Here is a 69,740-nt window from a genome sequence, read left to right on the forward strand (position 1 = left end):
CTGTGCTGCTTCTTTCTTCTCCTTCAGGTTGCGGAACTTACAGATAGCATCCAGCAAATAGTGGAGGCTCTACAAGGTTCACCTTTTGTTGAAGTGCAGGTATTTTCTTGTCTATGTGACCTTTAGTGTTATCTGTTTTGAAGCTGAATGTATAAATTCATTGTTATATGTTCCTCCAAAGGCATATATGGCATTGGCATTTGCTTTCCTTCTTGTGTGCTTTGAAAACTTATGCCTTTATTTAATTGCACATGTTTTATTTTCTATGTTAGGGTGACAGAATAAGGAAGCGCCACAATTGGCAACATTGGTTGATTCCAAGCCCTCAATCTGTTGATGCAGTGGCAACCCGAGTTGGAAATTTATCGATTGGTCAGAGCTCAGCAGAGCCAATTGGTGGTTCAGGTAGTCAGCTGCAACCTCCGGAAGCAGAAAACAAAGCTGTTGCAGATGGTCAGCCACAGTCTTCTGGTGCTAATCCAGTGAGCAACAGGAATGGCTCGGGTGGTGCAAACCGTTGAACCATCACCATGTTTGGAGCTGTTGGTTAGTGTTCGAGATGAAGTATATTGTTTTGTCCTGCCCAAAAATCAGGGAAAAAACAATAATTGAAGAGGAATCCAAAAAGGTAAAGGTAAGGCATAAATCCAAAAAGAGAAAAGAGACTCGTATAAAAAAAAAAAAAAAACAGAGAAAGGATCAAACATTTGTGATTCTTCTAGCTAGCGGAAACTTTTGCCTGTTTATGTTTTTTGGTTTTGGTTTTGATTATTTTTGGATGTTGCTAATAACTTTCTTTAAGTTTATGTTACTTTGTTACTTACAATGGGCATTGACGCTTGCTTATAACCATTGTTATGTTATGGGATTATCGATTGTTGTTTGCCGTAATCTTATGTTATTCTTTTTCTTTCTAGACATTGATTATCGATGGGGAGATTAGTTATGAGAAAAGTCTAAGCAAAGTGGAACTGGATTTTCAGAAGACTCGTGAATCTCTTATTCCTCTGTAAATAAAATGTGTTAGAAAAAGGAGAGCAAGTGTGTCTTTAATTAGTCTCATCTCTAAATGTGTAAAAGGAAAACAACAAGCTATAGAACAAAAGCATGTATCAATCGGTGCTTTGATGTGAATATGATTGAACAAACACGTGCTTCACGCTCTGCTGACGTTGTACTTTTGTGTTATTGTGTAGGGCATGTGTTTTTAATAAATGAGTCGCTTTATGATTAAACAGTTTAGCAACATCATGTGATGTAAAAGAACACTCAATTGCATAATCATAAGTTTGGCATACATCGATTTTAAAATTTCATAAACAAAATTTCAATGGTAATTAACAGAAACAAAAGATTTTCATCATGTGATTCAAAACTATATCACATGTGTGCAAATTCATATTGAGATATTTGGTTTTCCGCATAGTAGTTGTTCATTTTTAGTCTACTTAGGCTGATTTTTCAAATAAACTTTATTAGATTATTGCAGCGAATTAAGTTTTGCGTCCCTACTAATTAGGCCTGGGACTTATTATCCGAGATCCGGATTCGATCCGAGATCCACTCCGGATCCGCTCCGAAAATAGAATATCCGGGATGCCCGGATCCGAATCCGGATAGTAAAATCTTGGATCCGTGCAAACCTAATCCGGATCCGGATATCTTAATTTTTAGGTCCGGATATCCGGATCCGGATCCGTATTTTTAAAATACATTAAAATTTTAAATTTTATTAATATTAATATTTGATATATTAATATTTATACATGAATTAATCTTATAATATTATAATTTAGCTTTTACAATATTATAAACATATATAAATATATTTATAAATATTTAATTTATGTATTATATTAAAAAAAATTAGTATTTTTTGTTAAAAAAAATATTTTTAATTATTTTGACGGATCCGGATCCGGATATCCGCGGATAATATAATATCGAGACGGATATCCGGAAACCACGAATCCGGATCCGGATATTAAATCCACGGATCCGACGGATCCGGATCGGATCCGGATACCCTAAATTTCCCGGATATCCGGATCCGTCCCAGGGCTACTACTAATAACTAGAGACATCTATCCTTCGTAATAAGTGAGAAATGACTTTACTCTAAGATGATCTACTTATCATTCAAAGCCATGCAGACTCTACCTAATATAGTCATCACAATTGGTAACTAAGCAAACACCAACACTTGCATATATCAAAATATGCTTTATGTTCACCTAAATGTGGAAAAAAAAAACTGAAACAACCCAATAATAGGTTCAATGTCACAATCTCCATATTCATAGACTATAAACTCTAATTCACAAAAACATACAAAACATATAGAAAGTTGTCCAAAATTTCTTACCATTTGGAGATGTCAATTCCAACCATCTCCTCTTATCCAACGGTTAGCATTCTTTTAGCTCTTTTTTTTTGTGAAGCAGCATTCTTTTAGGCTTTTAGCTCTTTCTTTTTTTTTCTTCTTTCTTTATTTGATCAAAAGGCTTTTAGCTCTTTCAACTCCAATTTTTGCTTATTGCTACTTTTAATAGTAAATTATTACGACTACTGTGTGCACGTATGGTCTATGGACAACCTACGGGCATGTGATTATTGTACGGACCAGCGACACTATAGAATCCAACGGTCATTCTTATTGTTCGTTGAATTATCATTTGAACATAAATGAAAATCAATAAATACGAATATCATCAGTTCAAATCACTTGTCCTGACTGATTTCGAGTCTATCAACCTTTTTCTCTGCAAGCGAATTTACTTTTGTAAAACCCCTTTACTTCTCTTTTTATCTTATTTAGGGCGCGACTGTATTGTATCATTAGAGTAAAATAAAGTAAGTGGAAATTTATTTCGGCCCATTTTTTCTGATTTTATCCAGTCTAGTGGAAAACATTTCAACTCATTTACTCTGACACAGTGAAAAAAATAGAAGTAAATATTCCTTCAACTTTTGTTGGATGAAAACGGCCATGTTCGTTTACGTGTCGCGCGACCTGCGACCTGCGACTAAGATTACGTTCGTTTACGTATCGCGCGACCTGCGACTTGCGACCTGCGGCTAAACCTGCGACCTGCGACTAAAACTATGCTCGTTTATGTGTCGCGCGACCTGCGATCTGCTACATGCGACCAGTTGCGCGATCAAAATTTTCTTAATTTTTAGTCGCTGTTTTTTCGGGCGACTTGAATGGGAACCCACGACAGGTCGCGCGATCAATCGCGCGACATCAAAACGAACAACAACCTGCGACTTACGACATGCGACCAATCGCAGGTCGCATGTTATGCGACAGCAAAACGAACAACAACCTGCGACCTGCGATCAGTCGCAGGTCGCAGGTCGCGCGACACGTAAACGAACATGACCGACATTACTCTGGATTTGACAGTTCTCTTTTCTTCATTTTCTTCTTTTCGTTTCTACTATTTTACTCTACTAATTATCAATCACAATCTTATTTTTGTGTACAATGAAATTACTTTTATAATTATAATTTTGAACCAACTAGAAAGAAACAAGGAATTTTAATTATCTATAGAACTATATATTATATCAAACATCTGTAGATCTCATCTCAACATGTCAAAATGATGATTAAAAAAATTAGACATCAGTTGATATTATGCTGATCTTATTTAATATGATCTTATTCCAAAACTTATTGGTAATAACCACAATTATATTATTATAATCCATAACATATATTGTAATCAATCTTTCATTCGTGAACTAAAAGTACTGATTTTTATTAGTGAAATGAAATCTTTCGTTTCTATATTAGTTTTTTAAAAATCTTTTTTCGGCTTACATTAGTTGCACTTCCTTTTTTGAGCAACTGGCAAGCATGTTTTCCGTTTATATTCATCGTTTTTAACGATATTTAAAGACAGAGAAAGAGATCTGAGAGAGTTTGTGACTGAGCAATATAATGCTGACACCTGTCCAATCCCATGAGACATGACTTGTCACGCTTTCTCCCTCTCATACAACTCACAAGCTCTGCATAGCTCAGATATATATGGGTCCGATATATATACCCAACTTGGAGCTTTCATTTTATTAAAATGTTTTATAATCTGTTGGCTCTAGTATATAATTCCGTTTGTTCAAAAAATACCTTTCCCGATTGACATAGATTTCAAATGTGTGCAACAATTTTTCTTTTTTATAAACGGTCAAAGCAAGTGTTGGTAAACTAAAAGAACAACCACGGTCAATGCATACAAACCAAAGTATCATCAAATATTGAAATTTTAATTAAAAGTCTGTACCATATACAAACCAAACGTATTTAAATAAGTTTAATTATTATCGATTTCAACAGTTGTCTAAACCTTTGTTTTGGCCTAATATCTCTGTGGACAAGCTTATTCATCCTTTGTGTGCTACATTACATGCCCAAATTAGATTATGAAATGAAGTTTCTCGAGTAAGAAAAATGTTCAGAACAATACAAAAGATCGCCGGGTTTCTCAGTTTTCGGCCACAAAACAGTAATTAAAATCGTAATTGTACAGAAATGAATTAGTTTATCTTGTTAAATAGAATCTCAAGAGGAAAAATATATACATTTATAATACTATCAACTTGCAGTAAAGAAAGAAAGAAATTTTTTGCTAGATATGCACTTGGAGACTAAACATAGATACAAGCGGACACATAATTTCGAATACCTAGATAGATCATAATAGAAAGACAATGTTCTCATAGATGCAAGCGGACACATAATTTCGAGTACCTAGATATATCATATAGAAAGACAATGTTCTCATGGTTTTAACTTTTAAAATATGTAAGTTTTTATAAAATATGTAACTTTTAAAATAGGTATGTTTCGCGTGTATAGCATCCATACTTCACTGAGTGACTCCCATGTTGCTCAACCTCTTCTTTCCTTTGCAGGTGAGCACGACAAGTAGTCGGATATCTGAACGGTTTGGTGTCTTGAGATAATGGTATATATTTTGATTTTAATTAATGATTTGTTCGAGTTTTACAATCGATTTATTTGACATATTTTATAATTCAGTTTAAAAATGTATTTCTTTCGGATTAATTTTATTAAATGTTTTAATATTTTATTCGGTTCTGAATAACCCGGTTTAATTCAATATTTCACCCGTAGTAACACGTCGTTCTCGAGAGAAAGGAGGAGACGGATGTTACAGTTTTTATAATATGCAATTGTGATCAGAAGAAGAATAAAGCAAGAAAGAAATAAGTAAACACTTGAAAGTTGAACGTGATTCAAAAGGACGCGATCTTTTAAAAAGTGAGATTAAACAAAAGTTTTAATTATTTGCCTGTATTTTTCAAGCATCTCTTCCCCACCCACTCTTTACATTAAGGATCATGACAATAGTTTACTAACTTCACTTTGAAATTATCAACATTTTTATCTTTATAAAAAATCTTCAAAATTAGATCAAAACATTAGATACATGGTTATGTAATTTTTCTTCCTCGTTAAACATTTTTTTGTTTGAATAGTTTCCATCTCGCTGTCTCTTCTTCTAGACCCCAACCATCATTCCAGAAATGACTGGTGAAAGTGAAGAAGCTCTCTAGTCTCTTTCTCTCTCTCCAAGACAATTAACACCAAAGCCTAAAGTTGTGTTTATTAGTTCTCTTTTCCTATGCTTTCTCAACAAAGTTCCTTCCATCCAATTAACATCAAAGAAACCAAACCATAGAGTCTCTGCTCCAAACAAGAACAAGATTCTCAACAAAGTTCCTTCCATTTCATCCTCATCATCTCCTTCACACTCTCAAGTCCAGAAGAGATCTCTAATCACCATGGAAGAAGTTTGGAAAGACATCAACCTCGCTTCCATCCACCACCTTAACCACCACAGCCAACATCCACAACACAACCATGAGCCAAGGTTCAGGAGCCATAACCACCAAAACCAAAACCCTAACTCCATCTTCCTAGATTTTCTCAACAGACCTTTGAACCAGGAACCAACCATACCCACAAGCCTCAGTGGCGATGCCACCACCGTCACTGCTCTCTTCGGCAGCTCTCCTTTGGCACCTCCTGCAACTGTTCTGAGCTTGAATTCCAGTGCCTGCTTCGAGTTTCTTGATAACCAAGATCCTCTTGTTACCTCTAACTCCAATCTGCATAGCCACAATCACCTCACAAACGTTCGTTCGTCGGACACCCCTTTTGAGGCTCTGGTTACATCCACTTGTTTTGGTAAGAAAAGAGGCCAAGAGTCTAATGAAGGTTCAGGGAATAGACATCACAAGCGTATGATCAAGAACAGAGAATCTGCTGCTCGTTCAAGAGCGAGGAAACAGGAATGTGCCTCTCCTCTCCTCCTCAGCTAACCTTCTACTTGAAAAAGAGATATGGCTTTGCCCTCACAATGAAATGATCTAAAAAAGGTTTTTCGATTTTGATTCTCATTTGCAGGCTTATACAGACGAGTTAGAGCTTAAAGTTGCTCACCTGAAAGCAGAAAATGCAAGACTAAAGAGACAACAAGATCAGGTTAAACAAGAGAGAGAAGTTCTTACACCATCTCCAATCTCCAACCCGCCTTTACTTTTATCTCTATATTTTTCTCTAAAACATAGAAATCTATTATAAAGGTGAAAATGTTCCAAACTATGCTTCTATAATAAAGTTATTCTACTTAGATATGTTATTTTCAACTCTAAATATATATATTTTCAACTCTAAATATACATGCAAAAAGTAACTTTCTTCTATATTTTCCTATAAAATAGAAAAACTCTATTATAAAGACATCGAAGCATTTTCATCTCTATATTAGAGATCTCTATTTTATAGGAAATTATAGAAGCGTACCTTGGAGAGATGGTCTTACTGTATTTCTATTTATTTCCCCATATGTAGAACTCATAATAATATTCCCCATATGTAGAACTCATAATAATAGTTCAAATCCTTACAGATAAAAGTAAATAGACATCCTCTGCATTACTTGAACTATCTTTGTTTTACACACGTTTTTATCCAATGAAAGTTTGAGAGTTAAGATTCTGATATTTAAGTTCTTTGTATGTGTGTTTGTGCAGTTAAAAAAGGCGGCAGCAAATCAGCAACCCAAAAAGAACACACTTCAAAGGTCTTCCTCAGCTCTATTTTGAGAAATCTACAAGTCCTTTCTCTTTTGGGGATTGAGAGTCTTTCATGAAGAAGTGAAAAAATAGAAAAGTTTGTACCTCTTTTTATTAGCTATAAGTATCAGTAAGCTAGATTTGTAAACCTAAGATATTGCAGGGTAAAGAAGTTGGTAAAAAAAAATGAAAAAAAAAACAGAAAGAGGAAAGGATCTTTCCATCTCCTAAGGCATAGGAACACCTGTCTTGGGCCTCTCTCCTCTTGTTCTGTCATTTTCTCATGTACTAACTTGTATTTTTGTAGTAATGCTACTTCCTCTTCTAATTTTAGTTTGAAATTTTTACAAATATTATGTTTTACTGCTTAACCAATTTGGTTCTCAAAAGAAGCAAAAGGTTCAAGTGGACCAATAGACAAAACAGTGTTTTTTTTTTGTTGATAAACCCTATCGGCCACTTAGATGATGACTATTCCAAAGAAAAGTGAGAATGGGACCAACCTACCACTGAACATTTATGTTTCTCCCTGCCCCCATTATCACAGAAAGGTCCTTTCCTTTGGCTGGCTACCATATACGCCAACAGCTTGCACTATGAAATCGGAACCTCCAAGCCAATGGGAATTAAAATCAGCCCACTTTTTGGTTGGTCAAGAGAGAACATGATAGTGTTAGTTATGTTCTGGTCACCCCCACGTGTTACTTATTCTTTTTTTTCTATACCAGTCATCATCAAACACTAGGTGTGTTCGCATGGATTTGGTTTATCAAGAGATTAGTTTTATCCCTCTTTTGCTACACTAGTCACCATCAAAACATTGTGTTTGTCCAATAAGATTATTCTTGATCCACTTTTGGTTGTTGATGTTTTGCTGTGTGTTCTTTCAAGCAACCAAAGGTGGACATAAAGAGCTAATATAGTGTGGCATTAAGATAGAGAATAAACATTACCAAAAGTAGGACTGACTAGAATCTATCCCTCACAGTATATGGTAATACTTAGAGCCTCTCAAATAGGCATCCAATACTTTTAAATCATACTTTTTTAGTTTCATTCCAGTCAATTAGAATCCTAGACTCAAATAGGCATCCAATACATTTGAAAGGATATAAGACCAAGCAAATAATGAGTTTCTTGGCCTCCACGAAAGCTATTGCAGATCCAAGCTTTCTTTTAATCAGACGCATCACAACTCAGACAAGATAATAGTCAGACAGAGTATCTTACCGTGGGAAAGGTGTTGCTGGTGTAAGAAATGAGCAAGCACGTTTTACCGACAGCTCCATCACCAACGGTAACACACTTTATGAACCTTGAAGCGCTCATTGCCTCCACAAGCTTTTCTCTACTCTTCTCCACCAATACAAACAACCTCACATCTACGCCTGAGGAACCAAGAGAACCCCCACAATATGACTTAGAATCATCTACCATTACATTCAGCTGACCATCTCCGCCACAACCAAAACCTTAGAAATGAAAAAAATGTGGAAACCCTAAAAGGAAATCAGACGTGACCAAGAAGAAAGAATATGAATGTTGTTGTTAACGCACGTGAGGACGATGAACTGGATCGAGAGAAACACTTAGAGACAGTAAGTAGAGACAGTGATGTCCGCAAATAATTAAGCGCTCTCTTAATGGAATCATCTCTACCATCAACCTTCCCGATTGTTTTACTTCATTTCTCTTTTTACATTCTTTTTTTACTTTTTGTAACACTCTGTTTACATTCTTCTGTTCTGTTTTTTTTTTAATATAACGTTTCTATGTTCAAAAATACTAATTCGTTAAATTGAAAATCCAAAAATTAACGTAACTCTTTATTTGTCCAATAAAGATTCCAGCACACAATTTAATCCAACAAATACAAGATAGATTATTATGAACGAATCTACTTTTTATATCTAGAAAACGTAAAAGTCAACTAAAAAGGAACTAAGCGAATTACCAATCAACTAATTCTGCAATCAAAACTATTATATGTCTCCTACATAACACCGTAAAGGCCACCAACATGTCTAAACAAATTACGTAGCAACTAATAAGTAATAACTATACTATATAACTACTCAATCTAAAACAAATTGATCCTTAGCACTTTAGGACCACACACAAGCTTAGCCGTTCTAAAAATAATCATCTCGGACTAATTAACACTTTCTTCTGATCATCTTAATTTGGTTGATGATCTGTTCTTAATTTCTCTTAGATGAATCGAATGATGCTGTTATTAAAATCAGATCCGCACGGCTTTCACCAAAGGCGTTGAACCGCCCTAAACGCGACAACCAAAACACCAATCGAAGACACCGTAGTAGAGAGAGTTGGGGACGCGTTTGGAGATGCAGCAGAGTAGCTTACGGCTTCGGTCTCAAGTCCTCCTCCCTTCGTTGCACTCTTCACACTACAAAATTACACAGGCGATGCATCTATTTAAAATAACGTTTATATAATGTTCAAAGAAAATAACCTTATATAATTACTTGCGAGTTGTGTGATATGAACAAAAGAGCCGTGTCGGACCACACATGGGCACCGACGTTTGTAAAAAAAAAAAACACGGTCCATTATGAAAACATTAAAAAGCATGTGTCATGATTTTTATACGGTGATTTGACCTCTTCCATTTTTCAAAACGTTACAAAAAAAGTGAAATTATTCATCTCAAACATAATCATTTGTACTCAAATATTCTAATTCATGTGTTCCGCTACCTCTTCGGAAACGCGCTAGACGCTAATCGGACGGTCGGGTTAGACCTAGCGCTAGTCGGACGGTCGGGTTGGACCTAGCGCCTAAAGAGAAAATCGGTAATTAATCGAAAATTATGCGGAACGAAATTTTTAGATAGTTTACTATGTTATAAAACAAGTTAATCTTTAATTGTGTATAACATTAATACATTTTCATGTTTAAAATTGTATAAAATACACAAACAGAATATATAAACTTAATATAGGGTAATTTTCATCAAAATTATGTATATAAATGATATTTATAAAATTTTAGATCAAATAAACAAATAAAAATATTATTAAAAAAAAAAAAATCAGGCGGCCGCCTACGCGGCCATTTAGGCGTCTAGACAGAAAAAATCGGATATCTAATTTTTTAAACCGATTTGGCATAAATCGAGGCGGAAAAACGACGCGTATCGCTTAGACTACCGATTTTTAGAATGGGGGTTCCACTTGATGATTTGAAGATAAGCATAACTTCTTGTAATGAGTAATGAAAATAAATATTATTACCTTGGGTTAGGAGAAGGACAGAAAGTGATGACGTAATCAGCTCCGCCGCAAGTGAAAGTGCTAGTTCCGTCGTCGTAAGCGTAACTATAAGCTCTCGGACACGCGTTTTTGAAGAACAGCGAGTATTCGCTTGGCTTACACGTGTCCGGCGTTCCAAACGCGCCGCTACAGCAATACTCCGGCGTCCCAAACGCCTCACAAGCGCTTTTGCAAGCTACTCCTTCAGTCCCCGTCGTCGCCACTTTCAGCTGCGCAGGACACGGGCCGTTGAGCTCCGCAACGCAGCCAGTGGTGGTGCAGTTTCCGGAGACGCCGCCTTGTGGGACGATCGTCATAGGAATGTTGTATCCGTCGACGAGACTGACGTCGTAGAAGTCGAGACCACCGGCTCCGTTTAAGGTAAATTCAGCTAGCGTCGCCGGAGGTGCGGCGCCGGAACCTGAGCATTCCACGGCGGATGAGCCGCAGTCGCCGGTGACGCAAGTGAATTTTCCGGTGGCTGCGTCTTGTGTGCAGAGAGTACGGCCCCAAATACGGCCGGACCAAGCGGCGGGGATTGGGATGACGCGTGTTTCAGTCGGGTTTAAAGAGAACCCGGTGGTGGGTAAAGGAGCGGTTCCGGCGCCGGAGAGAAGGCCAGGCCAGACAGTGTAGCTGCACTGGTTAATGACGGTGAAAGTAGTGGAGGAAACGCCATAGATGAAAACAAGAAGTAGAAAAAGAAAGAGAGAGTTTTGCGATTGACCCATTAGAGCAGAGAGTCACCAGAATCTAAATATATGAACTTTTTTTTTGTTTTGTGTGTCGCCGAAGATGAATTTTCCGGTGACTCTGTTTCTGCTGTGGTGAGAGATGTTTGAAGGGTGTAAATATATATGGAAAGAAAAAAGAATATAGAAACTAGAGTGAAAAAGAGAATGGAGATAAATTGGTTTTGGGGATTGAATCTTTGGAAGGACAAATCTTCAAAATAGCACATTTCTAAGTTTATATCATAAAAATAACACTCAAAAACTAAAATGACCAAAATAGCACCTTTTTAAGTTTATCCTTTGAAAATTTTAATTTTTTTTATTTTTCAAAATTTGAAATCTTATCCCCAAAACCTCATTTCTCAACTCTAAACCTTAAACCCTAAACTCTAAACCCTAAACCCTAAACCATAAACCCTAAACCCTAAACTCTAAACCCTAAACCCTAAACCCTAAACCCTAAACCCTAAAATCTAAACCCTAAACCCTAAACTCTAAACCCTAAACCCTAAACCCTAAACCCTAAATCCTAAACTCCACCTTTTAACTCTAAACCCTAAGTTTGTGACTTTTGATAAAAATATTAAGTGCTATTTTTGTGACTTTTGACTTTGAATGCTAGTTTGAGAACAAAAACTTAATTTAATGCTATTTTTGTCTTTTTCTCTTTTTTTAAAGGGCTTAAGATTTTTTTTTAGAAAGGTCGGTTTTCACGTGAGCCCATGCCGCCTTTGTCTATGTTAGTCGGCCATTGTGCCGTACAAGGTCACGTTATTATTCTTTTTGTACATAAAATATGTAAGAAAATTTTGTTTGAATCATAGGAAATAATATTATTATAGTGCTCGTAATTGTTTATACGTATGATTCGTGCAGTATGCCAATATGGGTTGCACATGGATATGAATTATGATCAGTCTTGATGTCGGTGATCTACATAGAGCTTGTCCCTTTTGATTATTTATATATACGTAACTATATTCACCGATCCATTACAGATTTTTGTTTTTTTTTTCATAATATGATAGGGGCATAGGGAAATAGTCGCAATACCCCATGGCCATAACTTGTTGGTTTGGTAGGTTGACCCATCACTAACGCAGACAAAAAAATTTGTTCACCACTAACGTAGACTAATGACCATGTATGTACATGTGTAGTACGTCGTTTGTATGTCGCGGGGAGAGAATTTTCCGGTAAGGAAAATTTCAGTGAAATAGCTATTTTCACAAAAGAATTGAATTATATTAAAACATAAACGTATTGGATGAAAGAGGCGGTGAGCAGAAAAATGCTGAAAGAGAAGTCGTAGTGTATGATGCATCCTTAGATTCTTCTGCCCTCTTCTCTCTTCCAAAGGACGGGTCTTAAGAGTATGAGTATCTACTATCCACCCAAGTTGTGTTGTGTTGTGTTGTGTCGTGTCACTATTAATTATTATAATTATGTCAAGATGACAAAATAAACATATATAGTGAATGATTTTGATTTTTCTTGAGTAGTTTTAGTATTCAAATTGGAATGTAGAATAAAAGGTTCAGGAGAGGAATACAAATTTTATTTTATTTATTGAGTTATTATGGGAAAGAGACATAGTGGCTAACGTTGGATATGGATTTAGTAAGATTGCTTTACTAACAAACGAGAAGGTGTTGGGTCAACGACATTCGAAGCTTTAGCTGTGTGCGATGTGGAGATATATCAACACGGTTGGTTCATGCTTCTTTCATTGTTACAAGTTATTTATGTTTATATACAACTTGGATTAGGTGCTATGTATGTATGTTTCTTTCAATAGTAACTTACTCAATTCCTAAAACATTCATATGCCGATTATGGCCTTGATCGTTGTTTGCATTTGCACTTACTTTTACGTTTGGTTTGATATTTGCTTCAGATGTACCTAAAACTACAAGTCTACAACATTTGTGTTACAAAATTAAAAAAAAAGTCTACAACATTTAATTATTAGAGGTTATGAAACCGGTTTCATGTTATCGGTAACATATTCCGGTTATGTTATCTTGGTTATAAGTTTCGGTTTAAATAGGTTTAGTTTTTATGGTTTATGTTTAGATCCTTTGTGTTCAAAACAATTGCTCACTCTTTAGCAACCCTAGAATCTGAAATGGTGTCAGAGCAAAAATTCTCCAATTTTTCATTCATAATCCGCCTAATGTTTTTTCAAATTTTTGTTAGTTTTTAGTCTCATTTGATTAACCATTTATTACAACCTTTACTTAACAAAACTTAACCATCTTTAACATGTTCTCCTTTTGTGAAAACTATTCAAATGTCATCAACATTTGATCCCGAACCCCAAAGTTCTCTTATAAACCAACAATTATTCCAAGAGACATCTAAAATGGCAATGGAACCTTAAATAAATAATTGATAAATACGATGTGAGAGCAATAGGAGGGTTTTGGTATATCGGTTCCAATCATCCAACGAGATGTTTAACCTAATCAAGTTTTTATACATGTGTCTTACTATAATCTTACCAATGATAATTCTTTTTTCTTAACAATGATAATACTTGATTGTGTGGCTTTATATGGACAGGAAAAGGTGAACAACCAAACTTGGGCTTCCAGCTACTTCCATTAAATTCGTCATCAATCTTTATTAGATTTTGCTAATAATGATTGTAACTTTAAACTAGATTAAATAAATAGAAATTCTAAAAAATGACAGAGAGATTCTCTAAATGGCTGGTGGTGGTGTAAAACAGATAACAATATCAACATATCAGAATGGGATCATTCCTTAAACTCGTTCAGTACTAGACTCTGTCTAAGAAACTATATTCTATGTACATGTATATTTTGTTATACTTGTTTGAATGACATCATTTCCGATTGTGGAATGTAAAACAACAGATTCTAAGATGGTAAGGAGAAATAGGCGTGATGAAACAAAGAGACATAATCAATTTATTCCTCAGTACAAAACAACTCTATTTTAGTTATTGAATTGTGATTTGTGCAATTCTAGTTTGTATACAATGTTGTATTTTTATAATACAAAATTTAGAGTATTACAATTTTAATTTAAAATAAAAAAGTTGAGAAAATAGCTATTTAACAGCTTAGGAGAGTTTTTGAACACTGAAATGTTTTTGAAATTTATATTGTTAAGATGTGACTGAATAAATTATATTGGGCCCAAGAGACTTTGCATTCTTTTGGGTAAGGCTAGTTGGGTTTTCTTCAAGTGTGTTGTGACATCGAATGTTAAAACCAACTTATTTATTTCTGCGCCATGATTCATATTATATATTGAGATTCTAAAAAAGACTATTACAGAAATCTGATTAAATTACGTTTATGATTTGATTACATAAATGTTCTCTTCTTAAATGTACTCTAGTGTTATAGGCTTTTAGTTATAATCAAGAATGATTGTAAGTAGTATTCCTCCTTGGTAAAGTATCATCTTATATATTAAAACAGAAGTCACAACCTTGATTCATGTGTGATTTTCTTAAAAATAGATCCTCATTAGAAATCAGTTATCATTCATTTATTACTAATAACATGGTTTAATAATATATCACAACTAATATAACCATAACTCCTACAAAACCGGAATGGTAAACATGACCAATTTTTAATCATTACTAAATGTAAAATCAATTTATAGATAGCTAGGATGTAAACCATTATCAAACCAGTATGTGGACCAATACATTATCCTATTGTTATTATTCTGAACATGCAATATAAATCAAATTTCGACTAACCCCTTAAATGGGTTTTCTAGGATTGGTAAGGAACCCTAAAATGTCAGTCTCCTATTCGCCCACCCCTTAATGTCTCTCCATTCTCTGTTGATTGATTTTGGAAACGACGAGTGGTTTCCGAGATGTTTATTCGTCGAGTGGGTCTGTGAATGTGATGATCGGAGTATCACCACCAGCCGAAGAAGGAGACGACAACGCCGCCGAAGAAGGAGACGACAACGCCGCCGGCACCGCTCTATCGTCGGAGGATTCTTATTCTCCCAACAAGTCAGTGAGAGTAGCAGAGCTCGACTTAGCTCTGGGTCTTAGCATTGGTAGGAATCACTCAAAGGTTCGGTCTCTTTTTTTCATCTTTGGCTTCCTCGTCTTCTTCTCTGACGAGGACTTTATATGTATATGATTTGTCTCAGATTTGATTTTTTTAGACCTCTTTGTATGGTGAGATTGAGTTAATCAAATCATATAGATAGATAATATGCAATGTTTTGAAGTATACTTGTGATCACATTTTTAATGTTGCAATGTGTCTTTTGGTAATGGGGTTATAAACGGAGTTTTCCACACACATTCTTATGTAACAACAAGTCAGTTCTTTAATTTCATTTTTAATTTTTTACTTTCGTGGTGGATCGGTTCTGATTGATCAAATTTGTAGGATGCAAGGTAATTAGTGGAATCAAACATCATTTTCCTTGCTTGTTTTCTTCGGGTAATTAGTGTAATCAATCAGTGATCAAGCTGTGGGCTGGAGCCAGGGAACCCACTCTCTGTCAGAAACGAATTCACCATCATCAAAGCATCCCTGTTCCATTTCATTTGGGAAGAGGTTAGTATAATTTTCTTTTAAGAGAATGTAGGTATCAATTAGGTTTGGAATTAAATGGAATTTAGTGTTATGGTTTGTGTTAGTTGCGGTGAAGTGATTGGCATTAGTTTGAGTTGCGGTGAAGTGATTGCCATTAGTTTGTATCGTGTCTGAGTTAATGCTTTGTCGAGTCTGTAACATTGTGATCTCACTACAAGAAAACAGGGGGATTCTGATGGCCGAAATCGTCGGTAATTCGTCGGAATCGGTCTATTCCGACGAATTTCCGACGAACCCGTCCGTCGGTATCGTTTCGTCGGAAAAAAAAAATTCGTCGGAATTTCGTCAGAAATTCCGACGACTTTCTGACGAATACCAAGAAACGTCATTCTGACGAACTTCCGACGATATTACGATGCGGCTACACGAGACCAGAGTTCATCGGAAAACTACAATTCCGACGAACGTGGTTCCTCGGTTTATTCCGACGAACTGTATCCGTCGGAATTTACCGACGGACATAGGTCGTCGGAATATACCGACGAACCACGTTCGTCGGTATATTCCGACGGAAATGAGTTTGTCGGTAAATTCCGACGGATATATGTCCGTCGGTATATTCCGACGACCTTTGTCCGTCGGTATATACCCTTTTTTTTTTACAAATTAATTTTGCATTTTTATATATTTTTTGATATTAATAAATTTAAAAATTGGAAATTTAAAACTAATAATATTATTTTAAATATATTATAAAATTTAAATTCAAAAAAACCGAAATAGGAAAAAAATTCATACAAACCGAAATAGAAAAAAAAAACATTCCGAAAGTTTTATAAAGCCGAAATAAACTAAGATGAACTCGAAGACATCAAACGATCTAGCTTCTGCATAATCTCGGTGTTGAACTTCTTCTGGGATGCCAACTCAGCAAGGATAGTGGCATTCTCCGAACGGATAGTGGCATTCTCCGAAAGGATAGTGGTGTTCTGCTCCTCCAATGCCCCAATCCGTTCATCTTTGTCATGTAGCTCCTCGAGAATCATGGGATCGGCATACGGAGCTTGCGAAGAAGATGCCGGATACGAAGAAGCACGACGGGCCAACCCAACTAAACGGCCTCCTTTCCTTTTAGGAACCGCCTACAAAAATATTTAAAGTAAGTAAATATGGACAAGTAAGTAATCGACATTATAAAAAAATATATTAATAAAAAAATTACCTTTTCAACCATCTCATTTATTTGCAATAGAGACAGGTTGGTTGAAGCTCCCGTGGAGTCGCCGTCATCAGAGAGAGGCTGAGATTGAGAAACTATCTCAGCTTCCACCAAATCAACTACACCTCTGATCACGGGGTCCTGAATTTGACCCGTCGTCTTGTTAGTGTGAGCCACCTTAATGAGTTGGAGACGATCAACGGGATTACCGTCATTTGCTTCGATCTAAAAAAACCGCCATTATTAGCCAAAAAATATATAAAATATTTATTTAAAAAATATAAAGATAAATAATAATAAAAAACTTACAAGTTCATCCTCCTTAGTAGACATGGAGCAAGCGCCGAGGTTGTGCACATACATACCTTTCCCGCCACGATCGCTCTTCCGGTTCCTGGAGTTCCTAGAAGACGTCTCTGCAGTGTCTTCCCTCTCCCAATGAGCTATCAACTGCTCCCACACCCCCCCGTTGATGAACCGTGGCTTCTTGTTCTTCTGCCAAACTGTCTTCCACGCGTTTATCTGCTTTGTGTAAGAGTCCATGGCCTTTTCGTTGAATTTCTTACGGACTGTTTCCGTAAGATCGGAGTGCCAGTTGAACTCTTGCTACAAAACAAACACAATTTAATAAGTAAATATATGTAAAAAAATGTAAAAACTTAAAAAAATGAAGGGTTACTATACCGCAAACTGACGAAACCACAACTCTCGTTCGTCGGAAGGGATCACACTCCACTTTGGATATCCAAAACGGAGCATGGAGTACATCATCTGGTTGATGCTCCGGCTAATGCCATTTTTCGACTTGGTGAACCTTTAAAAAAAAATACAAGTTAGCAAGTTAATTAAAGCAAAAAATATAACGGTACAAATAAAAAAAATACTAACCAAGTGCTATGGCCTCGTCGTGGGTTGAGTTGGAGAAACGGGAGATGCTCTCGACCTGGTTGTTGAACCAATAGATGAACCGGCATGACCCCCGGATCCTGTTGAGCAGCAGCGTGAGGGGCAGCGTGAGGGGCAGAGGGAGCTGGAGCGGGAATATATGCGGGAACCGAGTCATGAGACGATACCGATGCACGGGAACCGCTCACCGAACTACGTCGAAGACGGGCTGCGGGGCGGGCTTCATCCTCGGCCCTAAAAAAAAAAATTAACCCATCAAACATATTTTCATTTATATATTTACAAAAGGTTTTATAAACGTTTTAAAAAAAACTATTAAACCTTTTATATATATATATATATATATATGTATACAAAATTATAAAAAATTTATAAATATAGAAAAATGTTGTTAAAAATTTATAAATGAAGAAAAATGTTGTTAAATATTTATATTTTAAAAAAAAAATGTTGTTAAATATTTATTAGTGGAAACTTAAAAAAAATATAAAAAATTTTAAAATTTTAAAATTTTTACTATACATGATTTACATATATATATATGTATACAAATTATAAAAAATTTATAAATATAGAAAAATGTTGTTAAAATTTATAAATGAAGAAAAATGGTGTTAAATATTTATATTTTTTTCAAAAAAACGTTTTTAAAAATCAAAAAACGTTTTTAAAAATCAAAAAACGTTTTTAAAAATCAAAAAAGTTTTTAAAAATCAAAAAACGTTTTTAAAAATAAAAAAAAACGTTTTAAAAAATCAAAAAACGTTTTTAAAAATCAAAAAATGTTCCAAAAAAAACTAAAACAACAATCCTAACTTATATATCCTAAACTATCCATTCAATCCTAAAATGTTCAATCAAACAACCTAAAATCCGAGATCAACTTCCAAAACCCTAAACAATTGAAAAAAAAAAGGTTTGGGATGATTCTTACATGATTTGGGGTTTGGGGAAGAGATAGGAGGGTGAGGAGAGGATTCGCCGGTGAAGAGAGGCCGGAATCGCCGGAGAGTCGCCGAAATCGCCGAAATCGCCGGAGAGTTTTGAGAGAGAGAGAGGCCGCGGAGATAACGAAGAAGAAAGGAGAAGGTTTTTATTTCCGTGGATTCCGACGGACACGGGTTCGTCGGTATTCCGTCGGTATATTTAAAATATACCAAATGCCGATTCGCGAAAATTTTCAAGCGGTTTGGTTCTCCCGGGCTAATTGAAATTCCGACGGAACGTGTCCGTCAGTATTTTCCGACGGACACATTCCGTCGGTATTTTCCGACGGAATTCCGACGACTTAGTGTTTAGGGTGTTCTTTTCAAGTTTCTAAATGCAAAATCCAAACCTTTGATAATATATATAGTATTTGCATAAAGATTTAACAATAAAAATGTTTTATAACACGATTTTACACAACAATATTTTTTGTAGTGTAAGCTTATATAAATATGATTGTATAAGTACATAATGTTAAGATGAGATGTTATGAAAACAATGATATGCATACATAAATATTTTAATGAGTTGTTATATTTGAACGGTTGCGATCTAATACTATACTAAACACTTATTATGTGTTATTTTCATAGTTTTGGCATCTAAATTTATAGATTTTTATGATTGAAACTTTATAGAAAAACATGTCGTCGGTATTTTCCGACGAAATACCGACGACCTTTCCAATTTTCAATGAAACCCGTTGTCGTCGCTATGTCGTCGGTATATTGCGAGGGATTTCCGACGGACCATTAAAAAAAAAAAAAAAAAAAAAAACTAATCAGAATCTTCTGAATCTTCATCAAACTCCCCAACCTCGGCTTCCGGCTCTGAATGTACGACAGCATCATGTCCAAACACAGTCAAATTCTCAACGAGTTGAACATTTTCCAAATCTTCAACTGCCTGGGCGTTGCTGGTAGACTCTGGTTGCAATGGTTCATCATCATCAGAAGTTCCATCCACTCGTCCTCTTGGGTTGATTTGCGTTACAGTAACCCATGGATCGTCTCTGTACGTCACCCGAGGGTAACTGATGTAGCACACCTATACATATCAATTATACAAAGTATTAGTTCAATATATAACATTAATTAATTATATTGGTAAAAAATTATGAATATATTGACATACCTGATCAGCTTGCGAACCAAGAATGAAGGGATCATAATATTGAAGTTTCCGCCGCGAATGAACTGATGTAACACCAAACGCATCAATCTTCACTCCTCTATCTGGGGTGGTGTCATACCAATCACAATAGAATACTACACAACGCAATCCAACCATTCCAGGAAATTGGATTTCCAATATTTCTTTTATGTTGCCGTAGTAGACATCGTCACCAGAAGAAGATGAAACACCAGCATCATATGTTGTCTTAGAATGACCTTTCCTTGTGAATGCATATCCTCGCGTACAAAATTTAGGATATGATTTGACCACATAGTTTGGTCCCTGCACAAATTCGCGTATCCAATCATCGAACACAAGACCTCTGGCCAAACCATCATTCACCTATAAAAAAAACATATATGATTGCAAAATTAATTAGTTTATATATATTAAATTTAAACTAATCATTTGCATAGGGTAATAGGATATATGACTCACATAACTACGAAGCCACGCAGCAAATCCGTTATCTCTAAGTTGTCGAAGCTCATCTTCTGTTGCATGCCTGTGAGTCATACGCAACTCCGCCATATATACACTATATACAAAAATATTATCAATATGAAATAAATTTATTGAATATTAATCTAACAATAAATGAATAAATATTTTTACCTCTCATATTGTAGAACATCTTCACAGTTGGTGAGCAAATATGTTTGCAAATGAGCGTTCTCAGTGTCCGTAAGTCTCCGCTTCGTGAATTTTCCACTAAGTCGTCCTATTTCCTTGAACATGCTTGGGACAGTAACATGATATGTTGCTCTCTCCCCTCTATCATCATGCCGAGCAGGTCTTCGGTGTTTTGTTTGCACTTCTGGTGGAAAATAATTTTCAGCAAAGATTGCAGTTTCTTCATTGATCACCTGTGCCACTATAGATCCTTCCACCCTGCTTTGATTTTTGACCATCTTCTTCAGATGATGCATATAACGCTCAAAAATATACATCCATCTGTACTGCACAGGACCACCAAGTTCCAATTCTCTTGCGAGATGAATAGCAAGATGTTCCATTACATCAAAGAATGATGGAGGAAATATCTTCTCAAGGTTGCACATGCTGACTGGTGCGTTTGTCTTCAAATTATTAATACCCTCTTCAGTCAATACTCTGCTGCATAAGTCACGGAAAAAAACACTAATCCCTGCAATTGCTTCATGAACATTACGTGGCAATAATGCTGAAAAGGCAAACGGAAGGAGGCGCTGCATAATTACATGACAATCATGACTCTTCAAGCCAGTAAACTTTCCTTCGCTTCTATCAACGCAGTTCCCCAAATTTGATGCATATCCGTCAGGAAATTTCACTTTCTCTGTAATCCAATCAAAGAACTCTTCTTTTCTAGCACCATCTAGCCGATAAATGGGAAAAGGGGCCGTACCGTTCTCATCAACGTGAAGTTCAGAACGATCACAAATATCGACTAAATCCAACCTTGACTTCAAATTATCCTTCGTTTTACCTTGGATGTTAAGGACTGTGTTCATCAGATTATCGAAGAAGTTCTTCTCAATATGCATGACATCTAAATTATGCCGCAATAGATGACTCTCCCAATATGGTAGATCCCAGAAAATACTCTTTTTGTGCCAGTTATGTAGCTCTCCAACCGCATTGACTCGAATGTTTTCATGTCCACCTACATCTGGCGTCCTTTCTGCATCAAAATACCTAAACTGCTTCAACAAATCTTTCCCACTAACTTCCTCAGGTGGACCATCAAACACCTGCTTGTTCTTCGTAAACGAAGTCTTACTCCTGCGGTATGGATGATCAGGTGGTAGAAATCGTCTGTGACAGTCAAACCAACACGTTTTCCTTCCGTTCTTTAGTTGGAAAGCATCTGTGTCATCTTGACAATATGGACATGATAGCTTCCCATGTGTTGTCCATCCAGATAACATACCATATGCTGGAAAGTCACTTATTGTCCACATAAGTACTGCCCGCATCTGAAAGTTTTCTTTGCGCGAAACATCGTATGTCTCAAAACCATGCGCCCATAGTTGTTGCAACTCATATATTAGTGGTTGAAGAAACACATCTAGTGATCTTTTAGGATGATCTGGCCCGGGGACTAGAATTGAGAGAAACAAAAACTCTCGTCGCATGCACAAGCTCGGCCGTAAGTTGTACGGTGTCACAATAACTGGCCATAGAGAATACTGCCTTCCATGCTTTCCAAATGGGCTGAAACCATCAGTAGATAATCCAAGATAAACATTTCTTCTCTCTTCCGCAAATTCTGGATATGTTGACTGGAAATGTTTCCAAGCCTTTGCATCTGAAGGATGTCTAATCTCACCATTTGTGGAATGCTCTGCATGCCATCTCATTGCTTTTGCTGTGCGCTCACACTGATACAACCTCTTCAATCTTTCCGTCAAAGGCAAATACCACATTCTTTTGAATGGGATCGGAACTCTTCCCCTCGTCTCCTGATAACGAGGTTTCCCACAAAATTTGCATACATTCCGTGTCTCATCCGCTCTCCAGTAGATCATGCAGTTGTCAATACATACATCTATCACTTCATACGGTAGTTGAAGACCTGCAACAAGTTTCTGAACCTCGTAGTATGAACCCGGTGCAAGGTTATCCTCAGGTAGAATACCTTTGACAAAATCAGTAATCGCATCCATACATTCTTCAGCCAAATTATAGTCTGTCTTAATACCCATTAATCTAGTTGCAGATGATAAGACTGAATGACCATCTCTACAATTTTGATACAAAGGTTGTTTTCCTGCATCCAACATGTCAAAAAATCTCCTAGACTCGGGGTTTGGTTCTTCCCCTCTATAATGATCATGTACCATCTGCTCAGTACCTACACCATAATCTATATCCGTTCTAGATTCTTCTAACCTAATATCAGGCTGAGGTTCACTAACAGGCTGAGGTTCGCTAGTACTACCATATTCATAACCAGTTTCCCCATGAAGGTACCAAACTTTATAATTACGTGAAAACCCTTTCATATACAAATGAGTCCAAACATCAAATTCTTTTATAACCTTATTATTATTGCAAGAAGAGCAGGGACATCTTAACATACCACTTTTTGCATCCGGTTGCTGTTGAACAAGCCTCATGAATTCTCCAATCCCTTGAACGTATTCTTCCGTAAGCAAATTGGTGTTCGGATCCAAATGAGGTTTATCCATCCACGAACGATAATAAACTTCTGAAGACATGATTTTCACGGAATTGTTATGACTAAAGAGAATGAAGAGAGAATGAAGTGTGAATGAGTTGAATGAGGAGGGGTTGTATTTATAGGAAATTGCTTACGGACCTCCGACGACTTTCCGACGAAATTCCGACGGATGTAAAGAAGTCCGTCGGAATTCCGTCGGAATTGTCCAATCCCAAACGGCTATACAACGGTCATATGTATTTGTCGGCAACGGTCACATGGTTCGTCGGAATTCCGTCGGAAAATACCGACGGAATTCCGACGACTTTGCTGTTAATCGGAATGTCGTCGGAATTTCGTCGGAATATACCGACGAACTTCCGACGACTACAACGGTTACATTTTTTATCGGAATGTCGTCGAAAAGTCGTCGGAAAATTCCGACGAACCGTATGTCGTCGGAATTCCGTTGGAAATGGCCGACGGAATTCCGACGACTTCATTTTTTTGGATTTGGTCGGAAATTTGTCAGTATTCCGTCGCAAATGTCCGACGACCTTGGTGTCCGTCGGAAGATCCGTCGGAATTCGGTGTGTTTTCTTGTAGTGTCTTTCTCATTAAGTTTTATATGAAATTGTTTTGTCTTCTATGTAATAAGATTGTGATCTTTTTCACTGTCTGCTCATGTTTCATATATTTCATAATGTATCGAGTGGTGAGTCACCATAGAGTTCATATCTTTAACATATCTTTTATCTTTCTTAGAAATTGTTTTGTGCAACTTAAAAAAAAAAAAAAATTAAGAACCTCAACGAGGTTCTCCCATTGGAAGATAAAAAGTTTAATTAGTCTAATAAGAGTTCTTAACTTTACAAATCACCAAAAAAAACTACTAATTTATTCATGAGAACCCATTAGGATCTCTTACCAATGTACTTGTTCTTAGGATTAATTAAGTCTCAACAAATAAGATGAAATACGGCAATAATTTACGGCAGAAGAAAATCTAACCAGTAACCAGTTAGCAACATGAGCTACTTTTCCAGTTTCCACAATCTAGCGGGGCCGTACTTTTGTCGCCTCTAGACCCAATAAACCTAAAGATGACGTGGAGTTATTATTATGTTTATCATTTATCAACAAAAGTCATGCATATAATTTTCAATCTAAGAAAATTTTGTCCCAATAATGCTTCCAAGTTCCATCTCACCATGTCTAACAATATAAATAAAAGAAAGATTGTGTGGACATATCATATACAAATGTATACTCATAAGTTGTAACAATAGCTTACAATTTGAGCATATACGTAGAATGAGAATCGCACCAAACAAGGCGGTGCTACAATTTTTGATACCAGATTGTTTTTGTTTCCGTGACCACACAGCTGAATAGGTACACTATCGTAATGTTATTATATTAGAATGATCGATAAAAAGAGGACTTGGTACGGGATGTATTGTTTGTTATAATCAGGTTGGCCTCCACATTTACTAATTCAGAATCTCTCAACTAGCACTTGAAATAACTCTAAAAGTTATTTTGGCAAAAAATAACTCTAAAAGTGATGGCTATGTTTGGTTCACATTCTTTAACAAAAAAAAAAATGTTTGGTTCACATTGAAGAAATCTGCTTTCATTGGCCATGTTAACGTGTTGTATAATATCAGTCATTTTGTGGGCCAGATGATAAAATCACTTATGGATGCATTCTAATTATTATTATTTTGTTAAACTGTATGCATTCCAGCAAATTGGACTCGAAATGTATTGTTACAAACCGACATCGGTATATTATAAGCAAATCATATCATATAATTTGTTTCTTGATTATTGGTATATTATAAGAAAATTATAACGTCAGTCATACAAACAAAACCTTAATCTTAACCTGGGCATAATTCATATAAGATTTGTTTCTTGATTACTTTTGCATCTGCATGGAAATGGGTATATTATAAGTTCTTAAACAAACATATTCTTAATTAATATATAGATAACCGTAAGAACGAAATTAAACTGAGTTATATATTTTTCATTGACTAATATAAGGATTCACAAGGTAAAAGCACGTAGATCCTACGTAACACGGAACCAACGTTATAGCACATTAATCCACGTCCGTGTAAGCTAATTACTAATATTAACTACAACGTTAAGCCCATAATTATCGCTTCCTATTTAAAACTCAGCCACCGAGTCAACTCGCTACCAGCACTGATCAGTTTCCCAGTTCCGACCAACGTAACTTCCCATCCCGGAGGTACTGACGGTCAAAGGACGGCTCCGCCGAAGCATCCTCCGATCGTAAACAGAGCGTTTCTCAAGATCAGAAAGCGTACAGTACGCCGCGTGGATCTTCATGAACTCATCCCCCGAAGAAGAAGAGTTCGTCTGATCAAGTCCCGCCACGTCGGGATGGCAGATCCTGGCCAGTCGCCGGTAAGCCGATTTGATGTCCTGGGGGCTCGCGCCGTGAGGAACCTCAAGAATCTCGTAGAGCGAAGCGGTGGCCGTCGTCAAACGCCGCTGTAGCTGATGCAGTCTGGGAGAGTCCTCCGCGCAGGTGTAGGAGAAAGAGGCGGATGCGAGAGGAGGCGATATCCGAGTTGCGCGAGATGGCGGAGATACGGGGGAGAGAGGGGGAGAGAGGCGGATTGTATGAGCGAAAGAAGAAGAAGAAGAAAACATCTTTGCTATGGAAACGGCTGCGTTTTGCGTTTGCTGTTTTTGTTGGAGAGAGGGAAAGTCAGACTGAAGAAGTAGTGGAAGGATCTATTTATAGGGGAAGAAGCGATTAGTCAGCAATTGCTTGATTAATATTCAATTAGTGTTTTTAATTACAGTAGAGATTTGACCACGCGGTTTATTTGTCTATAAATTTTAAATTTTTAATGTTAATATAACATAAAATATCAATTTATAAATAATTAATTTTACTTTTATGTTATATTATATCATTTATTTTTTTGATATAATATTTGATAAATTCGAAAGAATTTTTTGTTTTAATATCATTAGTTTATATTTAATATACATTTTAGATAAGCCTATATTAATCTATTAGTAACTGTGTCTAAATCTTTATTAAAAGTTTAAATATTCTATATTAAATATTTTTTTAAAAAAAATCTGTTATTTTATATATCATATATTTGTTTATATATATCACCTGATTCAATTATTAAATTATTATTTGAAGAATAGGTAAATAACCTTAATTTCATATATATATGTTCATTAAAAAATGTTCATAAAATATGTATCACTTGAATATATAAATATATAAATTATTACCAATAAAATGATTCAATAAATTTTTGAAATTTTGAAACAATAATATATTTTCAATATTATTTTTGGTATTTATTATTATGTAAATAAGTATTTATTGTATGAATGTAAAATTAATGATTTCATGTTTAGATATAAATAAAAGTACTATGGATAGATTATGTGCATTACCCAAATGCAATTATTTTACTGGTATCGTGTAGAAAATATATAACCTCATTATATTGTTTGTATGTTGAAAATATTGGCAAAGTGGGTCACTTTCGAGTTTATAATTCGGGCTTTGGGCCGCGCGGAGTTTTAATTCGGCAAATGGGTCGCGTGTATTTGTGACCCTATGCGACTTGAGAGCAAAAGACGAAACGATCCTTGCTCCAGCTGCGGAATATCGGAGATGCCGCAGCTCTCTCGCACGTGAGAATTTCGGCGACTTTCTCGGTTTCCGAAAAACCCGGGTCATTAACTTCGTCGTCTTACCTGCACTGGGCGGTAAACGACCTTCTGGTAAATTCATTTACTGTGAAAGTCTGAGAGGACTATTCGTCTTTCGACCTAGATCCACCAGTGTTCCCTAACCTGTCGGAGCCGTTGGAGAATCTTCTCCGGCGATAATTAGACCCCAGACGACGCCTGCAGTGATGAAGAAGTCCAAGCTAAGTCAGACAACCGTTCGTCGTCGGGCCAGATCCTCTGGCGAGGAGCTCCCGGAGCGCCCTCATGCAAAACAGCAGCGCTATCCGGGTATGTGTTTCGTCCACCTCCGTTCATGTGGATTCCGTCTTTGCATGTCATCGGACAGATTCTTTAGTAATGATTAGTCGACACCGTTGTGTGTTCGAAGCAATTTATTTGAGTTATCGAGGCCATTTATTTGAGTTATCCATTTTTCTTCTATTTGTAGATTCTGGATCTGAGGACGGCCCCGATGGTGGTGAATCCTCAGGGGGACAATTCTCTGATGGGGTGCCCTCATCTGTGTTGCCCCGTAGACTGTTCGCATATGGTACGTACCCGACAAAGTTGCGAGTAAACATCTACTCAAAATCACACGTCATCGGTTTTGTTGCTGCTGCTCTAAAGGGGACGGATGTGATGGACACTTTGATGGCTTCCCAGTTTCGGGGGCTGTTTCAGCTTCCCGTTGTACGCTGCCAGAACTCTACGAAGCTCATCGGCTGCCTCCTCAGCCGACAGCTCGTTACGGCTCGCAGACACGAGTTCTGGTTCACCTTCGGGCCCGATCCACTACGTTTCTTGCTGGATGAATTCTGAGACGTTACAGGTTTGAACTGCGGAGCTTTCGATGTTCAGGATTCAGAAGCATCTGAATCTGTTCCTCCGACGATGTGGAACAAACTCTTTGATACGGCTGTCGGTAAGTTAACAGTCCTGAGTGTACTGCGCATGTTGGGAAATGAATATCTAGCTGTGGAGAAACGGCTCCCTTTGGCTCTGATCGCGTTGGTTGATGGTGTTCTCTGCCCCAGTAACAAAGATCTTAAACTAACGCCCAGGTACGTTGAGATGCTGTCAGACGTTGAGAGCTTTTTAGCGTATCCGTGGGGTCGAGAGTCGTTCTTGACGACCGTGCCGCGTTTCCTGCCTCCCCTTGTTGTCGCACCAGGTGAGAACCCACTGCATGTGATGCGTGATCGGCTATCGCAAAAGACAACAGTTTGCTATGGGTTTCCACTTGCTCTGCAGTTGTTCGTATTTGATGTTGTGCCTCTGCTATTTGAGAAAATTCCCGACGCAGGGAACACCGCCACTTTCATTGATTCCCCCGGAGCTTGCTCTTCGCCGTCCACTATTCTCACAGTCAACGAAATAGTTGCTGTCGAGGAAGACCCAGACGTAAGTTTGTTTTCCCTTTGTTTTTAATACAGCGGATGCAAAAATACAGTGAAGTTAAACGGTTACGGCTTTTGTGGTTAACGTGTCTTCCATTGCTTTTTGCCTGGCTGCAGCTCTCTGTCCACTTCACCGTGATTCCTGATGAGGAACGGCTGCTGTTGGTGGACCAGAATGAAGATAGGCAAGTTACTTCTTTGGTGCAGAAGTTGCTTTGTGGGGAAACATTCAAACCTGAGGACTTTCCAGGTGGTGACCAGTCGTTTTCCCCCAAGTTTAAGGTTCCAGACGCTGCCCAGGGGGAGGGAGCTTGTCCCACTCCCGTACGCCAGATAAATTTGCGACCGCGTAATACAACGCCCATTGAAGTTGAAGATATTTCTTCTTCTGGAAACAGCGGAGAAGAGAATCGTCAATGCTCAGAGAGGTGTACGCATGAAAATTTAAAACATTGGATATCCCAGCGGTTTGCGGGGATGGAGAACAATATTGAAGAGTTGTGGACACTGATTTGCAAGAGTTTGGGTCTGCCCGAGGGGAGCAAACACAACGCTAGGAAGAGGAAAGCGATGGATGATCCGCAGGTGCGTCACACTCCGTGTCCTGATGATAGTATTGTGGGTGAAACTGAGGGGCGAAACAGGAAGGGAAAAAAAAAGAAAACGGTTGGCACTCGGCAAGTTGGGAAAAAAACGTTGCCTCGGCGTCGAGGTGGAAAGGAGGTGACAAAGGTTGTAGAAGTTATTTTTTCGCATAATATACAAATTCGTGGTCATTTACTGTCCTGACACCTTTGCCGTTTTCCAGGAAGTGAGCAGGAAGAACCCACCCTCATCAGAGAGAGAAAGTGGTCACCAGAATGATGATGATCATGCAAAAGAAAACGAGTCTGACAATGCACGTTTTCCACCATCCGGCGGAAACAAAGGCGATCAGGTAATGTGATAGATAGTTTTATTGTTGTGTTATTGCTTAGACTTCTAACCCAGCGCTGGGGGGGGATGGTCAGCAGCAAGAAACACAATCGAATGCCCTCGTCCTGTTTGGAGATGTATTAGATGTTGAGCCTGAGTCCTATGTGTTACCAGCAGAGGTTCGTTTGCATCTTAATTAGTTGTGTAGTGTTTGGCTAAGTAGTGGTAATAACAATAGTTGTGAATATTTGCGGATTCCTTCTACCTTCCAGCATGCGGTAACCTCCCCGGGGGCATGGCAGAAAAGAAACCCAACGTACCGGTATGAGCAAGGCTCCCCAGTCGCATGGGAGAAAACAAAGCCGAACTGTTACAGTTCGGTTGGTAGTGTACGCTCCTTTCATCCTTCATGGGATGGAAACCCCTCCTCGAAATCTAAGGTTGCATCCACCGGAATTGAAACGTGTCCGCTACTGATTATATCATAGACAGTAGTTATATCTGTCACATTAAGTTTGGTCTGTTATTGTTGTACATTACTTGAAGTGCGTTATTAACGGATCTGATGCAGGAAAGAAGTGCTCCAGAAGGTGGGGAGGGCCATCAAAAATGGGTAGGTGCTCCACCGGTGGGCTATGAGTCCGGTCAAACATCAAATCAGAATGATGGAGAGGGGCTTGAACAAGTCTCTGCTCCTATGGGGTTTGTTTAGGCACTTGTGAAGGAGATCAACTCTGAAATCCGGGGGGGCGGACGAGGTAGTTATATCTTAGGCAATGGTTTAGGTCTGTTGTTGTTCGACAATTCTCAATTACCGCGTAATTAACTGATTTGAAATTGCAGGAAATAAGGGCAACGAGGGGTGGGGAGGGTGCACAGCCAAAAGAAAACGAGTCGGTAGCTGCCCGCATGACACCAACGGCCGGGATTGACTTTGCGCAGGTGATGTGCATTTTATTATTGGTGTACACATTCACATTTTATTTTGGGTGTACACCTGTTGACATAGGTTACTGACTCCATCTAGAAAACGGGTGCCGACAACGGTGGTGAGTCCGGTCAAACATCAAATCAGAATGATGGAGAGAGGCTTGAACAAGTCTCTGCTCCTATGGGGTTTGTTGAGGCACTTGTGAAGGAGATCAACTCTGAAATCCCGGGGGCGGACGAGGTAGTTATATCTTAGGCAATGGTTTAGGTCTGTTGTTGTTCGACAATTCTCAGAGAGCGTAATTAACTGATTTGAAATTTCAGGAAATAAGGGCAACGAGGGGTGGGGAGGGTGCACAGCCAAAAGAAAACAAGTCCGTGGCTGCCCGCATGACACCAACGGCGGGGATTGGCTTTGCGCAGGTGGTGTGCATTTTATTATTGGTGTACACATGTACATTTTATTTTTGGTGTACACCTGTTGACATAGGTTACTGACTCCATCTAGAAAACGGGTGGCGACAACGGTGGTGAGTTCGTTGAGGAGGATCCTGACGGTGGTGAAGAAGCGAGGACGGCAGACAAACAGCCCCAATCTGTTGACTCCGTTGAAACATCAAATATGGAGTTTCCAAAGCCTGTGGAGGCGGTTGGAAAAGTTGCTCCTCCCAAGGCGGGTGGTGAGGCAAGTGTTAAGGAGATCAACGCTGAATTACAGGGGACGGAGGACGAAGAGAGATATGACAGTTGTAAAGACGACATGTCCACTGATAGCCAGATACAAGAGAACCCACGTGATCTGTGTGGTGAAACGGATGCGGACTCTGAAGATGTGGGCAGTGGTGGTAAACGGCATCGCATGAGATCCAGCAAGATTTCTGGAGTGTACACGCCTGACCCAAGGGTGAAAAAGTTGTTTAAGAGCGAGGAGAAGGTTGAGTATAAGCCCATTGCCAAAACGAATCGAACACAGTTTAAGAAGTTTGCCAAATTTTGAGGGAAAACCCCGAGCAGTAAGTTTCTAACTCTTTTTAAGGTTATATACATACACTCGTGCATAAGTTCCTGATTGTTGGTTAAATTTGCAGGATGTGGGATATCGCTACCGGTCACTCTGTGTGTAATCACTTCTTCCTTGAAATTGCTGAACCGGGGAAATGGATGTCTGACGAGGTACTATTAAGCTCTGCATCGTCGTCACATTATACCTTTGACAGTCACCTTATGTAACTAATATTTGTTACATATTTTTTTGGGACAGCACATGCATGTGATAATGAACATGTTGTGGAGGCGTCGCGGGATTTATCTACAGAAGGAGAGGATGGTGATCTTGGATCAGTACTTTATAAAAACCATTCAGTCAAACTGGAGTGCCTTTAGCGCAGACAATGATAAGCTGCAGTTCGAATGGGGGAAAAACGTAGCACAGTATGTGACAGGAAAGAGCAAGGGGCAGAAAATGAAGTTGGGACTTGGCCGCGATGTCGACACCGTGTACACCCCGATGAATTGGGGTGGAGATCACTGGGTTGGTCTCTGCATTAAGCTGACTGAAGGTCATGTGACGGTATTTGATTCCTATGTTCCTCATACTGAGATCGAGGTTGCGGAAGGACATATGTGTTCGGTTGTACAGTCGTTGCCTTATATATTAGAAAAATATGCGGGGCATAAATGCTATAAGGTGAAGGAAGGTCTTCGAATTTACTCTTGGAGCCGCGCAGAAGGCATTTATCACAACAAAAGGGGTGGCGACTGTGGGCCATGTGCTGCCAAGTTCATAGAGATGCATGCTGCCGGCTTAACGGAGGAAATGAGTCGGATTACCGACAAAGATGTTGACAGATTTCGAGAGCAGTATGCAATGGACTGCTATGAAGAATTCGTGGGCGATGCTAAAGTAAACAATGAGTAAACTTGAAGTTGTTTTCTTTGTCAGAATGTTGTTCGAACCCAATGGTACTTATGTTTGTGTGAACGAAATGGAACTTAATGGTATATTTATGGTGTGTTTGTGTGATTATGCGTTTATGATCATCGAGAAACAAAAAAGTTTATCGGTATTGACTTTGGTATTTCTAGATATGTACACCTGAGTTAAAACGCTGCACACCAACTACATGTGTTGACTTTGGTAGACCTTGTAACCCTCGTACACCGTTGTTGTAATGTTGTTGTAACTACGTGAAGGTATACATCATTGAACAACATGATTGCGAATGTTATTGTGTTATAATTAGAACTATTTGTGATGTTTGATTGTATTATATAAAGTCACATCATTGAACAAAATGAACTACATGTATTGTCGGTGGTAGACCTTGTAACGTTTGGTGTACAATATAAAGTGAAACGTTTTGTTTGGTCTTTAAAAATCGTACACCATTGGCGTAATGATGCACACCAAGTCTGACATTTCACATCAACCATATGTATTGACTTTCATAGACCTTGTAACGGTTGTTGTATTATATTATGTAAAACGCATTGTTTGGTTTATAAGTCGTCTACACCGTTGTTTTAATGTTGTATACCGAGTCTTATCTTTTCATGATAACTGTATGAGTAAAGAAACGATAAATCGATGTTGGAGTTTGTCTCCTAGCTTTGATGGTATACGTCACTTTCCAAAATAACAGCTAATGTTATACTCGACAACGGAATTAGAACAATGCTTAATGTGGTAAATGCATTACAACAAATAATAATTACTGCCAACTGTCGAAGGGCGGAAAACTCGTGGCGCAACGAAAATCCCGGAGGAAAAGACCAACCTCTTTTATCCAGAAGCATCGGTTACACATGTCTTCAGTCTTGCTTAACTCCATCTGCCACAGATCCCAATCGAAATCCAACGTAGGTGCACAGGGGCAATTATAAAACAAAGGTCGATCTGTTGACATGAACATGAACTTCTTTGTTAAGAACCCCTCGTTAACGACCGGCACCCACGGGGCATCATCCATTCTAACAAGCCATCCAATTGTACCAACTGCTTCTCTCGTAAAACTAGCGAAGTATTCCTCATCATCCCAGTAGAGTTTGCGAGTCATTGCATAGGTATACAACGCTCGTTCGTATCCAGCATCCGCTGCTCTCTTCATCAAAGCAAGACCTTCTTCGTGGCGTTGTAGGGCGTAGAAATACTCAACACCCTTGATGTAAAGAGTACTTGGGTTTCCGACATCGTAGCATCTTCTCAACAACGTATCACGCAAGCCTGTCCACCAAGGGTATTTATACAGATCAAACGAAGAATAGACGTCAGGCGTGTCTGCCAGCGCACGCATTGACTTACAAGTAGATCTGAGTCTATACAGATCTTGAAAGGATTTTTTGCGACGCAGGAGACAATCAATTGTTGGATTTCTGAAGGGAGATCTAGAAAAGTCATCTCTGCCATTATAGCCAGATTGTGTTTTCAGCGTTGTGCAAATGATGTCCAAAATTCAGTAATTATAGTGAGCGGACGGCGGCAAGCGAAGGGTTGTCTATTTACGATGGTCACGCCCGTATAAGTCATTATATCGAGGAGACGCATTGAACCTATACCGAGATAAACGAAATAATGGATTTTTTATTGACCCTTTAAAAATGATTTGACAGTGTTAGGTTTCAAATGTAGGTGGGACAATAAATTCTCGTATTAACCTCACACGTTTTCTCTACAAACCTGTCTATTAAATTACTATAATCCCTCTCATACCAACCATAAAACAGACCACAAAAAAACTCCAACAAGTGACCCCAATAGTATGGAAGCTCACGTACTCCCAAATCTTCCCCAGGAAATTGTGTGCAAAATCATTGAGCTTGTCGGAGAGGAATCATTTTACAATCTTGGCCCTTTTCTGCGGGCTGGAAAACGCGGTTACGCCCTCGCACACGAGCCCTCAGTCTTGAAGAAGTGCGATGTTAGTGAAATGGAGGACGGGTTCGTCACATGTCAAATACGCCAAGGTTGTCAGTTCCGGGAGTTTCATCTCAAATGTGTCAGTGCTGGCAACAGAAAGGCAATCTACTATGAAGGTCTCCTTACAGCACCGAGCATAGGACTTGAGGAGAGTATTAAAATATTGGAACCAAATGTCCCAATGCATGGATTCTCAACCCTAGCTGTCGCCATATTCAATGTTTGTCTTGGCAACGACAAGGAAGCGAGCAAAGTGTTTCAGCTGTTCGCAGCATATCACCATGACCTTCGATCGGATGATACTTGTGAAATGGGAGAATCCATAGAGAACCAATTGAAAGCCTTTGGAGCGGAAGACCTGAACTGCAACAAATATGGGGAATCTTTCAAGTTCCCGGATGATGGCGTTATCAAGACACCCAGGTGCGTGTATGGCCATGATTACGCAGACAACTTAGAAGGTGATTGCAAAAACTGCAGGCTATTTTGGATTTGCGTCAACATTGCAAACATCCTTTAAATATTATTGACAGGGAAATCTCTCTGGTTTTCTCCTATGTCATTTATGTTTTAACATCTGCTGTTTCCTCCCAAATGTAGTTCCTCGATCCCAATACTACATATAATTTCTGTTGGAACAATACCTTTGCAAATTTAAAAACTAATTCATAACTAATTCATAGGTTATAACACGTTTACAGCAGATGTTGAGATACCAAAATACAAGCTTGCAGGACAAATTAAACATCTCTTCACATATTTAGAAACCCGTTAATGATGTCTTCCTCTATTTCTGCATTTTTGCCCAAATCACTCTGGAGGTGCGAGATGGTCTTCTTCAATTCCATGATAGTCCGCTTTTGTTCAGAAATTTCGTCTCTAGCTTCAATCAGAGCTTGCTTTTGCCATCCGAAAGGTTCTTCCTCATCGATCCATTGGAAAAACCCACAATCAAGTGGACTCTACAAGATAAACGAAATGAAAACCCCTTCGATAAATAACAACACAATACTACTATTCTACCTTCCAGCGTTCACACCCGTAGAACCTCCGACCAGGATTTTTGTCTGTCCAAGATTTACATTTCTTCGCCGGCAACGCACAGAAACAACGCACATCGGTTTCATTACCCTTTCCCTTTCCCTTTCCCTTATAGCTCGATCTGCCACCGAATTCCATATCTCTTCCCAGTTGGAGAACAATAATGAACACCAAAAAAGGACTGAAATCGAATTGGAGAAAAGAATTTTGGGAAAAAATGTAAATGGGTCGGGTTTAGGGTTTGGACTGGGCCGGATTTTTGGGCAACCCGGACCGAAATTTGAATTTACTTTAATTTAAATTTTGAAATAAAGTGCACAGTGACGAGCACTTTCTCCAACTTCGACCTAATAATATCTCCCTTTCTCCTTTCTCCAACTTCGACCTAATAACATCTCCCTTTCTCCTTTACCAGCAAAATTCCCTCGATGTCGACTTCCAGCAGCTCGGATGGTGCCTCGTATGTGGACATGCTTTACGCTGTGAACGACTCCAACTTTGGAATCCCGGATCGTTGTCCTTGCGGAAGCGCAATTATCATTCAGATCTCTACAGAAGCGGCAGCCATTCCGAAGAAATACTTTGTATGCAAAGATTTCAAGGTGAGTTGTAATCTTTTATGTAATTGTTGGCTTTGCTTCCAAAGATTTAAAGGTAAGTTGTAATCCTATTTCCAGAATGACGGGTTGCACAGAAAGCAAGAATGGACCGCCGCTATCGAAGACGAAACCCGACGTTTGAAGAAAACAGTTGACGACCACGAATCCAGGATACGTAGCTTAGGTCGTGTTGAATATCGGATCGATCGAATTGACGAAGATGCCCAAAAAAACGACGGTGAGATTGCAAACCTTGGTTATCAGATCCACGAGATGGAGAAAGTCTTGAAGAAAAACACTGAGGAGATTGCATTACTCAAGGAAATTATTGAGAAACTTTAATATAATATATTGTTGCATCTATTTTGTAGTATCTATTCCGGCAGACATATGGTGTGCAACTTTTATATATGGTGTGCAAGTTTTTTATTGACGTAATTGTATCCAACGTTTCAATTGACATAATAGTATCCTACATTTCAATTGACATAATAGTATTCTCTTCGAAAGATTAGAAATATTTGTTGGTGTGCAACAATTTAACAACGGTGTACGTAGGATAGAGTAGTGTGCATGAAGATTACCACCATCCAACAAGTCTTAACGCCACGTTTCAAAGTTTGGATGACCGGTGGATGCCTTGAAGTCGCGTAGAAAAAGACCAACCTCTTTTATCCAGAAGCACCGGTTACACATGTCTTCAGCCTTCCTATTGTCGATGTCCCATAATGCCCAATGTCCCTCCAATAGAGGAGAACAAGGACAGCTGTAAAATATCGGTGCGACTGTTGATATAAAGACGTGCCTCCTTATGTGGAAGTAGTCGTTATGGTCCCAATTCCACAATCCAGCCGAGGATCTTACCAGCAGTCCGATCTTAGCGACGTAGTCTCTTGAAAATCCCCTGAAGTGGTCGCCATCATCATCCCATAATTTGCTTGTCATGGCGTAGGTATACGGGCTCGCTCGAATCCAGCATCAGCTGCTCTCTTCATCAAATCAAGACCCTCAACGTACATATTTCGCCTGTAAAAATACTCAACGCCCTTGATGTAAAGTGTACTTGGGTTTCCACGGGTATTTAAACAATAGGTAACGAAGCCTAAACCCGTTAAGTCTCCACGGGTATTTAAACAAATCGAACGAAGCGTAAACGTCTTCATCGTCTGCACCAACGAACGCATAGCCTTGCAAGTAGCGCGTAGTCTGAAAAGATCTTCGAAGGAGTTATGTGCCACGAGTTTAACGACTAACCCCTGGACCTCAGGGGGGAGGCTGAGTATAGGGAATTGTTCCATTTTTAGGAGATTTCTGTTTATACGTTACGACAAGAATGTGTCACCGCTTCCAAAAATCGAATAGGGTCAACCCAATTTATAATCGAGGTTTGCATAACAAACAGAGATGAAATGATGTGACTAGCGAAGGAGTATCATAGGGACGAAACGAAATGATGCAAGATATACTTAACCGTTTAACGGGTATGAGGACAGTTAACCGTTTAACGGGTATGACAATTGTTTACACCAACTTTCATTCTTCGATACCACTTACATTGGGCCGAATGATGCGTCAGTCTTACAACAGAAAAGTACAGATACATTATTGTTGGCTAAAACTGTGTTTCCGTTTGACTTTCGTATTAAAGTCTATCCATGTATACCACGTACTATAAATAACTAAACGTGTACAACTTATTCTAAAGGGTGTACAACTCACTGTGTAGCTAAATTGCAGACACTATTTTTTTTGTTTATATATTATATTTATTCCAGTATATGGTTAATTTTGATAGAGGTACGTTATGATCGGATATTAGCGGCAGGTGCACGGGTTTATGATTGAAATCTATGTAGGTATACCCATCTCGGTAATATGGTTAATTATGATTGATTTTAAAATCTTTAGTTAATTATGTTTTCTTTTAAAATCTATGCAGGCATACCCATCTCGGTAATATGTAATACATAAATTTAGTTCATATTATCAAAGGTGTACATTTTTTGTTGTTAAAGTGTAGAACATATTGTAGCACACATATAAATCTAATACATAAATTAAGTTGATATAAATCTAATACATATAAATCTATTGCCATATTTCTGATCACTTGGATTCTCGACTTGACTCGGACTCGCTCCTGTGATGTTCCTCAAGGTACTCCTTATAGTCTTCAAGATCAACCTTACTATCGGATTCCTCATCGCTCCCTCCGACCCCCTGCGGAACAGACCCGTCACTGTCGTTAAAAGCATCATTGTCATCCGCCTGGCCGGGATCTTCTTCCTCTCCGTCTAAGTTCTGAAGGAAATCTTCTCCGGTTCGGGCTTTCTTCTTCGTCCGGTTCCCCGATTCGTCAGATTCGGTTGTAGAGCAATCGGTATCACCCGACGTCTCACATTCTCCGCTTCGGGATTTCTCTTTCGACCGGTTCCCTGATTCATCAGATTCATCACCCTCTTCAACATCTAAAGCTGCCTGCATTATGTCGTCAATGGTTGAGAACACGTGAACCCCAAGCTCTGCCCGTATCTCCTCGCGTAAACCATCTCGATACATCATTACCAAGGTCTCCTGTTGGTGTATTTCAAGGAGTCCGGATTTTAGGAACAATGTATTGTATTCTCTAACTGTAGAATCTCCTTGCTTCATTTTAAGGTTGTGTGTTCATAAACAACCGAACCATTCGTTCTATTTATATGTTTGTGGGAAATAAGTTAAACATAGTTAGGCACCGTTTCGTGTTATACAACCGTTGTATATTGGATCCCACATACATTACAAATCACCCACCGTAAATGACACAATTGTTCCGATAAACGACCCCACATACATTACAAAAGATATTATATAACATTACATCAAATTGAAGATAAGATTCGATCAGCGACCCCTCATCAGTAAATTCTTAAGCTCTTGGATATCCTTACGCATTTCCTCAACCTCAAATTGCAGCCTACGGTGGAGCGAGACCTCCTCGCGAAATTTACTTTTCATCACATCAACCTCTTCCTCGATTGCGTCATGGCAGGCACGTCGGATGTGCAAACCATCGTCCTAGAAGGAAAATAATATTTATGTGATTGATTACCGTTTAATAATTTCGAACTATTGATTAGCGTAACAACCATTCTAACCTCAAAAACTTTGCATACATAGTAGTTTCTTCCTCTCTCGTCAGTTTCGACCGTTATAGCACCACCGCACGTACATTTCTTAGGAATGCAGTAGTTGGCATACATGCAAGGAAAGAGCCAGTCAGCATCCCGTTTGTGCTGCTTCATCTCCGCATAGTAAGGATCCGCCATATCCGTCATTTTACCAATCGGTCATTTAGTTTGTGGATATTTAAAATATTTTGAGAAAGTTGCGAGTAGAGTGCGAGGGAGGCACAGCTCCTTAAATAGGAATTAATTCTAACCGTTATAATCTGTTCCAACCCATATACAACGGCTATATTCGTTTAAAATGACTAACAACGGCTATATTGACAAGTATATTGACTTTTACAATTTAGTTACAACGCAATCTTTCCAATGAAAATACATTTAATCATTATATACGCTAAAAATCTTACTTTCCATTTATCATTGTACACCGGTGCTTTAATCAACCCCGGTTGCTGGATTAAGTTTTGGGCCTAACTTAATTTGGGAGTTAAACACGTATGGCCCAAAGATTATGTTTTCGTTGCGTTGGTGGTCCCTTCATCCACCTTTTTCATTAATGAGGAAGACAGACCGACTTGACGGGTGCGCTGCTCGAAATCCACTATATCCTCTCGGAAACTGTATTTGTTTCTCCTTCCTACTCATCTTCTAGATCCAATTTGAGAAAAAAAATTGAAACCCTAAAAATGTCGACTTCGTCATCTGCCTCCACCCATCGCAGCCGTCGTGAATACAGCACCACAAGTTCAGATTACCGCTCAAGTTCCTCACCTGAGCCGGCCGAGGAAGAACCTCGTTTCATGACATTTGAAGCGCGGCTACAAGCCAGTCGGATGTTCTTTATCGCCGGCCCACCCGTGCCAAACCCATGGTCTAATCGTCATTTAACTGAAGTAAGCTTCCGTAAGTATCAACAACTTTGCTTACGAGGGTTTTTAGTCCAGGGGATGTTAGTGTTAGATGATCCGGGATTTGCTGAGGCTCGCTCAATAGTAGAAAATGTTGGGTGGATGTACACTGTTTTGCATGTGCGGCCTTTCTGTCCAAGGGTGGTTAGAGAATGCATCTCTAACCTATACGGTTCGGACGCGGCGTTTATATCAGGGGATGCCGTTTCGATTTCGACCCCGTTGTGATTAATCAACTATTTATGACTCCAATTGTGGAACAACCTCACACATGGGAGGATGGTGATCTGTCGCAGGCAATTGCGTTCCTAACCGGTGGTCGCTGTACTCACTGGGAGCCTTTCTCCCTAACACAGCTCCTCCCACAGTATCTTTGCCTCTACAAACTGTGTGAGTTAAACTGGCTACCTGGATTCCATGTAGATGCAATGCTAAAAAAGCGTCTTCGTTTTCTCTTCGCGTTTGTAAGAGAAAAGCCGATAGACTTTGGTCGACTGGCTTATGACCAGATCATCGAAATGTCTCGTCAGTCTGATGCGGACAAGAAAATTGTTCTCCCCAACTTGATCTATCAGACTCTCAATCTTCAAAGGGACATTTTGGCTCTTCCAGGTGATGAACCCCTAATTTGTCAGCCGCAAAATGTTAGCGGACTCGAGGCGGATCTTTCACTACGTAGGGGGAGAAGAGGTCGTATCCATTCCGATGATTGATAACTATAATTACATGTAATAGCTTCGGTTTCTGTCTGCAGTTTTTTGACAAACTCTATGCTACTCCAAGTTCTGTTTTCGGCTAGTACACTAAGTACTTTTTTTCCCTCTGTGTTGTTACTTTATTCGGATATAATATCTACTTTTGTTATTAATGTTATGCATCTATTGATCAACTGTAGGTGTACAACAAATATGTGCTACAACCATAATATATTTAGTACGAAAAGCCCGTACACCTCAACACTAGTTCCGTACACCGTATCCAAACAAACACAGGTTCATCGGTGATCTACAATAAAATACATTCCAAAATGAGGTTGGTCGTTTTTATTAAAATACAGACTTTCTACATCCTCTATTCAGGGCTTAACTTCCTTGCAAGTGGTCTTCTTGTGACCTTCCTTAAAACAGTTTGAGCACTTGTTCGGCTTATGTTTTTTGCTCCCCCCCTGATGTAAACAATAAAGTTGGTATAATTGGAGAATTTACTATACGTTACTGAAATTATTGTTCAAAGTCAACACCACAGTCTTACCGGTATCTCTCCTGCGGACAGTTTACGTTTGATTCCTGGTCTTCCCTTCGTTCGTTTGGTCGTTGGTGGATAAAGATCAACCGTTAGTATTTCGGCTGGCACTTCAACATCCTTTGGATCCGGAACCGGAAGTATGATACCCCTAACTGTTTCAGCCCATGTCTCTTTGAGATGGTGTTTGCAAACAAACATGGTGTACTGCATATTACGGCAAGAAGCAGCAGCAATGGCATGTCGGCATGGCAAACCAAGCTTTTGGAATTCGAGGCAAGTGCAAGTTCGTTTATCCAGATCAACCGTGAAACCAAAATTAGTTGGCCTGTGCGTAACTTCGAATAACCAAGTCGAACATGGCATAACTAGAAGGCCCGTTGACAGCACCAGCTGTTCGACCAGTATCTTTTGAATATTATCTGGAACATTTCCCTTCATCTTACTGATCTCGGTGCGTCTGCTCACATACCATGTACACAGCTTCCGGCGAATAAACTCGAACAATGCCATTATAGGACTATCACGAGCGGGCAGAAGAGCATTATTCAACGATTCAGCAGCGTTAGAAGTCATCACGTTAAATCTCTCCCCTTCGAAATGTGAACGTGTCCATAGCTTCTTGTCGATCTTCTCCAAATAATCCCAGCATCTCCAATCCGTCAGTTTAATAAGCTCCATTATCTCCTTAAACTCCGAAACTCTGAACGCATCCCCAGCTCTGCCAACCATTGCTTTCTGTTGCAGCCCCTTAAACTTATCATTAACGTTACGCTGGAGGTGTACGAGACAAATACCATGGTGTGCACGTGGGTACCATTTATCTTTCGCTGCGAAAATTGCTGCGCATCTATCTGATATTATACTTAAATCAGAACCATCCTCTACAATAGTAGATAACCTCTCAATAAACCATGTCCAAGATTCTGTGTTCTCGCTTTCCACTACTGCGAAAGCAATCGGGAATACGCGGCTGTTAGCATCTTGTCCGCTGGCACTTAGCAAAACACCTTTGTACTTTCCAAACATGTGGGTGCCGTCCACCACTAGCACCTTCCTCAGGTACTTCCATCCATCGATGCATGCTTTCAGGGACATGAACGCATACTTAAACCTTGTTTTTCCTTCTTTGTCTTTTTCTGTTTTAATATCGGTGATTGTTCCAGGATTTGCTAGCTTGAGTACATGGAAGTACTGTGGTAGCATCTTGTATGAATCCTCTTCTGTTCCTTGCGCAGATGCAATCGCTAGTTCTTTCGCTTTCCAAGCTTTCCAGTATGAGCATGTATAGTTGAATTCCGTTCGCAACATTTCCGGAAGTTCCATAGCACGCGGCCCAGAGTAGAGCCTCTCGTATTTCGAACGCAATAGAGCTGCAAGCACTTTGGCTGTACCATGTTTTTTATACTTCCCTCTAACGTCGGCTACGCATACATGATTCAGAATTGCCTTTTTAACCAGATAAGTTGGAGAATCACCGAGTTGAACAGCCACTACTCTCCACTTGCATTCTTTTTCGTAGCATTTCGCCGTCAGTCGGCGTTTGCAATGCCTGAGCTTAAACGTGCACACCTTAGCAATTGCGTAGATAGCCAACGTCAACTTGCACTCCGCTTTGTGCTTGAACGTCCTTCCCACGTATATGTCAGAGTCCTCCTTGCTGAAGTCAATGTCAAGAGGGTTGCAGCTGCTTCCATCCATTTCATTATACACACCATCTACATCATTATATCCATACATATCTGGTACTTGTATGCCTTTCATGAATGCTTCTCCACCCTGAACTTGTCTAGTTGCGGTGACAGGAGGATCAACATCGTCCTCATCTTCGAGCTCACGGTTGTGCGTGTTATATTGTTTTGGGGGAGTTTCGAGACATATGTCACCACTTTCAACGGCCTCTGTTGCTTGATTGGGCGCACAACCAACGTCTGTAGGAGTACCACTCACATTATCTCCGGCTTTCGTCAATACTTCTTCACCCTGAAATGCGGCCGGCTGGGGAATAGGAGTGTCAACAACAACATCATCATCATTATCTTCAATCACCCTGGTGTGTTTGTTTTTAGATTGAGGGGGCGTCACAAGAACAACATCAACACCTACCTCGGTCTCTGTTACTTCTGTGTCCAATCTGGAGGGTGATCCAAGATCTCTTGCTAGATCGGTGATTTCCACAGAAGAATCGTTATTTTTGGATATATATCCACCTCCACGTGATCGTTGCTTCTTATATATCCACCTCCACGTGATCGTTGCTTCTTACCACACGCCGATTTTGCAGCCCCTGTGCCACCAGGATACCGAATACCCTTCCCACCAGACTGTCCACCACTTCTTCCTTTGCCTGGACCTTCTACAAAATCGTCGTCGTCGTCCGTCACGCAATTGTTTCTACAATAATCATGCCAGCCATTGTAGTCGTAATCGATATCATCGCCTTCATCTTCTGCAGCAACATCTTTGTGAGCTCCTCCATTATTTCCATTCTCCACTGAGACCTGTTCAACACTTAGCGTTCTCGTATCTTCTATGAGACAGATTTGTTAAGGCAGATTAGCTGGCGCCTCCTTCTTCGACTTTGCCTTCCTTATTCTCTCTATTATCCACTGCCAAGTCATCTCCACAAACATTCCCCTTTTCTTGCTCGCAATTCTCTGAATTAGCCCCACTCCCGTCGTCAAGAGTTTCTCCGCTTTTGTCTTTGTCCTTTGACGTCGCAACCATGCCGCCAGACTGAGAGTTGCGTTTATAGCGTTCTTCGATTTGCTGAACTTCCATCAAAAAAGCAACATCTTCATCAGGAGGTCGAACGGGTGCATTCATTTGGACCCGTATTACTCGTTCCGACCTTAGAAATATCATTTCTCCTCCAACACTTTCTCTTAATGTTACGAAGAGATTGACGGATTTGTCTGCCCGGTGAAGCGCCTTGAAAATCTTGAAATCTTTGTCCGTTGCTATCTCGACGGGAGAAGCCAGTAGGCCCACCATTTCACTCTCTCCATCATTCAGCCAATATGACATCTCGGCTAACACTTCCTTTCCCAAAAGCCCATACGCAGCTACAATACACGTTTTTAACTCCTCAGCACCTCTAATTCTGGACGAATCGATGGCTCTACCCATTCTATCATTGTCTATCTTGAAATCCCAAGCTCCATTGTCAAACATTATCCACCTCCCAGCCATAACCACAATGCAAGAATTACACAGACCTACGGTACAAGCATGAGCACCCGTTAGTGTCATTTGCCAAATAGAGGAAGCACACAATTGTAAAAACAAATACAAAAACTTAGAGCTCAAACTCTGTACCTTCGCCGGTGTTGGTCCTGATTTCCTTACTACCTGTGCCACCACTACTTGACCCGACGTTCCGACCACCGCTAATTGTTTCCATCCTTTTCAGTTACGGTGGATAAGCATCGACGGCCTCAGAGGATGGGAATATCTTCTTATCGTAGGGTTGCTTCTTTTAGTTGTACACCAGTTCTTAGCTGCTTCTCACCATTACCCAGTTAGCGTTTTATAACATATTAGTTTAATTAATATTACCACAAATATCAGAAAACAGTGAACGGCGGGAAAAGGAATGGTTAATATTACCTTTAACCTTTGCTACCGGTCACCCAAAAAAAAATTCTCGAACTCACACGTGCGGAAACTTCTGGGCCGCTTGGGTCGCTAAGTCTTAGGGTCGTTTCGTCTGGGTCACTTTCAAGAGTTTCATGGGTCACGGCCCAGAACATTACGGGTCACAAGGCCAAATTCGTCACCGGTTTATTTCTCTCCCCCCCTAGCGGCCCGTTTCGACAATTAAAACTTCCAGTGATCCACTTCGCCAATTAAAAACTTGAAGTGACCCTATGTCACAAGCGACTCTTTGTATGTTAGAGTAGAAACATACTTCCATTATTATTTTAGTCTATAAAATTAACTATTAAACAACTTGAGATGGTGTTTTAATAGCAAGAAGAAAATTAGAAATGTTCTAAAAATTGTAATGCCTTCTAAAATGCATGGATTGGTGATGCTCTAACCTAAATTTATCTTTAAACAAACTAATTTGGTATACCATTATAAGTAATGATGGAAAAATCTATGGTAAATATATGATAGACTGGAGGTAACAATTAAAAAGAGAATATAGTTGTATTGTGATTTACTGAGCATGATCAAAAACCATAAACATATCTTAATTGTATTTAGTTTAATACTAATGTACATGATGATTTGTTTCAGTGGTATACACCACAAGCCACAAAGTTCCATTATCTATTTAGTTTTTTTAGTAAATACAAAAAAAATCTGTTTTGGAAATCTGTTGGACATAATTTATGTTAATTTATTTTGATAAAAAGTTTAAAAGCATTTAGAGTAGACATCAAAATAAGTTTTGAGATATTTTTAGTTTATTTTTCTTTATTCATAAATATAATTCTTTAAAAAGTTAAACAGATCTAAGACAATGTTTTTCATTTAGGTAGTTAAACATTTTATCTTGTTATCTGAAAAATTATCATCTGAAATACATTCTAAAAATAGCTATGTTCGTTTCATCACCACTGGTTCCAGCGGCAGCGTTAAAAAAAATACGGCAATGGAGAAAAAAAAACATAATTGAAAGTTAAAACAACGCCGATTGAATGCTAAAGAAATTATATTTATGAATGCTGAAATTTTCCGTCTCCCTTTTGTTTGTTGTTAGCTGCTACATCGACTGGAAACCAATTCTATGATGCTTCACCGGCGTTGTACGTTGCCGTGATGAAAGGCTTAATTATCGGCCGCTGCCGCTGGACGCGCCGATGATGAAACGAACATGGCTAATATTGAAATTGGCTTAAGTTGTAGAAATTTTTATGTGCTACACCTAACATATATATTAAAAAAAATTGTGTATGTTTTTAGTATGTTTTGTTTTGTTTTATATTGTATTGTTTTCTTTTTTTATTTATCTCTTTTCTATAAAATTAACTTATTAAGTTAATATTATCGTAAGTGTTTTTGCATCTAAATGTTAATTATTCTATTAATATTGAGATGGTAATGTTACTGCATGTAGGCATTTTTTATAAACAATATGTATTATATTTAACTACAAAAGAAGAATAGTGCAACAAACATAGCGAATGAGATGAATATATCTCTAGTTCGATTTATGTTTTATATTTTTAAGATGTTGATAATGATGTGCACTTAGTTATCATGTAGGGTCAGGTCGGTCGTGTAGTATTTTGTTTGGGCTTCTGATTTTTTTCAATTTTATGATTTTTAATAATATCTATGGATTTATCAAAACTGATTCAGAGATATATATGTAAATGTTTTTTTCTCTGTTTTTAAAAATCTTTTTCTCTGTGTTCTTAAAAAAAGATATGTAAGTAAATATATTTAAAATCTTTTCTCTCTCTAAGATATATAAGTAAATGTTTTTTAAAAATATATATAAGTAAAGTTTCTCTCTTTAAGATATATAAGTAATTAAAAACACATATATAAGTAAATGTCTATAAAAATCTTTTTCTCTCAGTTGGGAAGGAATGTTTTTTAGATTGTGGTGTCTCCTTTGTTTCGATCCTATTACAAATCCCACATTTACTTATATATCTTTTCCAATTTATTTATAAAGTGAAGTGTTTAAAGATTTGTAGATTGCAAGGTAAACAGCAGTCTGTTGAACAGATGCATACTGAACTTCTGTGAAAAAAAAGGGTAAACTCTATGCAGCGTAAAACGAAACACAGTTGTAATGTAGTGATGCGGATGTGCATGGGCCCTCAAGTGCCAATGTTCAGTGAGGGACCCTTTTAAGTGCTGGCGCAGGGGTGGTTGGCCTTGTTTTCTTCATCACAACTCATCGCTGGGTTGGATGGCTTACCATTACTCCCATCAGCCTGAAAGTTTTCAACACAAAGTGAGAGAGTTGTCGTGTGCCGAGAGTTGTGTAGTTTTTAAGAAATTTAATTACCTCCCCATAGTTGTCCATCAGCTCAGAAACTTCTCGCCCAATAGGCTCCGCACCGGAGTCTCCAAGAAGCACAAAAGTTGCGCTGTCCCCATTACCGTATACAAATATTTCCACTCTGTATCTGTGAATAAAGTTAGAGACGACATATAGCGGAACGTTAACATACATGTGGAGATAATATTAATACAAAAGTAAACCAAGGATACATAAGTTTAGATTATAACAAAACGGGCAGCTAAAAATTTATTGATATTGAAGACAAACTAATAACGACTGACGTAAATGCTATATTGTGACTTACGTAATCGTATATGTGTAGCCACAAACTCATTTTGTGTTACTGTTGTGATCAAGACGACGACAGGGGTAGATAGGCTAGCGTTGAACTTTCGGCGGAAATCTGCCACAACGGTATCGCAGAGGTAAACTTTCAGGAGCGATCCTTTGCATTTCATGTTTATAAATTGGGTAAATCAATCACAGGGCATGGGAAGATGGTTTCCAGTAGGAGGATGCAGGGTCTTTTGCTCGTTCCGCCTGTGATGTCAACTCTGCCTTCTTGGTGTTATTGCCCATCGATCAGCTTCATATGGCCTACCACATCTTCAAATTTGAAAATAAACTAATATGAGTGACCTCTAAATAGGCTGGCAAAAGAAAATGACTGTGGAAAATCTTACTTAACTAATGAAATATTGTTGGAGTTACCGTATAAATCACCACTCATGTTGCAGTGAGCTTCAAAAACTTCAACTGAATGGAACATGAACATCTGTGACTCTTTCAAGAGCTGACTCCCAATGCTTAAATAATTGTTATACTCAATGTAAATATTGATTTGAATTTGAGATGTTAAAATAGTTTATCTTGTAAGTACTTGGTACATGAATAGAAAGTTGAGGCGATTGATATCCACAAAGCAGTGTGGTCCCATGCTTCTTACTTTAACTTGGACCCTCAAATTTTCGTAACAATTTTACTTAAAAATTAAGTGGATAAGTTCGTTTTAGACAAATAAGAACCTGACATGCGCTGCCCAAGAACAAAGTATGGCTTTATTAGTGCTGGGGAGATGAAATTATATATATTCTAAAATGTATATTGATAAAAGTACCAAGCAAATCACCTTTATCACAATAGACATTTAGCTCTTCTCTGGTTATCATCTGAATCAATATATCTGGAAAGACTGTAGGAGAAGTAATCACATAGAGTTAAAATCAAACTAACGATTGATGAAACACAGAGATTACGAAAACATGATATCTTTGTAGGAGCGCGTTTCAAATTGCGCCAAAAATCGCATGGGATAAACGAAGCAGAAACAACAAAGTAACAACGAACTAGATCAGCCACGACAATGTCATCTCAGCATACTTAAAATGCTTAAATTTGGGATTAAAAAGGTGAGGGATTTTTACGATTTACCATTAGCTGGAGCTGGAGCTGGAACAAATGATTTTCCCATTGTTGTTAGCCATGGATGCGCTGAGTTTTGATTGACGGCTTTGTGGACTGGAGGAGCAGAGACGAAGATATGGCAACAATTTATATATAAGAAGAAACAGAGGGAGGTAAAACGAAACAATAAAGAAAAGATTAAATAGCTTCATTGATTGATCAAGAGGACCAAGCGACCAGTGAAGATGAAGGGGAAGAGTCGAGAAAATATCAGTTCTACGCTTCAATGGAAATTAGGTTTATACGAAAATGGGCTTGAACTGGGCTATTTTAAAATGTATAGGCAGCCCAAAGAAAAACCATTAGACGGAAGTAGTAATGACGTGTTAAAACACTTGTCCCTGATTGGTTAATTTATTTTGAGGACGTGGCATGCCTCTCCATTGAGTATATTAGTCTTTTAGTATTTGTTAGATGCTACATAAAAGGTTAACTGGCTTATTAAAATACTAACGGACATAGGGCAAAGAGGCCGATCGGGTGAAGTAGAGTTAGTCCGGTCGGATCCTGAAGAGCTTATCTAGTTGGAATTATTGCAGAATGTACGTAAGATCGCTGTGGCTGTAATTGTCATATTAAAAATTAGATGAAAAGTAATTTGATTTTTAATGAACTAAAGAGTCATCAAGTTGCTCGAAAACATATTTAAACTATGATTTTAGTGATATATTTTAATTTAAATACATGCAACTTCTAAACTATAAAGGAAATTCGAAATCGGATTCTTCTCACAAGGGGCATCTTCTATTCATGATTGTCTACTTGTACGCCTCAACACGGATCGGATATCCGGGTTTTTGAAGGTATTTGTGATTTGCTTCGTAAGTCACTGATATCTAATTTTTCGATTTGCTTTGCTTCGAAAAAATACGGATATTCAGAAAAACATATATCCAGAAAATAAATAGATATTTGCGAATATTTACGAATACTTACGGATATCTCATATGTTTTGATTAATACAAATAATCTTAAAAAATTGATATAAATTTTTTTTTGCATGATATATATGATAAAAATTATAAGAAGTAGTGAATCTACATATTTTGTAATTTTTTGAACTTAGTTAACAATTATAATAACATAAAACTTAAGAAAAAATATAATTATCATAAATGTGTTCTTTTCCTTTTATGTAATACTTTTATATAAGTAATAATGTGAATATACTTTATCAAATCACAAGATATGAGCCCGTTACGTTGCAACGAGTTTTGTTTGATGTTTTAATTTAATAAAAACCATAAAATAATAAATCATTTTATTATAGTTTTATGATTGTTTTTGCATATGTTGTTTGAGATTTATTTTATAATTAAAACTCATTTCACACATAAGTTCAAGTTAATATTTGTATTTTATAATCATGATGTATAGATGAATTGTTATAAGATTTGTACCTAGGATTAGAGAAAATACTATACCTAAAAGTTTAAACTGAACACAATCCGAAATAAAAAAGTGAATAAAAAGTAAAAAAAAGAAATGAAAGTTAAATACACCAATCGAGTCAATGACAACATTATATATGTTCTTATGTATTAATTTAATGTTTTATTAAATAAGTCTTTAAAATTTTATTTAGTTAGAATTTTTTAAAAAAGGAAAACATTCTATTTTATAAATCCTTTTTTTAATTACAATTAAAAAATAAAAATAATATTAAAAACTCTTTTACAATTTTGTTTAAAATTTTAGAAAAGGAAAATTATTGTCATATAACCTATTACAATTATTTTCTCATTAGAATTTCAGAAAAAATAAATTGCTATCAAATAGTTATTTTAGTTATTAATAATAATTTTAAAATTACTATTTTTACAATTCGTATCAATACTAATTTTACACTTTTTATTAATTAAATAATTTTTAGTACACTACAAGAAAACATCGGTATTCTGACGAACATTCCGACGGAAAATGAAATCCTGGGAATATCCCGAGAAATTTCCGAGGATATTCCGAGGAAACACAAAATTTGGTTTCCTCCGAATTTCCTCGGAATATACCGACGGAATTCCGAGGAAATATTAATCCGTCGGAATATTTTTATGGAATACCGAGGAAAAATGTACTCATCAGAAAAAACCGATGAATTCCGAGGATATATTATAGCCGTTAGAGAGCCGTTGGGGGATTTTAAAAATTCCGAGGAAATTCCGACGAACTAGCCGTTTCCATCGGAATTCCGTCGGAATTTCCTCGGGCTGTCGGCAGGATTTCAACTATAAATATAAGCACCTCTCTTCCTCTTCATTCACTCCATATCTTTATCCTCCCTCTTACTCTCTTTACACACGAATTTGATTCATAAAAAACATGTCTTCTTCAAATTATTTTCGTTCTTGGATCGATCGACCTCATTTGGATCCAAACACGAGATTGCTTACGGAAGAATACCAATGAGGTATAACCGAATTCATGGGGTTAGTTCACCGACAACCGGAAGCAAAAACAGGTATGTTAAGATGTCCTTGCTCTAATTGTAAAAATAGAAAGGTTATTAAAGAGTGAGATGTTTGGACTCATCTATATTTGAGTGGGTTTACACGAAGTTACAAAATTTGGTATCATCATGGGAAAACTGATTATGAACATGGTAGTACTAGCGAACTTCAGCCAGCGGTTAGATTAGAAGAACCAATTAGAACGGATGTAGATTATGGTGTAGGTACTGAGCAGATGGTAAATGATCATTTTAGAGGTGAAGATTTACCCAATGCACAAGGTAGGAGATTTTATGATATGTTGGATGCTGGAAAGCAACCATTCTACGAAGGTTGCAGAGATGGTCATTCAGCTTTATCATCTGCTACAAAATTGATGGGCATTAAAACAAATTATAATTTGGCTGAAGACTGTGTGGATGCGATTGCTGATTTTGTAAAAGGTATTCTACCCGAGGATAATGTAACTCCTGGTTCATACTACGAGGTTCAGAAACTCGTAGCTGGTCTTGGTTTATCGTATCAGGTAATAGATGTATGCAGCGACAACTGCATGATTTATTGAAGGGCGGATGAACAGCGGGTTACATGCAAATTTTGTGGAAAGCCTCGTTATAAAGATACGAGTGGAAGAGTTCCAGTGCCATATAAAAGGATGTGGTATTTGCCTTTGACGGAAAGGTTGCAGAGGTTGTATCTGTCTGAACGCACAGCGCAACCAATGAGATGGCATGCGGAGCACTCAACAGATGGTGAGATCAGACATCCTTCAGATGCAAAAGCGTGGAAGCATTTCCAATCAAACTATCTCGACTTTGCGTATGAGAGAAGAAATGTCTACCTTGGTTGCCTAGGCGTTCCTCGAGCAAGCTACCTTCGCCTACCTCCCATCTAGAAGCGGCAATGGTAATGTACTGATGGTGAGATTAAACATTTTTAATATCTATAAATCTTTTTTTGTGATTAAAAACTATTATTTGGGATTTTTTTTTTAAAAAAAAATTAAAAATTTCTATATTTATTAAATATTTTTTTTTTAATTTACAGGTCTGATGATGATAAGACCCGGCCTCGACAGCGTCGTGGTCGTGGTGGTACGGGGAGCCAGTCTCGGGATTCCAGCCATTTTCAGGATTTCCCTTCGCCCCACAGCTCCTACCATACATCTCCCTCCGCTGCACCCGCTCCTGGTCCTCTCGCTCCCGCTGCTGCACCCGCTCCTGCTCCTCCGGGTCCTCCGGGAGTGATGAGTGTTGCAGAGTTGGTTCGACAGCACGGTCGTGACCATCTTCCCTATCTCACTCCGTATCCACATGGACGGGGTCAAACATCGTAATTAAACATTTTTTTTTTCATTAAAATTTGATTCATTATTAAGCGTTTGTTCTTTTTATTAGGTTCAACCGATCCGGGAACGGGATCAGCGCATGGATCAACCGTATGATGTACTCGGTCCTCGACAAGGGACATCCGACTTTCACTCACTTTCCTACCGACAAGCAGCATCTGTGGTTTCGTCAGTTTGCGGTAAGTATTCTAATTTTTTACTTATATTTTTAATCTTTAATATATATTTTCTACTAATTGTGTTTTTTTTCAGCAAGAATTCAACTGGAATTCCGATGAGACGCTCTTTATCTATCACCACTTCGTCCATAAAGTTATGGACAACTATGGGAAGCAGATCCACGAGTGGAAGAAGAAGTGGGAAATCAACAAGGTTCGGTTTAATTTATTAAACTATTTTTTAATTTATTAAACTATTTTTTTTTTTATTATTAAAAGGTCCCAAAGTCGATTAACAACACGGTCTGGACGGAGTTGTGTGCGCATTGGGATAAGGAAGAGACGAAAGAAACTTCTTCCACCAACTCCACCAACCGCAGGAGCGGCCGTAAAGGGAAGGGCGTCTTCAAGCATAACTTGGGTGCTCAATCTATTGCCTCTCTGGGGGATTGCATGGTAAGTTCAGCCGTTTTTTCTTCAATTATTTAAGTTTTGAAATTTTATTTTTTGTCCATTTCTTCTAATTTCTAATGTTTCTTTAATTTATGTTTTTTTCAAGGCGGAAGAAAATGATGGCGAGCCGGTTGATGATCTCGCCCTAATGAAGAGGGCGTATACCAACAAGAAGACCGGCCAGATTGATGACGGTCTTGTGAGGGAAGTGGTCACCCTGGTCCAAACTCAGGTGCAAGACGAAGTGTCTCAGCTTCAAACCGAGGATGACGCTTCGACGGCTTCGACCAACTTGTCCCGGTTTCGAATCAACGAAATCGTTGAATCCGTAAATTCTTTTTTTTTAAAGTTCAATTCATTTATTTCTTGATTTAAATTTGGCTATTTTCTATTTTAGTCGGTTCCAAAAAAGAAGGGACGTTTGGTCGGTTTGGGTCGTCGCACCCGGTCGGTTCGGGTCGTCGAATCCGGTCGGTTCCTCCTTCTTCTGCACCACCGCCCTGTTGATCCAGAAGTACTTACGGCTCAGTTGAAGGACAAGGATGATCGCATATCTTTGTTGGAGACCCAGATGGTGGCTCAACAGGCGGGCTATGAGGCACAAAGGAAGCTGAACCAGCAAATGATGGAGATGATGAAGAGGATGTACCCGAACGAGGTGTTCCCGAGCGTGCCAGACCCGTAGTTTTTTTTTTCTTTTCAAAAACTCGGAATGTTTTATTTTTATTTGTACAACTTTGAATATTAACTAATATGTTTTCAATTTTAATTTTAATTTTATATTTTCGAATTTAAATTTCAAAAATTTTCTTTTTTTAAAAAAATTAATTTTTTTTAAATTTCAAGGAAATGAACCCTCGGAATATACCGAGGGACATGTTCCTCGAAATATACCGAGGGACTCATTCCACGGAATATACCGAGGGACTCGTTCCTCGGAATTTTCCGAGGGCTCCGTTCCTCGGAAATTCCCGATGAAAATTCCGAGGAACATTTCGTCGGAACTTCCGAGGATTGGACCTTCGGAAAGTCCATCGAAATATCCCGAGCAAGTTCTCCCTCGGTATATTCCGAGGAGCTTTCCGACGAACTGGTGGTCCTCGGAGTGTCCACGGAAATTTGTTTCCTCGGAATTTCGTCGGAAAATTCCGAGGGATTTCCGAGGAAAAATGAATTTCCGAGGAGTTATTTCCGAGGACTTGTTTCGTCGGTATGTCGTCGGAATAACGTTATTTCGACGACATACTGATGATTTTTTCCCTCAGTATGTCGCTGTTTTCTTGTAGTGGTGTCATGTTCATCATCAAATAACCTCTTAAAAATATTATCAAATAAATTTTTACAATTCTCTTTTGGTTTTGACTTAAAAATATGATACAAATTTGTTTTGTTTAGGATTTGTTTAATAAAAAAGAAAAACAACTATTAAATATTCTTTTACAGTTTTTAAGATTTTAGGAAAGGAAATTAATATTACATAATCTTTTACAATTGTATTTTGTCTAGGATTTAGAAAAATAATATTTCTATCAAATAATTACTTCCAGTTAATATTAACTATTTTTTATAAGTTTCCATTTTAAAAATTCATTTTTTTTCAATATCACTAATATTTTTACAATTTTTCTTGTTAATTAAATAATTTTTACTATCATGTTTATCATTAATTTGTTTAAGTAAAGATTACTATTAAATAAATGTTACAATTCTCTCTAATAAGAATTTTTTTTTAAAGAAAAAATCTTAATTGGTTAAGATTAGAAAATAATTTTTTTTAGAAATCTCTTATATTTAGGATTTAAGGAAAAACGAAGTTATTTTCACATAATGGAAATTTTTATTGACACATTCACAATCTATTTTTTTAATTGACACATGTCACAATCAAATCAGGTGAAATATTTGAAGTTAATTTTTGTTTATACTTTTTTTAACACAAAATTATTAAAAATTAAAGTTAGTTAATTATAAGAAAAAATAAGATTATTTTTTACATTTTATTTTATTTATGTTTTTAAAAAGGAAATTAATTATTTTATAATTAGTTTTTCTTTAGATTTTTATACAAGTATTTTATTTTTAATAGAAAAAATTCTGTTTAATTATTTATATATTTTGTCTTATACATACAAACATATATTTATCATGTTCACACATATTCATGTACGACAACAACATCAAAATTAAAAACTATGTTAGCATCTTAAGATGTAATAAGGATAATAAAAAGTTGAGTTGTATCAAGAAATTAAAAGAAAATAATCAGGTAATAATTTTCATTTAAATACTATTGTGTTTTGTAAAAATAATATGTATAAGCTTAAACCTAAATATAGATCTGAAATATTTGTAGCTATTTTTGATCATAATTTTTTAACATACAATTATCTATTAAAAAGGAAAAGCTAGTTAGTTACTTATAAGAAAATAATAAGAGTAATTCTACAATTTTCTTTTAATTAGTCTTTTAAAAAAGTAATATTATCTATTTTAAAGTTAATTTTTCGTCATGTTTTTTATTAAATAATTTATTGTACATGTAGGATTTTACAATTCGTTTTTGTTTAACATTTTTGCTTAAAATGTAAAATTTATATTTTATAATTCTCTATCTTTAGTAACTTTAAAAACAAAAATTATAATAAATAATAATAATAATAAGACTATTAAATAATATTTATAGTTAATTTTTAGGAAAAATTATTTTTACTATTTTAGTATATATTTTTGATTATGAGATAGTTTAACACATGTCACATTTTTAAATATATAATTGCCATGTGTCACAATCATGTTAATTAGCAACTTCGAAAAACCAAACTTTATATAATAAGATATGTTAGAATAATAATTATATAATTTTATACATTAAATTTTTTAAATATAATCAAGATATACATGTATTTATATATTGACGGATCGGATCGGATATCCGCTTCCCAAAATTTTAATATTTGTGATTTGCTTCAGATTTAACGGATATTGATTTTTAGTATTTGCTTTGCTTCGAAAGTTTACGGATATCCGAAATTTCAAAAATTTCAGATCGAATCAAATCAAATTTAACGGATAAAATGTCTGGTCCTATCTACTTGTATGGAGACGTTATTTCGACCATACATTGTTTGTTGGATATTGAGAAGACAGAAACATATTTTTAGAAGGTAGATGAAAAGTCTTTCTATACATCTAAGGTTTGCCTCCCACCATACAAACATATATTGTTAAATATTTATGAGATTTTCTTATATATCCGTGGAGAAATTTCTCTTCGCTAGATTACACGATAAATGTCATCTTCGTTTACTTATCGCGCGACATGCGACCTGTGATTAATCGTATATCGCAAATCGCAGGTTGTTGTTCGTTTTGATGTTGCGCGACTGATCGCATGACCAGTTGCGGGTTCTCATTCAAGTCACCCGAAAAAACAACGACTAAAACTTAAGAAAATTTTGATCGCGCGACTGGTCGCAAGTCGCAGATCGCAGGTCGTGCGACACGTAAACGAATATAGTTTTGGTCGCAGGTTTAGTCGAAGGTCGCGCGACACATAAACAAACCTAATCTTAGTCGCAGGTCACAGGTTCCGCGACACGTAAACGACCAAGGCCAAAATAAAAATAAGTAATATGCGTACATTCTCAGATTTATCTTCTAACGAGAGATATTATGGTTGTCTCATTCAAGGAAAAGTCGGTTATTTATTTTATTTCTTACTAATTACTATTCGTTGAAGAAAAGTCGACTGATTATTTTATTTATATGGTGTAATAATTATTTAGGAGGAGGAGGGTAGTTCAAAAGAACCGGAATCACGGACCGGAAGGAGATTATTAACCTCATTTTATAAGTGTCAAATCATTGACCTAAGGTTCGTGACAAAAATATAAGACTTAACCTAAGCTTTTGAATGTTAATATGCATGGTAACTTTTGAAAGAACAAAGTCAATTCACGTGGAAGTTTCAGTAAATCCATCAGTGATAGATTATCTAGTAACCAAATGATCCAACTAAGTGTTATTTAAATTGATAGTTTCAAAGATAATCACAAGTTTAAGTTGTTGTCAAAACCATTACTTTGATATGTCTTAAAGGGGATCAAATCAACTTATGAAAAATCTCATGCCCATTTCAATCTCCCTTAGGCATTTTTCAAGTTGATCTCGCAGAGAGGCTAACGGTCCATATTTTGGCTATAGAAGATGGTGATTGAGTGATTGTTTTAAGCAAACTATTGTAATCTCTACTTCTCCAACCACGTGTTTGATCATCTTTGATACCCCAAAACAAGTGCTATAGCTTGCTATCAAATTCCAATTGGTGTGGTTAGTGCCGGCCGAATCAATTCTTTTTCATAAAACTTATCTAAATCTTGTGGATCATACTCATTCAGTTTATTTTTTTTTCTTTTACCTTTAAGCTTAACTGTGAAGGACGATCAACACGTTCAACAAAAAAACAAAGACACATTGTTCCGGTATAAAAATTAATCAAAGAAGAATTATCTTCAAGAGTCCAGACTTTTGACATCTTTAAAAGCCAAATAACTTAACTTTTCTACTTTGGGTCCGAATGGTGACCGCGGTTTTGATAATATAAACGGTGCAGAATTGAAGTGCGGTATGGTCCAACTGCGGTTCATGCAGTTTGAGGGACAAGTGCGGATTTGATTGAAAAAGTAGTGCGGTTTTGATAAAAAAAAGTAGTGCGGTTTTGATATAAAAAAATAGTGCGGTTTTGAAGAAAAAATAATATAAAATTAATGTGAAATATTTCTGAAATATTTTTTCTTTTTATAATTTAAAATTTTCATTTATTTTTTTAATCCAAAGTTGAAAATTTAATTTGGTATTGAATATATTAAGATATTTAATGTAAAATAAATATATTAATGTAGTTAAAACTATTTTTAGTAATTAAGATATAATATTTGTTTTTCTTAATTTAAAATACTAATATTTATTTGAAAAAAAATTAAATTTATATATATATATATATATATATATATATTCTTTACTTTTATAATTTTAACTACTATTTTTGTTGAAATAATTTTTTTAACTTTATATAAATATATTTAGAATATTAAATAATGAAAAATATAATACAATAGAAAATACTATCAAATACTTTAATTTCCATAAAAATAAAATACCATAAAATTAACTATAATTTATCTTTATAATATATTTTACTAGAACTAATTACTGTAATTTTTTTAAAAATGATGCTATTTTTCTCTCTCTAAAAATAGTAACCTAACAGAATTTATCCGTGAGCACTTTTAGAAATTTAAATAAAATAAATTATTTATCGTACATTTATTCTAAATATATAATATTTTAAGTTCTTTTCCATTAGTAAATGAATGGGAAAGAGTAAATTTCTGTATCACAAATGCAAAACTCTTCAGAAACTAGGCAAACCACTATATAATCATTTTGCATCATCCAATTGTATGATTAATATTTATGTAAAGTCAAAAAAATTTTTATATCCCAGAAAAAAAAAGAAATAACGCACATATTTATGCAAAACCGCTGGTTATATGGTATTGGACAAAAGTAAGTGCGGTCCATTTGCAAATATGTTGTTCCAAAAAAAACGCACTCACCTTATTTTTATTTTTTCGAAAAACGCAAATCATAGAAACTAAAGTGATTGGTGACATACGAATTCGCGAATTCAACTTATTTTACCGAAAACCGCAGAGTGTCACCAATCACTTTTTTTTAACTCAAAAAAAGTTGAATTCGCGAATTCGTATGTCACCACCATTCATAACCTTTGTATAAAACAATCGTAAGTGACGACAGAAGATTGACACCATTTCGTGGGTGACACCATTCCCTTCTATTACTTTAAGCATTTTGTGCTTTCTCGTCATCTTCTATTTATATATAAATTAAAATAATACATAACTATGTTACACGTACATACGTATACGTATTCCATATGAATAAGTAATATACCTTACTATTATATTTCTGAGACTTGTACCATTAGTATATTACCATATATCGACATTTAGCAATTTACAGCGTTACAAAGCTAATAGTTAATTAATTAATCACATGAATGAAGCGATTACATTATAAAATGATAGAGACTGCAGGAACGTTTAAGAAGCTAAATCCAGCAACGTTACACATTGGTCAACAAGGCTCGAGAGATAAGAAGCAATAGCTATATACCAACGTCGATAAGGTTCTACGGATTACGGTGTACCTTAGTTCAGTAGATTCAATCCCGCGTTCCTGACTAGTAAAACCATTCACGTTATCATCACCGTTTACTTGTCTCAGAATTTTGGTGACGCCCATATTTGAATAAGTATAACCACAGCTTTGTGACATGAGCTTTTTTATGTCTTTTTGAAGAGAGGTAAGCTTGTTTTGCATTAGGTTTTGTATTCTTTGCCACCGTAGGAATTCATATCGGTCTATAACGATTTATAAAACTACTTATGAATTCAGTTTACCTAGAATCTCATACCAATACTGAAATAAATCTAGATTTAGGATTTTAGATATACCTGATTATTTTGCAGTGGAAAGATAAACAAACCAAATCGAGATTTCTATCACTCCAAACGTCGTGCCTCTATTTGTATCCACACGTACATGAACTAGATCGATACGGGATGCTAGTGCCATTGAGATCAAATCTCAAAACCTTGACAAACTCTTTTGTCTCCTTAGGGTTTTTCAAGCCGTAGTGCTATTTCTTATGTTACTCACATAAAACATGAAAGCCATCTAATATAGCTTACATATGTGACCTAATTCTAATCTCATTAGAATAGTGGACTAAGCCCATTAGTCTAAATCATTTGAGCTCACATACGATCAATGTTGCATTTACATGTTTACATATATAACTTATATATATGTGTATAAATATATAGCCCTAAAATATCCCTGACCCAATTCGCTTAGATGTGTGACTCTATAGGATCATATAATATTAATAATAAATTTTCAATTCATAAGTTATAAGCAGTTTCTAGCAAATTTTCAATGCACATGGACGCAGTCTCAGCAGAGATCTCTAGATAGGACCGGTCCTGGGCCAAGCCCATTTTTTGTAGGCCCCCAAATAAATAAAAGTCCAAATATGTAAATTCATAATTATAGATAATGAAATCACATGGGCTTCATGTACATTATAGTTTTATTAAATGTTTAACTGATTGAGCCAAATATCAGAATGACCCAATAAATTTTCAAACAAGAATCTATAAAGCTAAAGATTTTGACTAACGTTTTTTTTTCCTATTCTAATGTTTTCTCCTCAAAAAAATATTTATTATGTTTTTTTTTGTGAGGGTCACGTATAAAAAACACACTGTTTCACTTTCACTATTCTTTTCTCACTATTTTATAATTTTTTAAATTATATTTTTACATATAATAGATAGGCCCCTATTTTTTAATTTTTTTCAGGTCCCCGATTTCTCAGGGCCGACCCTGTCTCTAGATAAGAAAGGTATCCAAGTGGTTAGAAACTCCGAATCAATCTTAAGATCTGGTGGCTGATACTTACGGGGAAAAATGTTGTTCTTTCTTTGTTGTCGATTGGCTAGCTCCATTCTCTATTGCATATCACACACTATCATAGTTTCGGTTCGTACGGACGGAAGAGAGGTTCGTTTACTTTTGGCGCTCTTTTTGAGTCTTGCACTCCAAAAACTTCTACGGCGGACTAATAATGATTTACTAGGTAGTAACCCGCGCTATGCACAGAGTTAAATCGTTTATTAGATTATTTATTGTATGTTATACTAAGGGACTTGTTGTATAGTTTTTATGGCGATCATTCATATATCCATTCGGATTTCGGACTTTTAGGGTTAGAAATTTAAATTGTATTCAGATATTTACAAATTTTGGTTTGGATTTGGTTCAAATCATTGCGGGTTTGGTTCGAATTTGAGTTCATATACCCATTCTAACTATGTATTTTTTAACAAAAATCCAAATATACTTAATAATAAAATAAAATAATATGAAACATAAAAATTTGAATAATGTAAGATTAAATATTTAAATTTACATAAAAATTAGTTCAATTTAAATATTTGAATGGAGAACAAATAAATATTTTCAGTATTTTGAATATTTTATGTTATTTTTAGATATTTATTTGTGACCATATTGATTTAAAATTTAAAATAATTAACATATTTAAATATATAATTGTGATTTAGATATTTTTGATATCCAAAATATTTTTGTTTGGATCAGATTTGGATCTGGTTATCTGGATATTAAACTTTTAGATCCATCTGAGTACTTAATCAATTTTAGTTTGTGTTTAGTATTGCTTTCAAATCTAGTTAAGTTTGGTTCTTTGGATCCCGATGTTTTACCCAAACTTACTTTCTTCTACTAATATAAAGCAAAATAAAATAAATGTAAAACAAATATTCTCGGTTTATTTATCATACATAATTATTGGACTACACTTAAAAACCAATAACATATATTTTCTTATAAAACATTCTTGGTAAATATAATAAAACACGATACAATCAAGTGAAAAGTGTTAGAGTTGCATGAAAAATAATGTGATATGTTCACTCAACACATGAATTCTGTTTTTTCAATCAATTTCACGAATTTTTTTTCTTTTAAAACATTTCTGATTTTTTCTTGCAATCTGATTGTGTTTATAATTTTTGGTCTGATATGAAAACTTCGCAAAAAAAAAAAACAATATTTGACTTAACTAAAGATCCGACTTTGTGTGTGATATTTTTTACCTCAATTTTCTTAATTCATAACCAATCATAATTATTTTATCTTCGTGTACATAAGCCTCAACCATGGCCAAGTTCGGTAAAATGATGTGATATTATTTATTAGATGATGTGAATCCTAATCATTTTTTTTTAATTTTTTCTTTCAAAATGATATTATTCAGTAGTTGTACGGAGAGAACTCCAGTTCACTAATACAAAGGTTAAAAATGCAAGAACTAAAAATGAAATGATTAAAATAAATTAGTGTGAACACATTTAATTATCTGCGGTAGAATTAAAAAAATTAATATGCGAACGCATTAATTGTTAAATGATTGTGAAGCCAACACGTCAGCATATTCAAATAAAAATCGATATGAGGCTGCCACATATCCAATATAGTGTGAAATAATTAAATGACAATGCTTCTCTTTTAATATACAAGAGATACATTATAAGAGGGGTAGTTTTTGTATTTACTATTTACTAATGTCAACAACACCAACCATAATTTTCAGCAAGAAAAAAAAACAATACAACCATAATATTTGGTCCAATGGGCTTCAAAGCCCATTGAGTAAAATTTAAATAAAGCAATCATAGTTGATCTGTTGGATGCTCACCTGCTAAGTTGTTGCTTCTTTGTTGGCATCGTTTCTGAACTTTATCAATTGGAAGATTTTCTTACAAACGTTTGTTCATATAACGTCAGACGCTGGAGTCTGGATTTCATGCTCTAATAAGTGTTCTACAATGAGTCAATGAGTTTCTTATGAAAGCACTATCAACATAACCACACAGATGATGTTAGTACTTTCCAAAGCATATATTTGAACTAGTTTATAGAAACGCACACGAATCTAGTTTCAAGATCAAATAACTCTAAACTTTTTCGTTTTCAAATGCAAACGTTTGAGTTTGCATTTAGTATATGTATATAATAACACTTACATGACTTACACATTTTTCTTTGAATACTAGGAGGTTTGATTTTGAAGCCCGTAATCTCCCAGATCTAAAACCACAACATCTAATATTAATTTCGTTTCAACAGTCATTTGAACTGGGACCTGCCACAATGGCCATTGTCCGTTACACTTGCAAAGAATAGAACAAGCTGAAAGATCGTTAAACTTGTATACGTGAAATATATGTTTTCACGTGGCCACGTGGGGCCAAATTATCAAAACCAAACTTTCTATTGGTCGTCGAAATGTCGAATCTATCATGTTTTCGTTGTAAAGAAGAAAATTCAGTGGAAGAAAGAACACAAGTAGAAACGATCAAAGTCTTCCATTATTGTGACATCGACATGCATTGTCTCCTCTACAAATAATGTAATAAATCATTTTTCGTATGGTCATTTTCATTCACAGAACATGAGAGTATCCACCCATTTTAGGCACTTACAAACAGGAAACACTTTGAAATGACTTCTTTAGCCTCTCTAGAACTGGAAGAATAAACACATTCAAATATTTTTCTCATAAGAAAGGAAAAACTGGAGTACATATTGTGACACTGACAGTTATCAGATGAGACTCACATCAAATGTAATTTAAAAACTGCAAAGAGTTGTAATCAGTAGAAAGACTGAAGAAATGATCTACTCTTGTGGCCTTAAAACGTGGTGGTGGGAGAAAAAAAACATCTCTCATCATAAATCACCCAAAATCAATTTTGTGGCTCATATGTTATTAGAGGAAATAATATATCATTATTAGGATATAGAGAGGAGATACTCATTCATTATCATATATTCCTTAAGATCAATCACCATAACTCCGTATATATTTGTATTCCGTAATTATCTCCTCTGTACATGTATATATTGTGAGCATTGCTCTTGTAATGAAATCATCCAAAACAATTATCTTAATATGGTATCAGAGCACTAAAGATCAATTTTTTTTTTCCTTTCTATCGGCTTCTCTATTCTCTCTACTCTCTTCTTCTTTTCTCTAATTTGTTCCTATAATGGCTATCAATAGCCCTAATCACACTTCTTCTGCGGAGACCACCACCATCTTTAATCCCAGAGATCTATCGACTACTCTTTTAACGGTGAATATGTCAAACATCACAAAATTGACCAATCTCAATTACTTGATGTGGAGTAAGAAAATCTCCGCTCTTCTTGAAGGTCTGGAGCTCCATGAATTTCTCTCTGATCCATCTATGATCTCACCCACCACGATCAACGCTGAGGGCCAGACTGTCACAAATCCGGCTTACGCTCCTTGGCGACGTCAAGATCGCCTGCTCTACAGTGCTATGATTGGAGCAATCTCGATTCCTCTCCAAACGGTGGTTTCAAGTGCGTCAACTACGGCGCAGATCTGGAACCTACTGGCTCAAACCTTCGGCAATCCAACAAGGGGTCACATACGTCAACTCAAGAATCAAGTCAACAAGAGTACTAAGGGGACCAAATCCATCTCTGAATATCTCAGGATCATAAAATCAAAAACTGACGAGTTAGCAGAGCTTGGAAAGCCGATGGATCCGGAGGACATCACAGAGAACGTGCTTGCTGGCTTACCAGAAGATTACAAACCAGAGATTGATGCCATACATGGAAGAGAGACGGCGATATCCTTTGCCGAACTCCATGAACGTCTCCTCAACAGAGAAGCTATGATACTCTGTAAGGAACCAGTTGCTGCTCTTGATGTTCCTATCACTGCCAATGCTGTCGATACGCGATCTCGTAATCAGTCACAGCAAACAAACTGGAGGCCAAACAACCGTAACAACAACAGGCAAAGCAATAATCAATTGTCTTACAACAATCAAGGCTCTTACAACCGTTCTTCGCGACCGTACTTGGGAAGGTGCCAAGCTTGTGGTTCACAAGGCCATAGTGCAAAGTATTGTCCTGAATTTCGCATCGTTCATGGCAACAACTCCACTCCACAGTGGCAGTCTACTCCACCATGGCAACAACAGCCGCAGCAACAAACATGGCAACCTCGAGAGAATGTAGCAGTAATGAATGGCGACTCTTCCACCTGGTTATTGGATTCTGGAGCATCACACCACATGACATCTGACATTGCGAACCTCTCACTCCACACGCCATACAATGGTGGCGATGAAGTTATGCTGGTGATGGTTCTGGCCTCAACATCACACATACTGGTTTATTATCACTTCCCTCTTTAGCTCAACCTTTCTTTATTAACAACGTGTTGTGTGTTCCTGCTTTGGATAAAAACTTAATATCGGTTTTTCAACTATGCTCAACTAATGGTGTTGCTGTGACATTCACACCTACATATTTTCAGGTCCGAGACTTGAATACGGGGGCTCTTCGTCTGGAAGGCAAGCCTAACAATGGTACTTATGTGTGGCCGAAAACTAAGCATTCTAAAGCACCATCTCTGTCCTTTGCTTCGGCCACCACAACTACCATGTCTGATTGGCATTCTCGCTTAGGCCATCCGGCCTCTTCTATCTTGCAAACTATTCTTTCTAAATTTGATTTACCTTTATCTTCTAAAGCTTTGCTCAACAAGCCGTGTACTGCTTGCTCTATTAATAAAATGCACAAGCTGCCATTTTCTGCATCCACTCTTACTTCATCTTCACCTCTTGAAATTGTCTTTTCTGATGTTTGGACTTCTCCACTGATTTCAATTGATAATTTCAAATTTTATGTTATTTTTGTTGACCATTACACTAGGTATACTTGGATTTATCCTTTAAAAAGAAAATCTCAAGTTTCTGAAGTTTTCCAACGTTTTAAAGCTCTCGTTGAAAATCGGTTTCAAACTAAAATCAGAACTTTTTATACAGATAATGGAGGTGAGTACATTGCACTTGCAGCTTTTCTAGCTAGTAATGGCATTTCCCATTGTACTTCACCTCCCCACACACCTGAGCATAATGGCATATCTGAGAGAAAGCATCGGCATATACTCGAAACTGGTCTTGCTCTCATGTCTCACGCTTCAATACCTAAGGAGTATTGGTCGTATGACTTAGCTACAGCCGTGTATTTAATTAATCGTATGCCTACTCCTGTTTTACAGTTGAAATCGCCTTTTGAGTGTCTCTTTGGTCAAGCACCCAATTACTCTAAGTTGAGAATCTTTGGATGTCTGTGTTTTCCATGGACTAGGCCTTATACTACTCATAAACTTGATTCTAGGTCAATTCCTTGTACCTTTCTTGGTTACTCTACAATTCAAAGTGCATATTTTTGTTTAGATAGAACAACATCTAGAATCTACACATCTAGGCATGTTGTGTTTCATGAATATGTGTTTCCTTTTGCTTTGCCTAACCCATTAATCTATGAAGCTCCTGCTGTTGATTTAGATGCAGAGACTGAAAATGCAGGTACTACAACAGTCATCTTCTCCATTGGCAACATCATCTCCGCCTCTGCAAACTACTATTCCTTCTGTTCCTACAACGGTTCCATCAACCTCGTCTGTTCCAACGGCATTGCAACCCACATCTACACCTACTGCTCCGGAAACAAATGTTTAACAAGCTTCTGACACTGGAATCCACCTGACTCCATCTTCCTCAGACCTGCAACCCGAGATCACCAATGCTTCTCAGGAACAAGCTCCCGCCATCGCCCAACAACCAACAAGGGCTTCAACACGTCCGCGCAAACCAGTTCAAAAACTTAACCTCTCAGCAGTTGTTCTTCCATTATCAGAGAAGATTCATACTACCGTAGCTGAAGCTTTGAAAGACCCTCGCTGGCGTAAAGCGATTTGTGAAGAGATAAATGCCCAACTTCGAAACCACACTTGGGATTTGGAGTCAGCACTCAATGCTGCTAACATTGTTGGTTGTAAATGGGTATTTACAATCAAGAGAAAAGCTGATGGCTCGGTTGATAGGTTCAAGGCACGTCTTGTTGCAAAAGGATTCAGTCAACAACAGGGTATTAATTATCAGGAAACCTTCAGCCCTGTGGTCAAGCCTGCCACAATCCGACTAGTTCTCAGTGTTGCCACTTCTCACAGATGGCCCATTCGTCAGTTTGATGTCAACCATGCTTTCTTACAAGGAAAACTACAAGAAACAGTTTACATGATGCAACCACCAGGCTTCATCAACAAAGATCATCCCACAGCAGTTTGCAGACTAAATAAAGCAATATATGGTTTAAAGCAGGCTCCCCGGGCATGGTACAATGAGCTCAAACAGTTCTTACTTGCTTATGGATTCAAGAACTCCTTTGCAGATGCGAGCCTCTTCATCTACAACGCCAAAGGCACTCTGCTATACATGCTTGTTTATGTGGATGACATAATTCTCACCGGAAACAATCAGCAACAACTCGATCAGTTTATCCAGGCCCTATCTTCTTGTTTCTCTCTTAAAGATCTTGGCACTTTATCTTATTTTTTAGGCATTGAAGCTCATCACACTTCTCATGGTTTGCTTCTTACACAACAACGTTATATTGCAGATTTATTACAACGAACCAAGATGATGGACTGCAATCCTGTCTCTACGCCAATGTGTCCGTACAAACCCCTCACGCTTCAGTCAGGCACTCCTATGCGCGATCCCACTCAATACCGTGCGACTGTAGGAAGCCTTCAATATCTCTCACTGACGCGTCCCGATATCTCCTTTGCTGTCAACAAATTATCTCAGTTCATGCATGTTCCCACAGATGAACACTGGAATGGAGTGAAATGTGTCCTTCGCTACCTAGCAGGCAGCATAACAACCGGCCTGTTCATGTCAACTACAAACACACCAGCCTTACATGCCTTCACTGACGCTGACTGGGCTGGGAACCGTGACGACTACACTTCCACTGGCGCTTATATTGTCTACTACGGCAAGCACCCTATAGCCTGTTCCTCAAAGAAACAAACGACGGTTGCGCGCTCCTCCACCAAAGCTGAATACAGATCCATTGCTAACACTGCAGCTGAGGTATGTTGGCTTACTTCCCTGATCACTTACATCTCAGCCTACAATTTACTGCGACAACATCGGCGCTACGTACCTTGCTGCAAATCCTGTCTTTCACTCTAGGATGAAACATCTTGCCCTTGATTATCACTTTGTCAGGAATCATGTTCAAGCAGGTCATATGTGTGTCTCTCACGTTACATCAGCTGACCAACTAGCAGACGCCTTGACCAAACCCCTAGTTCGCGCCAAACATCAGACATTATGCAACAAGATCGGACTCGCCCAAGCCCGTCCGTCTTGAGGGGGGATATTAGGATATAGAGAGGAGATACTCATTCATTATCATATATTCCTTAAGATCAATCACCATAACTCCGTATATATTTGTATTCCGTAATTATCTCCTCTGTACATGTATATATTGTGAGCATTGCTCTTGTAATGAAATCATCCAAAACCATTATCTTAATAATCATAAGCTTGTCGTGCTAAAGATTTGCTGAGTTGTTATTGTTGGGAGGTAGGTGCCGTGCCACATGGGAGAGTCATATATTTTTGCAGACATAGATCGCAGTGTTTAAGGGATACGAGCAAGAAATAATTACACGGAAAGACGGTTTATGAGTTTTATTACCACAATAAGACATTTAACACTACTCAGACACTTTTATCTAACTAAATCTTATTTTCACTCATAAACTAACTGAATAACATTGACAGTCAATACCCATTACACTAACTAAAATAAAATGGGACCTTGTAATTTTTTTCTTCTTCTTCCTTTTTATATTTCTCTGTAATTTTCGTAAATGAAATCTGATTCTTCCAAATTCATTTTCCAGAGAAGTTATTTTTAACCATTGTCTTTTTTTTTTCTAAACTATCTTTTGAAATATATGAAGATATATGGCTGATGGTGGTGTCGTGATGGCGTATTCGACGACAACATCAACGATATAGACGTTGGTGACTCTCGTCTATGAACTACCATAAACATCTTCTCGTCACTCTGACTCATTATTGCTATGAATTAGAATTAAAAGTTATCACATCTGGGTAAAAATACATAAAAAACAAGTTGAGAATGTAAAGAATCGTGGAAAATAGGCGAGATATGCGGAGATTAGGGTTTCTGGTCAACAATGGCTAAGGAAGAAGAAGAAGTTATTTTCGTAATTTTGCAACATTAATAAAAAAATAAAAGCCGTGTGTACATTACATTTAAACTGTACATGTGTACACTTAATTTTATATTATACATCAAAGTGATTGTGTACACATTTTTGGCTTTTTTGTAGGTTTTTTATATAAATAACTAAGCCTACGCGACTTCATGAACTCACGTAATGTTAACACAATGTACATCTGAACTTTTTTCCTTCTTCCCATGTACACGCAGGGTGGGGACATCCTTAAAATCTGACTGAACCCAAATATCATCCTTCACACCTTGTTTAAGAGTTTCTGATTAGTGTGTGTGTGTTTTCATGCTAGCTTCATGGTAGGTCTTACCTTGATTAATTTATGGTACATATGTACACTATCATATTTGTATACATGTACATCATATTTTTTGTACACATGCACACTATTATACTTTATCATACACACGCACAGTAAAGACGAATTGAATTTTGTGTTTTGTTCATCAACTCGTTCATCAACTTGTTATGGACTCATATATTTTGTGTTTTGTTCATCAAATTATTCACCGACTCTCTGTTGTCATCAACGAGACCGGCAAGAAGTGCGATCTGCAATATCAATGGAGGAGTATCATCTTTTTGTACTTTTGGTCCTCTAGTTTACTGTTTCTTTCACAATATGTCCAAACTTCCAATATGATTAAATTGCTTCACAAATTTATCCCAGTACTTTTAATGTTGTAATCTGGCCTAATGTACAATCAAATGATTAAAATATTTAAAATGAGATGCTAAAAGTTATTAAAAACATGAGATATCTTATATGTACACATGAGTAGTTTTTGTATGTACACATCGAATATCCCCATAGTATTTTTCTTTTTACAAAAAAAAATAGTGTACATGCGAATCGTTATACATGTGGATAGTGTAATTGTATGTACAACATATCATGTATATATGCTATATATATATATGTACATATTCTTTACAATTATGTATACGAAAGCTGACTCATACCTTATGGTAATCCACATACCTTCTATAAAACCATATTTATGTAACTCATTTTCCACGAAACATCCAAGACAAACAACAACTAATCATATGCATCGTTGTACATGTGGATATACAATTTT

At 37.1% G+C, this 69,740-nt stretch overlaps 5 protein-coding genes across 5 annotated transcripts in view; 2 read left to right on the forward strand and 3 right to left on the reverse strand.

Annotated features, from left to right (window-relative positions):
- Positions 1-891, forward strand: part of LOC106378866 (la-related protein 1C) — a 3,224-nt gene extending 2,333 nt beyond the window's left edge. Inside the window, exons 5-6 of the mRNA XM_013818925.3 lie at positions 28-99; positions 273-891. Coding sequence (XP_013674379.3) covers positions 28-99; positions 273-521 — 321 coding nt within the window. The 3' untranslated portion in view covers positions 522-891. The remainder of the gene's footprint in view (positions 1-27; positions 100-272) is intronic.
- A 4,002-nt stretch (positions 892-4,893) lies between these two features.
- On the forward strand, positions 4,894-9,171 carry LOC106378867 (protein FD-like). The gene is made up of 4 exons (XM_048773161.1): positions 4,894-4,923; positions 5,590-6,333; positions 6,443-6,520; positions 7,072-9,171. Exons 1-4 carry the CDS (start codon positions 4,894-4,896, stop codon positions 7,141-7,143), a joined length of 924 nt encoding a protein of 307 aa, XP_048629118.1. The 3' UTR covers positions 7,144-9,171.
- Positions 8,912-11,305, reverse strand: LOC106382487 (thaumatin-like protein 1). Its single transcript, XM_013822512.3, has 2 exons — positions 10,371-11,305; positions 8,912-9,523 (listed from the first exon to the last, which is right to left on the reverse strand). The coding sequence occupies exons 1-2, from the start codon at positions 11,117-11,119 to the stop codon at positions 9,373-9,375; spliced, it is 900 nt and encodes a 299-aa protein (XP_013677966.2). The 5' UTR covers positions 11,120-11,305; the 3' UTR covers positions 8,912-9,372.
- Positions 11,306-25,110: 13,805 nt separating this feature from the next.
- On the reverse strand, positions 25,111-25,869 carry LOC106379980 (chaperone protein dnaJ 11, chloroplastic-like). The gene has a single exon (XM_013819817.3). It carries the CDS (start codon positions 25,794-25,796, stop codon positions 25,314-25,316), a length of 483 nt encoding a protein of 160 aa, XP_013675271.1. The 5' UTR covers positions 25,797-25,869; the 3' UTR covers positions 25,111-25,313.
- A 15,092-nt stretch (positions 25,870-40,961) lies between these two features.
- LOC125600454 lies at positions 40,962-42,710 on the reverse strand. Its single transcript, XM_048773162.1, has one exon. The coding sequence runs from the start codon at positions 42,708-42,710 to the stop codon at positions 40,962-40,964; it is 1,749 nt and encodes a 582-aa protein (XP_048629119.1).
- Between the last annotated feature and the right edge of the window lie 27,030 nt (positions 42,711-69,740).

The sequence above is a fragment of the Brassica napus genome, unplaced genomic scaffold (genome assembly GCF_020379485.1).
Source record: "Brassica napus cultivar Da-Ae unplaced genomic scaffold, Da-Ae ScsIHWf_2276;HRSCAF=2934, whole genome shotgun sequence".
NCBI lineage: Eukaryota > Viridiplantae > Streptophyta > Magnoliopsida > Brassicales > Brassicaceae > Brassica > Brassica napus.

Coding starts and splice junctions, on each gene's coding strand:
- LOC106378867 (XM_048773161.1), top strand. CDS start 4,894: ATGTTGCTCAACCTCTTCTTTCCTTTGCAG. Junction 6,334..6,442: donor GAGCGAGGAAACAGGAATGT/GCCTCTCCTCTC, acceptor TCTCATTTGCAG/GCTTATACAGACGAGTTAGA. Junction 6,521..7,071: donor TAAAGAGACAACAAGATCAG/GTTAAACAAGAG, acceptor GTGTTTGTGCAG/TTAAAAAAGGCGGCAGCAAA.
- LOC106382487 (XM_013822512.3), bottom strand. CDS start 11,119: ATGGGTCAATCGCAAAACTCTCTCTTTCTTTTTCTACTTCTTGTTTTC. Junction 9,524..10,370: donor TGTCCTTCTCCTAACCCAAG/GTAATAATATTT, acceptor GTAATTTTGTAG/TGTGAAGAGTGCAACGAAGG.
- LOC106379980 (XM_013819817.3), bottom strand. CDS start 25,796: ATGTTTTCTTCTTCTTCTTCTTTCGCTCATACAATCCGCCTCTCTCCC.
- LOC125600454 (XM_048773162.1), bottom strand. CDS start 42,710: ATGTATGGATATAATGATGTAGATGGTGTGTATAATGAAATGGATGGA.